The 72089-nt window shown below is 45.6% G+C and overlaps 1 pseudogene; it reads left to right on the top strand.

Annotated features, from left to right (window-relative positions):
* The first annotated feature begins 39954 nt into the window (after window positions 1-39954).
* Window positions 39955-45612, top strand: LOC141233356 (Golgi resident protein GCP60-like; annotated as a pseudogene).
* The last annotated feature ends 26477 nt before the right edge of the window (window positions 45613-72089 follow it).

Here is a 72089-nt window from a genome sequence, read left to right as displayed (position 1 = left end):
TTATATGATATTACTATGAGGCTGATTCTATGGTATCACTATGATGCTGATTATATCCTATTACTATGAGGCTGATTATATGATATTACTATGAGGCTGATTAAATGCTATTACTAGGAGGCTGATTCTATGATATCACTATGAGTCTGATTCTATGGTATTACTATGAGGCTGATTCTATGGTATTACTATGAGGCTGATTCTATAGTATCACTAGGAGGCTGATTCTATGGTATTACTATGAGGCTGATTATATGGTATTACTATGAGGCTGATTATATGGTATTACTATGAGTCTGATTATATGTTATTACTATGAGGCTGATACTATGGTATTACTATGAGGCTGATTCTATGGTATTACTATGAGGCTGATTATATGATATTACTATGAGGCTGAATATATGATATTACTATGAGGCTGATACTATGGTATTACTATGAGGCTGATACTATCATATTACTATGAGGCTGATAATATGGTATTACTATGAGGCTGATTCCATGGTATTACTATGAGTCTGACTTTATGGTATTACTATGAGGCTGATTATTTGATATTACTATGAGGCTGATTATATGATATTACTATGAGGCTGTTTATATGGTATTAATATGAGGCTGAAACTATGGTATTACTATGAGGCTGATACTATGGTATTACTATGAGGCTGATTCTATGGTATTACTATGAGTCTGACTTTATGGTATTACTATGAGGCTGATTATATGATATTACTATGAGGCTGATTATATGATATTACTATGAGGCTGATTATATGGTATTAATATGACGCTGATTATATGCTATTACTATGAGGCTGATACTATGGTATTACTATGAGGCTGATACTATGGTATTACTATGAGGCTGATTAGATGGTATTACTATGAGGCTGATTTGATGGTATTACTATGAGGCTGATTCCATGGTATTACTATGAGGCTAATTATATGGCATTACTATGAGGCTGATTTTATGCTATTACTATGAGGCTGATTCTATGGTATTACTATGAGGCTGATTCTATGGTATTACTATGAGGCTGATTCTATGATATCACTATGAGGCTGATTCTATGGTATTACAATGAGGCTGATTCTATGGTATCACTATGAGGCTGATTCTACGGTATTACTATGAGGCTGATTCTATGGTATTACTGTGATGCTGATTCTATGGTATTACTATGAGGCTGATTCTATGGTATTACTGTGATGCTGATTCTATGGTATTACTATGAGGCTGATTCTATGGTATCACTATGAGGCTGATTCTACGGTATCACTATGAGGCTGATTCTATGGTATCACTATGAGGCTGATTCTATGGTATCACTATGAGGCTGATTATATGGTATTACTATGAGGCTGATTCTATGATATTACTATGAGGCTGATTATATGGTATCACTATGAGGCTCATTATATGATATTAGTCTGAGGCTGATTATATGGTATCACTATGAGGCTGATTATATGGTATCACTATGAGGCTGATTATGTGGTTTTACTATGAGGCTGATTATATGATATTACTATGAGGCTGATTATATGGTATTACTATGAGGCTGATTATATGGTATCACTATGAGGCTGATTATATGATATTACTATGAGGCTGATTATATGATATTACTATGAGGCTGATTATATGGTATTGCTATGAGACTGATTATATGATATTACTATGAGGCTGTTTATATGATATCACTATGAGGCTGATTATATGATATCACTATGAGGCTGATTATATGATATCACTATGAGGCTGATTATATGATATTACTATGAGGCTGATTAAATGGTTTTACTATGAGGCTGATCAAATGGTTTTACTATGAGGCTGATTAAATGGTATTACTATGAGGCTGATTATATCCTGTTACTATTAGGCGGATTCTATGATATTACTATGAGGCTGATTCTATGGTATCACTATGAGGCTGATTATATGGTATTACTATGAGGCTGATTATATGGTATTACTATGAGGCTGATTATATGGTATTACTTTGAGGCTGATTCTATGGTATTACTATGACGCTGAATATATGGCATTACTATGAGGCTGATTATATGCTATTACTATGAGGCTGATTATATGGTATTACTATGAGTCTGATTATATGGTATTACTATGAGTCTGATTATATGATATTACTATGAGGCTGATTCGATGGTATTACTATGAGGCTGATTCGATGGTATTACTATGAGGCTGATTCGATGGTATTACTATGAGGCTGATTCTATGGTATTAATATAAGGCTGATTTGATGGTATTACTATGAGGCTGATTATATGATATTTCTATGAGGCTGATTCTATGGTATTACTATGAGGCTGATTATATGGTATTACTATCTGGCTAATTATATGGCATTACCTTGAGGCTGATTTTATGCTATTACTATGAGGCTGATTATATGGTATTACTATGAGGCTGATTCCATGGTATTACTATGAGGCTGATCATATGGCATTACTATGAGGTTGATTCTATGATATCACTATGAGGCTGATTCTATGGTATTACTATGAGACTGATTCTATGGTATTACTATGAGGCTGATTCTATGATATCACTATGAGGCTGATTCTATGGTATCACTATGAGGCTGATACTATGGTATTACTATGAGGCTGATTCTATGGTATTACTATGAGGCTGATTCTATGGTATTAATATGAGGCTGATTCTATGGTATTACTATGAGGCTGATTATATGATATCACTATGAGGCTGATTATATCCTATTACTATGAGGCTGATCTTATGGTATTACTATGAGGCTGATTCTATGGTATTACTATGAGGCTGATTAAATGGTATTACTATGAGGCTGATTATATGGCATTACTATGAGGCTGATTCTATGATATCACTGTGAGGCTGATTCTATGGTATCACTATGAGGCTGATTAAATGGTATTACTAGGAGGCTGATTCTATGATATCACTATGAGGCTGATTCTGTGGTATCACTATGAGGCTGATTCTATAGTATCACTAGGAGGCTGATTCTATGGTATTACTATGAGGCTGATTATATGGTATTACTATGAGGCTGATTATATGGTATTACTATGAGGCTGATTATATGGTATTACTATGAGGCTGATACTATGGTATTACTATGAGGCTGATTCTATGGTATTAATATGAGTCTGACTTTATGGTATTACTATGAGGCTGATTATATGGTATTACTACGAGGCTGATTATATGCTATTACTATGAGGCTGATACTATGGTATTACTATGAGGCTGATTATATGGTATTACTATGAGGCTGATTCTATGGTATTAATATGAGGCTGATTCGATGGTATTACTATGAGGCTGATTATATGATATTTCTATGAGGCTGATTCTATGGTATTACTATGAGGCTGATTATATGGTATTACTATCTGGCTAATTATATGGCATTACTTTGAGGCTGATTTTATGCTATTACTATGAGGCTGATTATATGGTATTACTATGAGGCTGATTCCATGGTATTACTATGAGGCTGATCATATGGCATTACTATGAGGTTGATTCTATGATATCACTATGAGGCTGATTCTATGGTATTACTATGAGACTGATTCTATGGTATTACTATGAGGCTGATTCTATGATATCACTATGAGGCTGATTCTATGGTATCACTATGAGGCTGATTCTATGGTATTACTATGAGGCTGATTCTATGGTATTACTATGAGGCTGATTCTATGGTATTAATATGAGGCTGATTCTATGGTATTACTATGAGGCTGATTATATGATATCACTATGAGGCTGATTATATCCTATTACTATGAGGCTGATCTTATGGTATTACTATGAGGCTGATTCTATGGTATTACTATGAGGCTGATTATATGGTATTACTATGAGGCTGATACTATGGTATTACTATGAGGCTGATTCTATGGTATTAATATGAGTCTGACTTTATGGTATTACTATGAGGTTGATTATATGGTATTACTACGAGGCTGATTATATGCTATTACTATGAGGCTGATACTATGGTATTACTATGAGGCTGATTCTATGGTATTAATATGAGTCTGACTTTATGGTATTACTATGAGGCTGATTATATGATATTACTATGAGGCTGAATATATGATATTACTATGAGGCTGATACTATGGTATTACTATGAGGCTGATACTATGATATTACTATGAGGCTGATTATATGGTATTACTAAGAGGCTGATTCCATGGTATTACTATGAGTCTGACTTTATGGTATTACTATGAGGCTGATTATTTGATATTACTATGAGGCTGATTATATGATATTACTATGAGGCTGTTTATATGGTATTAATATGAGGCTGATACTATGGTATTACTATGAGGCTGATACTATGGTATTACTATGAGGCTGATTCTATGGTATTAATATGAGTCTGACTTTATGGTATTACTATGAGGCTGATTATATGGTATTACTATGAGGCTGATTATATGATATTACTATGAGGCTGAATATATGATATTACTATGAGGCTGATTCTATGGTATTAATATGAGTCTGACTTTATGGTATTACTATGAGGCTGATTATATGATATTACTATGAGGCTGAATATATGATATTACTATGAGGCTGATACTATGGCATTACTATGAGGCTGATACTATGATATTACTATGAGGCTGATTATATGGTATTACTATGAGGCTGATTCCATGGTATTACTATGAGTCTGACTTTATGGTATTACTATGAGGCTGATTATTTGATATTACTATGAGGCTGATTATATGATATTACTATGAGGCTGTTTATATGGTATTAATATGAGGCTGATACTATGGTATTACTATGAGGCTGATTATATGGTATTACTATGAGGCTGATTATATGGTATTACTATGAGACTGATTATATGATATTACTATGAGGCTGTTTATATGATATCACTATGAGGCTGATTCTATGGTATCACTATGAGGCTGATTCTATGGTATCACTATGAGGCTGATTATATGGTATTACTATGAGGCTGATTATATGGTATTACTATGAGGCTGATTATATGGTATTACTTTGAGGCTGATTCTATGGTATTACTATGACGCTGAATATATGGCATTACTATGAGGCTGATTATATGCTATTACTATGAGGCTGATTATATGGTATTACTATGAGTCTGATTATATGGTATTACTATGAGTCTGATTATATGATATTACTATGAGGCTGATTCGATGGTATTACTATGAGGCTGATTCGATGGTATTACTATGAGGCTGATTCGATGGTATTACTATGAGGCTGATTCTATGGTATTAATATAAGGCTGATTTGATGGTATTACTATGAGGCTGATTATATGATATTTCTATGAGGCTGATTCTATGGTATTACTATGAGGCTGATTATATGGTATTACTATCTGGCTAATTATATGGCATTACCTTGAGGCTGATTTTATGCTATTACTATGAGGCTGATTATATGGTATTACTATGAGGCTGATTCCATGGTATTACTATGAGGCTGATCATATGGCATTACTATGAGGTTGATTCTATGATATCACTATGAGGCTGATTCTATGGTATTACTATGAGACTGATTCTATGGTATTACTATGAGGCTGATTCTATGATATCACTATGAGGCTGATTCTATGGTATCACTATGAGGCTGATACTATGGTATTACTATGAGGCTGATTCTATGGTATTACTATGAGGCTGATTCTATGGTATTAATATGAGGCTGATTCTATGGTATTACTATGAGGCTGATTATATGATATCACTATGAGGCTGATTATATCCTATTACTATGAGGCTGATCTTATGGTATTACTATGAGGCTGATTCTATGGTATTACTATGAGGCTGATTAAATGGTATTACTATGAGGCTGATTATATGGCATTACTATGAGGCTGATTCTATGATATCACTGTGAGGCTGATTCTATGGTATCACTATGAGGCTGATTAAATGGTATTACTAGGAGGCTGATTCTATGATATCACTATGAGGCTGATTCTGTGGTATCACTATGAGGCTGATTCTATAGTATCACTAGGAGGCTGATTCTATGGTATTACTATGAGGCTGATTATATGGTATTACTATGAGGCTGATTATATGGTATTACTATGAGGCTGATTATATGGTATTACTATGAGGCTGATACTATGGTATTACTATGAGGCTGATTCTATGGTATTAATATGAGTCTGACTTTATGGTATTACTATGAGGCTGATTATATGGTATTACTACGAGGCTGATTATATGCTATTACTATGAGGCTGATACTATGGTATTACTATGAGGCTGATTATATGGTATTACTATGAGGCTGATTCTATGGTATTAATATGAGGCTGATTCGATGGTATTACTATGAGGCTGATTATATGATATTTCTATGAGGCTGATTCTATGGTATTACTATGAGGCTGATTATATGGTATTACTATCTGGCTAATTATATGGCATTACTTTGAGGCTGATTTTATGCTATTACTATGAGGCTGATTATATGGTATTACTATGAGGCTGATTCCATGGTATTACTATGAGGCTGATCATATGGCATTACTATGAGGTTGATTCTATGATATCACTATGAGGCTGATTCTATGGTATTACTATGAGACTGATTCTATGGTATTACTATGAGGCTGATTCTATGATATCACTATGAGGCTGATTCTATGGTATCACTATGAGGCTGATTCTATGGTATTACTATGAGGCTGATTCTATGGTATTACTATGAGGCTGATTCTATGGTATTAATATGAGGCTGATTCTATGGTATTACTATGAGGCTGATTATATGATATCACTATGAGGCTGATTATATCCTATTACTATGAGGCTGATCTTATGGTATTACTATGAGGCTGATTCTATGGTATTACTATGAGGCTGATTATATGGTATTACTATGAGGCTGATACTATGGTATTACTATGAGGCTGATTCTATGGTATTAATATGAGTCTGACTTTATGGTATTACTATGAGGTTGATTATATGGTATTACTACGAGGCTGATTATATGCTATTACTATGAGGCTGATACTATGGTATTACTATGAGGCTGATTCTATGGTATTAATATGAGTCTGACTTTATGGTATTACTATGAGGCTGATTATATGATATTACTATGAGGCTGAATATATGATATTACTATGAGGCTGATACTATGGTATTACTATGAGGCTGATACTATGATATTACTATGAGGCTGATTATATGGTATTACTAAGAGGCTGATTCCATGGTATTACTATGAGTCTGACTTTATGGTATTACTATGAGGCTGATTATTTGATATTACTATGAGGCTGATTATATGATATTACTATGAGGCTGTTTATATGGTATTAATATGAGGCTGATACTATGGTATTACTATGAGGCTGATACTATGGTATTACTATGAGGCTGATTCTATGGTATTAATATGAGTCTGACTTTATGGTATTACTATGAGGCTGATTATATGGTATTACTATGAGGCTGATTATATGATATTACTATGAGGCTGAATATATGATATTACTATGAGGCTGATTCTATGGTATTAATATGAGTCTGACTTTATGGTATTACTATGAGGCTGATTATATGATATTACTATGAGGCTGAATATATGATATTACTATGAGGCTGATACTATGGCATTACTATGAGGCTGATACTATGATATTACTATGAGGCTGATTATATGGTATTACTATGAGGCTGATTCCATGGTATTACTATGAGTCTGACTTTATGGTATTACTATGAGGCTGATTATTTGATATTACTATGAGGCTGATTATATGATATTACTATGAGGCTGTTTATATGGTATTAATATGAGGCTGATACTATGGTATTACTATGAGGCTGATTATATGGTATTACTATGAGGCTGATTCCATGGTATTACTATGAGGCTGATCATATGGCATTACTATGAGGTTGATTCTATGATATCACTATGAGGCTGATTCTATGGTATTACTATGAGACTGATTCTATGGTATTACTATGAGGCTGATTCTATGGTATTAATATGAGGCTGATTCTATGGTATTACTATGAGGCTGATTATATGATATCACTATGAGGCTGATTATATCCTATTACTATGAGGCTGATCTTATGGTATTACTATGAGGCTGATTCTATGGTATTACTACGAGGCTGATTATATGGTATTACTATGAGGCTGATACTATGGTATTACTATGAGGCTGATTCTATGGTATTAATATGAGTCTGACTTTATGGTATTACTATGAGGCTGATTATATGCTATTACTATGAGGCTGATACTATGGTATTACTATGAGGCTGATTCTATGGTATTAATATGAGTCTGACTTTATGGTATTACTATGAGGCTGATTATATGATATTACTATGAGGCTGAATATATGATATTACTATGAGGCTGATACTATGGTATTACTATGAGGCTGATACTATGATATTACTATGAGGCTGATTATATGGTATTACTAAGAGGCTGATTCCATGGTATTACTATGAGTCTGACTTTATGGTATTACTATGAGGCTGATTATTTGATATTACTATGAGGCTGATTATATGATATTACTATGAGGCTGTTTATATGGTATTAATATGAGGCTGATACTATGGTATTACTATGAGGCTGATACTATGGTATTACTATGAGGCTGATTCTATGGTATTAATATGAGTCTGACTTTATGGTATTACTATGAGGCTGATTATATGGTATTAGTACGAGGCTGATTATATGGTATTACTATGAGGCTGATTCTATGGTATTAATATGAGTCTGACTTTATGGTATTACTATGAGGCTGATTATATGATATTACTATGAGGCTGAATATATGATATTACTATGAGACTGATACTATGGTATTACTATGAGGCTGATACTATGATATTACTATGAGGCTGATTATATGGTATTACTATGAGGCTGATTCCATGGTATTACTATGAGTCTGACTTTATGGTATTACTATGAGGCTGATTATTTGATATTACTATGAGGCTGATTATATGATATTACTATGAGGCTGTTTATATGGTATTAATATGAGGCTGATACTATGGTATTACTATGAGGCTGATACTATGGTATTACTATGAGGCTGATTCTATGGTATTACTATGAGTCTGACTTTATGGTATTACTATGAGGCTGATTATATGATATTACTATGAGGCTGATTATATGATATTACTATGAGGCTGATTATATGGTATTAATATGACGCTGATTATATGCTATTACTATGAGGCTGATACTATGGTATTACTATGAGGCTGATACTATGGTATTACTATGAGGCTGATTCGATGGTATTACTATGAGGCTGATTTGATGGTATTACTATGAGGCTGATTCCATGGTATTACTATGAGGCTAATTATATGGCATTACTATGAGGCTGATTTTATGCTATTACTATGAGGCTGATTATATGGTATTACTATGAGGCTGATTCTATGGTATTACTATGAGGCTGATTCTATGATATCACTATGAGGCTGATTAAATGGTATTACTATGAGGCTGATTATATGGCATTACTATGAGGCTGATTATATGATATTACTATGAGGCTGATTCTATGGTATCACTATGAGGCTGATTATATGGTATTACTATGAGGCTGCTTATATGCTATTACTATGAGGCTGATTCTATGGTATTACTATGAGGCTGATTCTATGGTATCACTATGCGGCTGATTCTATGGATCACTATGAGGCTGATTATATGGTATTACTATGAGGCTGATTCTATGGTATTCATATGAGGCTGATTCTATGGTATTCATATGAGGCTGATTCTATGGTATTGCTATGAGGCTGATTCTATGGTATTGCTATGAGGCTGATTCTATGGTATTACTATGAGGCTGATTCTATGGTATTACTATGAGGCTGATTCTATGGTATTACTATGAGGCTGATTCTATGGTATTACTATGAGGCTGATTCTATGGTATTACTATGAGGCTGATTATATGGTATTACTATGAGGCTGATTACATGATATTACTATGAGGCTGATTTTATGGCATTACTATGAGGTTAACACTATAAAGTTGACATGGTCATTACTAAGAGGTTGACATGGTATTATTATAATCATGAAAGCGCTCATTATATCATGTGGTGCAAGTGTACTTCTCTATATTCCTACAACTTTCAGAGAAGAATGGTGAGAAAATAACTTTCTTCCTCGAGTAAGACAAGACTGGCATCACCATTGCCAACAAGCATCTTAAGAAAACTAATCCCATATCTCACTTCCCAAAAGTATGTCATCCTTTCTTAAATTATCTTTTTATTACGCTACTATCACTCTTACTTTAGAAAACCCAATGTTCTACAAAATTGTTAAATGTGATCATTCAAATGGCATTAGATGTGATTTTTAGCAGGGCAATAATACACACAAAATACAAGGTTTTATCTCTTTTTTGAGATTGTGAGCATGTGCGACCACCAATCCTATAGTAAATAGAGCCGTGGTCGCACATGCTCACTAAGGCGTCATTCACACGATGCTCTTTGGGATCCCCGTTCTCATGATCGGAGACGGTCCCAGCGATCAGACCCTCATTGATCGTACATTCATCACCTAACCTGTGCATAAGTGATATATGTGTTGATTATGAGATAGCCCCTTTAATAGGCAGCCATATTTGGTTTCAAGGCCATCCTAAAATAATAGGGAATCATTTTTCTTACCGAGACAGAAGAGTAAGAAGACGCAGTGAAGACACAGACCTCCCATGGCGCCTTGAAGTCGTTCTCAGTAATGATTCCAGTAATGTGAAAGCCGCTGGTGAATTTAATGTGCGGGGGAGGTGACACCTGCAAGGCAATAGCAACTGAATCCTCTTAATTGCATTGTGTAAAAATTGCATAGAAATCACGTGTCTCATTAAATGTAGAATTCATATTTATTTTCTATTTTTTTTTTTTTCTTTTGGATCCCAGCCAGGGACGAAATGAATGTGGATCCTTATTTACCTCGAAATCTGATGCAATTTAACCCATGCATGCCCTGGACCATAGGCGGATTATGAGGGCAATCTGGGCTACCGCCAGGGGTCTGATGCTATGGGGGAGCCCATGGCCAGATTGCCCTCAATATGGTGGTGCACATATCCCGGCAGGGAACTTTCCTGGAGCTCCGCTGCCGACAATACAGAATAGCAGCGCAGCTCCGGGAAAGCCCCTGTCCCTGTGCTGTGACGCGCCGACTCAATGACATCATCAGCCTGCACGCGCCATGCAAGGTTAGCATCTGTTTTTTTTTTATTAATATGTGTATGGGATGTGTGCCTATATATATGGGCTATGTGAGGGCTCGTACTGTATATAGGAGCCTATGTGGGTGCTTATTCTGTATATAGGAGGCTATGTGGGGGCTTATACTGTATATAGGAGGCTATGTCGGGGCTCATACTGTATATATGGAGGCTATGTGGGGCTCATACTATAGATAGGGAGCTATGTGCAGGCTCATACTATATATTGAAGGCTATGTGAGGGCTCATACTGTATATAGGAGGCTATGTGGAAGCTCATACTGTATATTGAAGGCTATGTGGGGGCTCATACTGTATATTGGAGGCTATGAGGGAGCTCATACTGTATATTTGGGGTTATGTGAGGGTTCATACTGTATCTAGGGGGCTGTGTGGGGGCTCATACTGTATGTAGAGGCTCAAACTGTATATAGGGGAACTGTGTGTGGGCTCATATTGTATGTAGGGGCCATGTGGGGGCATATTGCCCTGGGCTTCTGAGCTGTTATCGTTATTGCAGTACGGCTTATGGTGGTCTGCTTTTCTTGTCCTGATTGAATGAATTCCCTGATGAACCACTGAATGACCAAAAGGGGGGAAAACGCGTCGGAAGAAGATGCCATTAAGCTAAGTACACAACTGTTTAGGCCATATAGGGTATATATGTATATGTATGTAAAAACACATCTGTTTAGACAATCCTATCACCTCAACTCACCAACCTAACTCTCCCCTGTCCCCTCCTAAATGTTAATCTTAATCTGCTCCTGCCTATTCACCTGTCTCCACATCCTCCATGCCCCCAAATACCACAGGGTAAATGCCCTTAGACAAATTCTGGCTGATGACCATGTTCTTCCTATTGTGTCCCCCTATTTCCATATAGATTGTAAGCTTCTGAGCAGGACCCTCACTCCTCCTGTAACTGTTGAAATGTCATACATTGTATTGTTTATATTGTCTGTACATACATTATATATATATATATATATACACAAAGTACAGACCAAAAGTTTGAACACACCTTCTCTTCTGCTAAGGACAGGCAACAAGCAGAAGAGACTTGTTTGGGCTAAAGAACACAAGGAATGGACATTAGACCAGTGGAAATCTGTGCTTTGGTCTGATGAGTCCAAATTTGAGATCTTTGGTTCCAACCAATGTGTCTTTGTGCGACGCAGAAAAGGTGAACGGATGGACTCTACATGCCTGGTTCCCACCGTGAAGCATGGAGGAGGAGGTGTGATGGTGTGGGGGTGCTTTGCTGGTGACACTGTTGGGGATTTATTCAAAATTGAAGGCATACTGAACCGGCATGGCTACTTCAGCATCTTGCAGCGGCATGCTATTCCATCCGGTTTGCGTTTAGTTGGACCATCATTTATTTTTCAACAGGACAATGACCCCAAACACACCTCCAGGCTGTGTAAGGACTATTTGACCAAGAAAGAGAGTGATGGAACTTTTGTTCCAAATACTTATTTTCCACTAAAATTTGAAAAAAAATTCTTTCCAAATCAGACAATGTGATTTTCAGGATTTGTTTTCTCATTTTGTCTCTCATAGTTGAGGTCGACCTATGATGTCAATTACAGGCCTCGCTCATCTTTTTAAGTGTTAGAACTTGCACAATTGGCGGCTGACTAAATACTTTTTTCCCCATTGTGTGTATATATATATATATATATATATATATATATATATATATACACACACACACACACACACACACATACACACACACACACACACACACACACACACACACACACACATATACATTCCCAACGGGCCTCATGAGAGACTGTTGTGGAGGCCACATCAAAAGGCTGAAACTAATTCTGCTCAATATTAATATTAACATATTAATTATAATTTTTTATATTAATTGTATGACTTCATATTGAGCAGAATTAAGTATGCTGATATCCCTTATATACAGTACGAGCCCCCACGTACAATATATGTATGATAGTCCATATCCATAGAAACATTACTATGAGGTATATGAGTTTTTAAACTAACTAAACAGAGAATTTTTTAATGTTTTTATTTGTTATGGTTTACATGTTTAAGGGCCCCATGGGTTGATTGCTTTGGTTGTTGATTGAGGGGGCTATGTGGGGGCTCATACTGTATACAGGGGATGTCAGCATACTTAATTCTGCTCAATATTAAGTCATACAATTAATATAGAAAAACAATTATAAATAATATGTTAATATTAATATTGAGCAGAATTAGTTTCAGCCTTTTCGTGCATCCTCCACAACAGTCTCTCATATGGCCCCTTGGGAAAATTAATCCCCCCCCCGCTCTATTATGAATAGCGCTAGGTTATGTATTCTGTTGTGCGATGCGCTTTGACATGTGATGTGATACATCGAGTATCGAGGGGGGGGGGGGCACACCTTCTAAACTGCCCAGGGTCCTGGCTACTCTTAGACCACCACTTCTCTGGACAAATGGGAACGCATTATGACACATGACTTTGGGATAATCTGCAACAGAGTGACTGCCATGGTGCAGTTTTAAGGTGAATGCTGATGAAATCTGTAACAATGATACTCACTTGGGAGCGATGGGAGGTAAAACAGGAACCGTTTGTATTTAAAGTCTGGCTGGTTTATTTAAGTCCTCATAAACCGCATCACAGAAAAATTTCCTGCAGGGCTCTCCTCACCCCCTTCCGGATAGAAAAATCATCAGCTGACTTTGGGAGTCAGAGCTGCTACCATGCCTTGAACCACCTCTGTAATTCAATCTGCAGCTTTTGCACAAGCAGTTTACTTGTCTGTTGTGCCAGCTGTCGTGGCTGTAGCTGTTGCGGTTGCAGCTGATGGGCTTGCACCAGGTGTTTAATCAGGTCCTCCATGCTGCCTGATGCAGCTCCGTGGCCTATAGCCACCGTCACCCACGACATGCAGTACTTCTGTAGTAATCACACGTGTTCCCTAGGAACGCTGCCCGCATTCTAAACCAAATGTAACAATGCTACTCACTTGGAGGCGATCCGAGGAATAACAGGAACCTTTACTATTTATTTCAGTCTTCATAAACCACATCACAGAAAACTGAAATACCACCTTTGTCCAGTAGCAAGTAAAACATCTACTATATAACTGTCTTATCCCGTCCGTCTGTCTGTCTGTCTGTCTGTCTGTCCAGGAAATCCCGCGTCGCTCATTGGTCCGCCGCGGGATTTCTGAAAAAAGATGGCGGCCGTTAGCGGCTCATCTGCGGGACGGAGCTCAGCGGCGATGCAGCCGGGAGATGACCGGCGCGAGGCGCTCATCTCCCGGCCGGTACCAGCAGAAGGAACCCGACCGCTGGACCCATCTGCGGGACGGAGATGCAGCTGGGAGATGACCGACGTGAGGCGCTCATCTCCCGGCCGGTAGCAGCGGAAGGACCGCCGGCGCCGCTGACCTCCATGTGGAAGGGAGGACCGGGGAGCGGCGCTGCGGGTCGGGATACTTCTGCTGCGAGCGCCCGCTATGTCCCGGGTTCTCGCAGCGGAAGTAGCCGCACAGGCAGCGCCGTTCCCCGGTCCTCACCAAGACGATTCGATGATTGGTCGCGGTCTTCGGACCCGACCAATCATTGATCTTAGCGCAAAACTTAAACACCGCTGTGCTGATTGGTCGCCGACGCTGCCTGCGACCAATCACCGATTTAGGCGCCAAATTTAAATATCGGCCGCGACCAATCAGCACAGCGGGGTTTAAATGTGGAGCCAAGATCGGTGATTGGTAGCGGCCGATATTTAAATTTAGCGCCCAAATCGGTGATTGGTCGCGGGCCAAGACAGCGACCAATCACCGATTTGGGCGCCAAATTTAAATATCGGCCGCGACCAATCACTGATCTTGGCTCCACATTTAAACACCGCTGTAATGATTGGTCGCGGATAGTGTTGAGCATTCCGATACTGTAATATCGGGTATCGGCCGATATTCGCAGTATCGGAATTCCGATACTTAATTCCGATACTTTTACAATATCGAATACCGGAATCGGAAGTTCCCATAATGCCTGCGCTCTGCAGTGTCTGTGAAGGATGACAAGTTGGATGGCAGCGCGATCCAGCCTGTCATCAGAATGCCATCCCAGCGGGGGAGAATTCTCCTGATTGTTTAAAAGCCGGCGCGCGGTAAAAAGCCGCCGGCTTTTAAACAATCACACAGCCCCATACTGCTTCCCCACAGCCTCCCACCCCGATCCTCCGCTCCCCTCGCCACCTCCCATCCCGATCGTAAGTTAGGACCGGGCGGGGAGCGCAGCACCAAGGAGCGAAGGACCCGGGCGGGGAAGCCGGCAGTGAAAAGACTTCACCGCCGGCTTTCCCGTTCTGTGCTGCGCTTTCCCGCCGGTTATTTCAAATGAACAGCTGAGGTATCAGGTGATGCCGATCAGCTGTTCATTTGAAGTAGCCGCGGTGCCCTCAGAGGGTTCATGTGAGTTCATGCTTGACTGCATGAACTCACATGAACTTTCCCACGACCGCACAGGTCAGCCACACCTCACAGACCATCAGACCGGTCATGATTAGTGTGTGTGCGGGGTGTGTGTGCGGGGTGTCTGTGTGCGGGGTGTCTGTGTGCGGGGTGTCTGTGTGCGGGGTGTCTGTGTGCGGGGTGTCTGTGTGCGGGGTGTCTGTGTGCGGGGTGTCTGTGCGGGTGTCTGTGCGGGTGTCTGTGCGTGCAGGCAGACATAGGCCGATGTGACACTACTACTCCCATCGGCCTATGTCTGTCCCCCGTCCACTCGTGCCAGCAGGATCAGCTCGATGGGAGCAGTAGTTCCCATCAGTCTGATCCTGCTATTTAAATTGCCCTACTGTGCCCCAATAAATGTTAAATACATGTCATTGGTGGCCAGTGGTTACCTACAATAAATTAGTTCATACATTACCTGTCCCCGCCGATCGCCACCTAAAATAAAGTAAAAAATAAAAAACTACACCTATACTCACCTAGACACCTAATTCCCCGAAGCCATCGATCTCCTGTAATAAAATATAAAATAATAAACCACAACCTTATCCTTACCCCTCCGGAGTAGTCCACGAGTGTCCCACGAAGATCTCCAGTTCAGAGCAGCCACATAGAATGTGACCGCTCTGAACCGCTGCCGCCGCTAGAATGACGGGGCCGTAAGGGTTCACCGGAGTTCAGGCAGCGCTGCTCCGGTTAGCTGCTTTACGGCCCTGCTGTATCGTGAGAAATTCCCACGGTACAGCACTGCCGTAAAGGAGGTCTCCGGAGCTGCGCTGCCTGAATGCACTCCGGTGACCTCAGTCAGTGGCTCCCGCTGCCGGGAGCGGACGTGTTCCCGGCAGTGTGAGCTTACAGCAGCCATGCACAGCTGTCACCATCTCCAGATGTGACAGCTGTGCATGGGAGATCAGCGCAGGAACGTGGACAGGTAACTATTATTTTTAGTGAACTAAGAATTAAATAAAATGGTGTGTTTTATTTCAAATAAATTATTTTTTTCTGGGTGTAGTGTGTTTTTTCTTTTTAACACTTTGTAGGTTAGTAATGGGGGTGTCTTATAGACGCCCATCATTACTAACCTGGGCTTCATGGCAGCTGGCGCTGACATGAACCCCACCACTATTACCCCCTGCCACCGCACCAGGGCAGCGTGGAAGAGCGAGGCTAAGTGCCAGAATTGGCGCATCCTATGGATGCGCCATTTCTGGGGCGGCTGACGGCTGGTGTTTCTAGCCTGGGAGGGGGCCATTATTCATGGCACCCTTCCTGGGCTATTAATATCAGCCCCCAGCTGTCTGCCTAGCCTTTGCTAGCTATTAAAATAGGGGGGACCCCACGTCATTTTTTTGGGGGGGGTCCCCCATTTTAATAGCTAGTAAAGGCTAGGTATTCAGCTGGGGGCTGATATTAGTAGCCTGGGAAGCTCCGTGGGTTTTACCCCCTTCCCAGGCTTCAAACATCTGCCCCAGCCGTCTGCTTAACCTCCGCTAGAGACTAAAATTATGGGGGATCCCACGCCATTTTTTTTTTAAATAAATCCTTTATTTTAACACTAAATGACATTTGAGGAGTTAATAAAGATGCAGTCCCTAAATTATTATTTATTTTTTAATTAATTTTTCCCAAAACTTTTGACGTGGGCTTCGCCATATTTTTGTATGCCAGCCAGGTACAGCATTCAGCTTCTATGAACGCGCCATTTTCCGGGGCGGCTGCGGACTGCAATTTTCAGCGGGGGGGGGCAGAAAGCTTGGGCCTCCCTGCGCTGCGGATTCCAGCCCCCAGCTGCCTAGTTGTACCTGGCTGGACACAAAAATAGGGAGAAGCTCCACGTTTTTTTTTTTTTTTAATTATTTCATGAAATTCATGGAATAATTAAGAAAAAAAGGGCTTCCCTATATTGTTGTGTCCGGCCAGGTACAAATAGGCAGCTGGTGGTTGGGGGCAGCCCGTTCCTGCCTGCTGTACCTGGCTGGACACAAATATAGTGCAAAGCCCCACGTCAATTTTTTTTAATTATTTCAGGAAATTCATGAAATAATTAAAAAAAAATTGACGTGGGGCTTCGCTCTATATTTGTGTCCAGCCAGGTACAGAAGGCAGGAACGGGCTGCCCCCAACCACCAGCTGCCTATTTGTACCTAGCTGGACACAACAATATAGGGAAGCCCTTTTTTTCTTAATTATTCCATGAATTTCATGAAATAATTTAAAAAAAAAAATGCGTGGGGCTTCGCCCTATTTTTGTGTCCAGCCAGGTACAACAAGGCAGCTGGGGGCTGGAATCCGCAGCGCAGGGAGGCCCAAGCTTTCTGGGCCCCACCCGCTGCAAATTGCAGTCCGCAGCCTCCCCGGAAAATGGCGCGTTCATAGAAGCGCCATCTTCTGGCGCTGTACCCAACTCATTCAGGGCCCTGGTGCGGTGGCTCACTGGGTAATAAAGGGGTTAAGGCCAGCTTGGCATTATCAGCTGGCCCTAAGCCCGAAATTCATGGGGTCACGCCAATATTAGACATGACCGCCATGAATTTCTAGTAAAGTATTTAAAAAAACACAACACCCAGAATAAAGTCCTTTAATTGAAATAAACACACAATTCTTTATTGTTCTAAATTAAACCATACTTACCGTCACGCCCATTCCAGCTGAAGCCAACGATCTCCTGCAATAAAAGTAAAATAATAAAGCAACCTCATCCTTACCTTTCCATGGTTCCCACGACAGCTCCAGCTCTGCTACATCGAGATGACAGGCTGGACCGCAGCAGAACGCTGCCATTCAGCCTGTCATCCCGCAGACACTGAGAAGCGCAGGCATGCTTCCACTCCTCAGTGTCTGGCTGTGACGGCATCCAGATGAGCCGAGGTCATGTCCAATGAACTCAGCTCACCTCATGCACGTCACTGACAGCGTGGGAAAATTCTCCTGCACTCAGCACTTCAGCGTGAGAATTTTCCCACGCTGTCAGTGAAGTGCATGAGGTGCGCCGAGTTCATTGGACATGAGCTCACCTCTTGTACGTCACTGACAGCGTGGGAAAATTCTCCTGCACTCAGCACTTCAGCGTGAGAATTTTCCCACGCTGTCAGTGACGTGCATGAGGTGAGCTGAGTTCATTGGACATGAGCTTACCTCATGCACGTCACTGACAGCGTGGGAAAATTCTCCTGCACTCAGCGCTTCAGCGTGAGAATTTTCCCACGCTGTCAGTGACGTGCATGAGGTGAGCTGAGTTCATTGGACATGAACTCGGCTCATCTGGATGACGTCACAGAGAGACACTGAGGAGCGCAAGCATGCCTGCGCTTCTCATTGTCTGCGGGATGACAGGCTGGATGGCAGCGTTCTGCTGCGGTCCAGCCTGTCATCTCGATGTAGCAGAGCTGAAGCTGTCGTGGGAACCATGGAAAGGTAAGGATGAGGTTGCTTTATTATTTTTCTTTTATTGCAGGAGATCGTTGGCTTCAGCTGGAATGGGCGTGACAGTAAGTATGGTTTAATTTAGAACAATAAAGGATTGTGTCTTTATTTCAATTAAAGGACTTTTTTCTGGGTGTTTGTGCTTTCTTTTAACTTTGACTATGGGGTTAGTAATGGGGGTGTCTTATAGACGCCTCTCCATTACTAACCTGGGCTTGATGTCAGCTGGCATTATAAGCTGACATCAACCCCAGCCCTATTACCCCACTGCCACCGCTACAGGGCAGTGGGAAGAGCGAGGCTAAGTGCCAGAATTGGCGCATCCTATGGATGCGCCATTTCTGGGGCGGCTGACGGCTGGTGTTTCTAGCCTGGGAGGGGGCCAATATTCATGGCACCCTTCCTGGGCTATTAAAATCAGCCCCCAGCTGTCTGCCTAGCCTTTGCTAGCTATTAAATTAGGGGGGACCCCACGTTATTTTTTTGGGGGGGTCCCCTATTTTAATAGCTAGTAAAGGCTAGGTATTCAGCTGGGGGCTGATATTAGTAGCCTGGGAAGCTCCGTGGGTATTACCCCCTTCCCAGGCTTCAAACATCTGCCCCAGCTGTCTGCTTAACCTCCGCTAGAGCCTAAAATTAAGGGGAACCCCACGCCAAATTTTTTTTAAATAAATCCTTTATTTTAACAGTAAATGACAAGTACAGTAATCAACACTGTCACTGTACTTCATATATATGTGACTGACATGTTTCTATCTATCTAATCTATGTGTGATTCTCTATTCTTTCTATTCTAAATTGTCGGGTACAGATGCTGAATTGCCGGCCGGCTTTTTTAAAGAGACGGTGCATGAAAACACTATAATTTTTTAAATAAATCCTTTACACTAAATGACAAGTACAGTAAGCAACACTGTCACTGTACTTCGTATATATGTGACTGACATGTTTCTATCTATCTAATCTATGTGTGAAGCTCTATTCTGTCTGTTATAAATTGTCGGGTACCGCTGCTGAATTGCCGGCCGGCTTTTTTAAAGAGACGGTGCATGAAAACACTATTATTTTTTTTGATAAATCCTTTGCAGTAAATGACAAGTACAGTAACCAACACTATCACTGTACTTCATATATATATGTGACTGACATGTTTCTATCTATCTAATCTATGTGTGAAGCTCTATTCTGTCTGTTATAAATTGTCGGGTACCGCTGCTGAATTGCCGGCCGGCTTTTTTAAAGAGACGGTGCACGAAAACACTAATATTTTTTAAAATAAATCCTTTACACTAAATGACAAGTACAGTAAGCAACACTGTCACTGTACTTCTTATATATGTGACTGACATGTTTCTATCTACCTAATCTATGTGTGAAGCTCTATTCTTTCTGTTGTAAATTGTCGGGTACCGGTGAATGCCGCTGATGAATTGCCGGCTTTTCATGTCATTCTACATTATTCTTAGTTGTTTTACTTCATGTAGAATTAACCTACAAGGAAAGAAAGGGTTTATTTTCATTCCGATATTTGTGTCCCATTGACTTGCATTGGTTTCCGGTATCGGAATCGGCGATATCCGATACTTTTTGGGTATCGGCCCGATCCAATCCGATACGATATTTCCTGATATCGGAAGGTATCGCTCAACACTAGTCGCGGACGCTATTTAAATGTGCTGCCAAAATCGGTGATTGGTCGCGCACAGCGTCGGCGACCAATCAGCACAGCGGTGTTTAAATGTGGAGCCAAGATCGGTGATCGGTCGCGGCCGATATTTAAATTTGGCGCCCAAATCGGTGATTGGTCGCGGGCAGCGCCAGCGACCAATCAGCGATTTTTAACACAAATGTCCGGACCTTTGGAACACCATGCGGATACTGTGGGGACATCAGCGGCTAGGGTGTGAAGGGAGGACCGGGTAGCGGCGCTGGGGGCGGGATACTTCTGCTCCGAGCACCCGCTCATGTCCCGGGTTCTCGGAGCGGAAATAGCCGCACAGGCAGCGCCCCTGACATCCAGGCGGCTAGGGTGTGAAGGGAGGACCGGGGAGCGGCGCTGACATCCAATTGGTCGCGGCCGCTATTTAAATCTGCCGCACAAATCGGTGATTGGTCGCTGTCTTGGCCCGCGACCAATCACCGATTTGGGCGCTAAATTTAAATATCGACTGCGACCAATCACCGATCTTGGCTCCACATTTAAACACCGCTGTGCTGATTGGTCGCGGCCGATATTTAAATTTAGCGCCCAAATCGGTGATTGGTCGCGGTCAGCGTCCGCGACCAATCAGCACAATAGTGTTTAACTTTGGCGCCAAGATCAGTGATTGGTCGCGGGCCAAGACAGCGACCAATCACCGATTTGTGCGGCAGATTTAAATAGTGGCCGCGACCAATTGGATGTCAGCGCCGCTCCCCGGTCCTCCCTTCACGCCGTAGCCGCATGGATGTCAGCGGCGCTGCCTGTGCGGATACTTCTGCTCCGAGAACCCGGGACATGAGCGAGCGCTCGGAGCAGAAGTATCCCGACCCGCAGCGCCGCTCCCCGGTCCTCCCTTCACACCCTAGCCGCTGATGTCCCCACAGTATCCGCATGGTGTTCCAAAGGTCCGGACATTTGTGTTAAAAATCGGTGATTGGTCGCGGGCGCTGCCCGCGACCAATCACCGATTTGGGCGCCAAATTTAAATATCGGCCGCGACCAATCAGAACAGCGGTGTTTAAATGTGGAGCCAAGATCGGTGATTGGTCGCGGCCGATATTTAAATTTGGCGCCCAATTTTTAACACAAATGTCCGGACCTTTGGAACACCATGCGGATACTGTGGGGACATCAGCGGCTAGGGTGTGAAGGGAGGACCGGGGAGCGGCGCTGCGGGTCGGGATACTTCTGCTCCGAGCGCCCGCTTATGTCCCGGGTTCTCGCAGCGGAAGTATCCGCACAGGCAGCGGCGCTCCCCGATCCTCACTAATACGATTCCGCTCCCCGCTCCTCACCAATACGATTCGCGGATTGGTCGCGTGCGGAGAGCGCGACCAATCAGTGATCTTGGCGCTAAAGTTAAACACCACTCTGCTGATTGGTCGCGGCCTCTGCCCGCGACCAATCACCGATTTGGGCGCTACATTTAAATAGCGGCCGCGACCAATCACCGATCTTACCGCCACATTTAAACACTGCTGTGCTAATTGGTCGCGGACGCTAGCCGCGACCAATCAGCGAGCTTGGCGCAAAATTTAAACAACGCTCTGCTGATTGGTCGCGGACTCCAGCTGCGACCAATCAGCGATTTTGTCGCCAAATTTAAACACCGCTCTGCTGATTGATTGCGGACGCTGGCCGAGATCAATCAGCAGTATTGGCGCAAAATGTAAACAACGCTCTGCTGATTGGTCGCGGACGCCAGACGCGTCCAATCAGTGAGATTGGCCCCAAATTTAAACACCGCTCTGCTGATTGATTGCGGACGCTGGCCGAGATCAATCAGCAGTATTGGCGCAAAATGTAAACAACGCTCTGCTGATTGGTCGCAACCACCGGCCGTGACCAATCTGCGTTTTTTGTGCCAAATTTAAACAACGCTCTGCTGATTGGTCGCGGTCGCCGGCCGCGACCCATCAGCATTATTGGCGCCAAATTTAAACCCCGCTCTGCTGATTGGTCGCGGCCGCCGGCCGCGATCAATCATAGATTTTGGCGCCAAATTTAAACCCCGCTCTGCATCTTTCTGCTGATTGGTCGCGGCTGGCGGCCGCGACCAATCAGCGAAATTGGCGGCAAATTTAAACAACGCTCTGCTGATTGGTCGCGGATGGCGGCCGCGACCAATCAGCGAGATTGCGCCAAATTTAAACAACGCTCTTCTGATTGGTCGAGGCCGGCGACCGCGACCAATCAGCAGAGCGATGCAGAGCGGGGTTTAAATTTGGCCCCAAAATCGCTGATTAGTCGCGGTTGCCGGCCTCGACCAATCAGCGATTTTGGCGCAAAATTTAAACACAGCTCTGTTGATTGCTCCCGGTCGGCCGCATACCTATTCTAGAATACCCGATGCATTAGAATCGGGCCACCATCTAGTAGTAATTATATTCTTGTACATAGGAGGCTGTATTATAGTAGTTATATTCTTGTACATAGGAGCAGTATTATAGTAGTTATATTCTTGTACATAGGAGCAGTATTATAGTATTTATATTGTATTTAGGGGGCAGTATTATAGTAATTATATTCTTGTACATAGGAGGCTGTATTATAGTAGTTATATTCTTGTACATAGGAGCAGTATTATAGTAGTAATATTCTTGTACATAGGAGCAGTATTATAGTAGTAATATTCTTGTACATAGGAGCAGTATTATAGTAGTTATATTCTTGTACATAGGGGGCAGTATTATAGTAGTTATATTCTTGTACATGGGAGCAGTATTATAGTAGTTATTTTCTTGTACATAGGAGCAGTATTATAGTAGTTATATTGTATTTAGGGGGCAGTATTATAGTAGTTATATTCTTGTACATAGGAGGCTGTATTATAGTAGTTATATTCTTGTACATAGGAGCAGTATTATAGTAGTTATATTCTTGTACATAGGAGCAGTATTATAGTAGTTATATTCTTGTACATAGGAGCAGTATTATAGTATTTATATTGTATTTAGGGGGCAGTATTATAGTAATTATATTCTTGTACATAGGAGGCTGTATTATAGTAGTTATATTCTTGTACATAGGAGCAGTATTATAGTAGTTATATTCTTGTACATAGGAGCAGTATTATAGTAGTTATATTCTTGTACATAGGAGCAGTATTATAGTAGTTATATTCTTGTACATAGGAGCAGTATTATAGTAGTTATATTCTTGTACATAGGGGGCAGTATTATAGTAGTTATATTCATGTACATGGGAGCAGTATTATTGTAGTTATATTCTTGTACATAGGAGCAGTATTATAGTAGTTATATTCATGTACATAGGAGCAGTATTATAGTAGTTATATTGTATTTAGGGGCAGTATTATAGTAGTTATATTCATGTACATAGGAGCTGTATTATAGTAGTTATATTCTTGTACATAGAGGGCAGTGTTAGAGTAGTTATATTCTTGTACATAGGGGGCGGTATTATAGTAGTTATACAGTTAGGTCCATATATATTTGGACAGAGACAACATTTTTTCTAATTTTGGTTCTAGACATTACCACAATGAATTTTAAACAAAACAATTCAGATGCAGTTGAAGTTCAGACTTTCAGCTTTCATTTGAGGGTATCCACATTAAAATTGGATGAAGGGATTAGGAGTTTCAGCTCCTTAACATGTGCCACCCTGATTTTAAAGGGACCAAAAGTAATTGGACAGATTAAATAATTGTAAATAAAATGTTCATTTCTAGTACTTGGTTGAAAACCCTTTGCTGTCAATGACTGCCTGAAGTCTTGAACTCATGGACATCACCAGAAGCTGGGTTTCCTCCTTTTTGATGCTTTGCCAGGCCTTCACTGTGGTGGTTTTCAGTTGCTGTTTGTTTGTGGGCCTTTCTGTCTGAAGTTTAGTCTTTAACAAGTGAAATGCATGCTCAATTGGGTTGAGATCAGGTGACTGACTTGGCCATTCAAGAATATTCCACTTCTTTGCTTTAATAAACTCCTGGGTTGCTTTGGCTTTATGTTTTGGGTCATTGTCCATCTGTAGTATGAAACGACGACCAATCAGTTTGGCTGCATTCAGCTGGATCTGAGCAGACAGTATGGCTCTGAATACATCAGAATTCATTCGGCTGCTTCTGTCCTGTGTCACATCATCAATAAACACTAGTGAGCCAGTGCCACTGGCAGCCATGCATGCCCAAGCCATCACACTGCCTCCGCCGTGTTTTACAGATGATGTGGTATGCTTTGGATCATGAGCTGTACCACGCCTTCGCCATACTTTTCTCTTTCCATTATTCTGGTAGAGGTTGATCTTGGTTTCATCTGTCCAAAGAATGTTCTTCCAGAACTGTGCTGGCTTTTTTAGATGTTTTTTAGCAAAGTCCAGTCTAGCCTTTTTATTCTTGATGCTTATGAGTGGCTTGCACTGTGCAGTGAACCCTCTGTATTTACTTTCATGCAGTCTTCTCTTTATGGTAGATTTGGATATTGATACACCTACCTCCTGGAGAGTGTTGTTCACTAGGTTGGCTGTTGTGAAGGGGTTTCTCTTCACCATGGAGATTATTCTGCGATCATCCACCACTGTTGTCTTCCGTGGGCGCCCAGGTCTTTTTGCATTGATGAGTTCACCAGTGCTTTCTTTCTTTCTCAGGATGTACCAAACTGTAGATTTTGCCACTCATAATATTGTAGCAATTTCTCGGATGGGTTTTTTCTGTTTTTGCAGCTTAAGGATGGCTTGTTTCACCTGCATGGAGAGCGCCTTTGATCGCATGTTTACTTCACAGCAAAACCTTCCAAATGAACCACACCTCAAATCAACTCCAGGCCTTTTATCTGCTTAATTGAGAATGACATAACGAAGGGATTGTCCACACCGGTCCATGAAATAGCCTTGGAGTCAATTGTCCAATAACTTTTGGTCCCTTTAAAAGCAGGGTGTCACATGTTAAGGAGCTGAAACTCCTAAACCATTCATCCAATTTTAGTGTGGATACCCTCAAATGAAAGCTGAAAGTCTGAACTTCAACTGCATCTGAATTGTTTTGTTTAAAATTCATTGTGGTAATGTCTAGAACCAAAATTAGAAAAATGTTATCTTTGTCCAAATATATATGGACCTAACTGTATTCATGTACATGGGAGCAGTATTATAGTAGTTATATTCTTGTACATAGGGGGCTGTATTATAGTATTTGTATTCTTGTACATAGGAGCTGTATTATAGTAGTTATATTCTTGTACATAGGAGCTGTATTATAGTAGTTATATTCTTGTACATAGGAGCAGTATTATAGTAGTTATATTCTTGTACATAGGAGCTGTATTATAGTATTTGTATTCTTGTACATAGGGGGCAGTATTATAGTAGTTATATTCTTGTACATAGGAGCCGTATTATAGTAGTTATATTCTTGTACATAGGGGGCTGTATTATAGTAGTTGTATTCTTGTACATAGGGGCAGTATTATAGTAGTTGTCTTATTTTACATATGAATTTTCTTCTGTTGGGCAAATTGTATGAAATTCTGATAAACCCTTTTAATGTGGCAGTAGAAGATGTATTTTTGTTCACCATGTATGTGGTTGTATATATTTCCTGAGGTTGGTTGGGAAGGTTTAGTCCATCCCAGAGACAGAAGGAATTAATGTGGGAATATTTGGATGTGATAATAGTTTGTAGCTTTTTGTTTTTTTGCCGAGATCCAATTAAAGTTGTATTTACACTGAAAGATAATCGCTCCTCTGCTCGTTTTCCGGATTTAGGCCATAATAAAGAGCAAATTAGTCAGAAATGGTTTTAACAATTATTTTTTTTTTAATTCAAAATCTGTATTTTACATTTTGTGATCTCTAAATTCTTTATCAATGTGAAACATTTTGTACATTTTTTTTTTATATAGAGTCGAGCTAACTAGCTAATACACAAAAATCCTTTTTATTGCCTTTTTTTATTTTGAAGAGGACACAAAAAATTGGAGGCAATAACTCTAGTTCTATTTTCTGCAGGTTGACTTTTACGCTGACTTTGTCCTTCTGTAGCTGGGAGTTTGCTACAGTTGTATCTGTTCTAAACCATCAGACTGAACCTCTTCCTTCTGTATTGATATATTGTACCAGGATAAGATCTGTAAGAATGTACCAGTGTGAAAAGTATTTGGTCAGTACGAGTCTTCATTCACTGCCGGAAAGCAGAGATCTAGAAATGTGAAGCATTTGAAACATAGTGTTAATCGATGTAAATACTTGTATGCCAAAAATGACAAAAGTATTCTTGGGGTGATACCTTTATTGGCTAACCAGAAAATATATATATATGCAAGCTTTCAGAGCACAGAGGCTCCTTCTTCAGGCGGGATTACCTGGCTTTATGACTCACTACATGGACACAATTCACACCTCCAGATAATTAAACATTCCCACGGCCTCTCATTTTGCAAAAAAAAAACAAACTAATTTGCTCTACGTAACTTATCTGTAGGAGGCATCACAACTTACACCTCATGAACAAATGTCTTATTGTACCATCTCTCAAATGCTGTGCCTTTTGTCTTATGAATTCATTTGTAATCTCGCCTGAAGAAGGAGCCTCTGTGCTCTGAAAGCTTGCATATATATAGATTTTCTGGTTAGCCAATAAAGGTATCACCCCAAGAATACTTTTGTCATTTTTGGCATACAAGTATTTACATCTATTTTTCTGGATAACACGGTGCCACAATATAACTTTGTATTGTACATCATGATAATGGAAGATACCCCAATGTATCGATCACAGATGGATCTGAAAAACCTCCTGAAGAAACTGGCACAAATGAACAGCGACATTTTCTTTCTATCCAGATGCAAAAAGGAAAACTTAATCCCCAAAGACCTCATAATAAGGAATCCGACTCAGTTTACCTACAATACTCATTTTTCACAGAAACTTTGCTACAGATCATCTGAGAGACTGCGGAATCACCGCATTGGATTTTTCTACAACAAGAAGAAGAAGAGGACCATCCATAAAGAGATAACTTCTCTACAGGGCCGAATACAAGGACCAGATTCATGTCTAATCAAGGAGACATTACAGGATTTTTACAAAAAATTGCAACATCACCTTATTATCAATAAGAAAAAGAAACTTGACAGACTGAGGAAGAAAGCAGGTCTCAATGTAGTTGAAGGTAAGCCCAATTTACAAAATCATTTTAATACATCGTCCTCTGTTGTGAACCTCTCACAGTATGAGCCAAACGCAGGAGAAATGAATGTTTTATCAAAGGGACTAACATTCTGTCCTACAAAACAACTTGATACGGCTCAATTTTGTAGTGATATTGAGGAATTCTTCCGCAGATTACGGCTTAAAGAATTCTTTCACAACCATGCAGATATCACACCACAAGATAATCTGAACAACACATCAAAAAAGAAAAAGAGGACAAACTGGACCCCCCAACCTGGGCACAACCAAACTCTGGATCACTACGTAGACTGTTTCCGTAAAAAAGTTAAATCTGACATTTTGGACAGATGCCACAAAGTGCCGCACAATATCAGTATGGAGGAAAGAAAAGCCATACAGTCTTTAAAAGCAAATAACAATATCATCATCAAACCAGCAGACAAAGGAGGAGCTGTAGTCATTATGAACATGTCAGATTACATCCAAGAAGCACACAGACAACTCTTGGATATAAAATACTACTGTAATACTATTGTAGGAACTCGAGGATTCTGATAGCGTGGGGCAATGAACAAGCAGAGACGGGTTTCTTTAATGCAAATAATGTATTTGTGCAACAGCAATAACACCCAAAAACAATATACACATAACCCGTAGTGACATACAATGAAATAAGTCCAGCGATATTAGGTCTTTGGAACCTATATAGCAAGTCTGCAATGTTCTTACGACGGAGTCCTCACACAAATGTGATCAAAAGGAAAGTCTAACAGACTGGTGACGTGGCCACAGGGAAGTCCAAGAACAAGTTCACAAGTTAATCCTAGATGAGGCGTAGATTCAGGGAAGTCCAGAAACAAGTTCACATTTAAGTAATATTCCAGTAAATAGTTCCAGCAGCCCTCACCGGAGGGAGTGAACGAAGGGTTAAACAACAACACAGTTCAGAAACACAGTTCTTACCGGGTGGAGTGAGGCAAGGGTTAAATTCCAAAGTCAACAGGTTAATGATAACACAGTGAGTGTAGCTTACATAGGCAGAGAATGTCCAGAGCCAAAGATTAAAAGCCAAAGCCAGGGCGTGAAGATTAACCTGGTAAATACACACGGGATCTGGGAGATAATAGCAGGACAAGGCAGCTTGACTGAAGGGAAGCAGAAGCAGAATACTCCAGCAAGGAAGCCAGCACCTGAGCCGGGTTTTAAACAAACGAACAGGAAGTAGGGCATACAAAAACAGCAAACTCCATCTTAACAAAGGGCAAAATCATTCACAAGGTTACCTAGAAAACCCGGAATACTGACATTACTCCCCCCCTAAAGACGGCCTCCGGACGGTCCAGGACCAGGCTTGTCCGGGTATCTCTGATGAAACTGAGCGACCTTCAGGGGAGCATTGATGTTACTTACTGGTTCCCAAGAATCGTTTTCGGGAGAGTAACCTTGCCATCTGACTAGATACTGAAGCCGGTTCCTATGAAGTCTCGAATCAACAATATCCTGTACCATAAATTGCTCTTCACCATCAACCAACACTGGTGGAGGGGGAGATACGATACGTCCCTGAAACGTGTTAGGAGAGACCGGTTTTAATAAAGAAACATGAAATACTGGGTGTACCTTTAAAGTCCGTGGTAGCTTCAGCCGACAGGCAACAGAGCTCACAATCCCAGTGATCTTGAATGGACCGATGAATTTCTGTCCCAGTTTCTGCGAAGGAACACCCAATCTTAGATTCTTGGTAGACAACCAAACCGCGTCTCCTACCTTATACATAGGTGCCGGTTTCCGGAACCTATCGGCCGACTTCTTGTAACGCTCCTGTGCTACGGTCAGGGTGTCCTTCAAAACTTCCAGATTACGTTGCAACACCGCCACTCTATCTTCAACCGCCGGTACCGAAATAGCAACCGGAGACCTAGGCAAAATATTTGGATGATATTCCAGATTGGCAAAAAAAAGGTGTTACCTTCGTAGAACTGCTCTGAGAGTTGTTGTATGAAAATTCCGCTAAAGGAAGTAGCTTCAGCCAATCGTCCTGCAAATGACTGACGTAACAGCGTAGATATTGCTCCAAGGTTTGATTTGTCCGTTCGGTCTGTCCGTTGGTCTGAGGATGGTATGCAGAAGACAAGCAAACATTAATGTGGAGCGCAGAACAAAATCCTTTCCAGAATCTAGAGGTAAATTGTATTCCCCGGTCAGAAATGATCTCATCTGGTACCCCATGCAGCCGGAAAACGTTCTGGATAACCAGATCCACTGTCTCTGTAGCTGAGGGAAGACCGGTACACGGAATGAAATGAGCAGCCTTCGTTAAACGATCTACTACCACCAAAATAGTATTTTTACCGCCAGAGGTGGGTAACTCCACAATAAAGTCCATCGAAATAGACCCCCAAGGGCGAGACGGTACAGGTAGCGGTTTAAGAAGACCAGTAGGTGACACGCGAGGAACTTTGTACCGGGCACAAATCTCACAAGAGCGGACATAGTCATTCACATCTTTCAAACAGGTAGGCCACCAAAAAAAACGACTTAAAAATTCCTGCGTCTTCTGTACCCCCCTATGACCAGCCAATACAGAGTCATGGACCAATTTGAGAATTCGAAGTCTCACAGCCTCTGGGACATAAATACATCGATCTCTAAGCCACACACCATTCCGAAGGACAAGATTCACGTTGTCAGGTGGAGCAGCAAGAAATACGTCACCGTCATAGGCCAGCTTGATCTCCTGCCACAAGTCCCGGTCCTGGAGCACTCCTACGAAATTGGCATCAGACAAGATGGTCTTAGACGGGGTCCCAGGCACAGAGTCCACCGTATGGATTCGGGATAATGCGTCAGCTTTCCCATTACGTGAACCTGGGCGGTACGAAATAATAAAATTAAACTGGTTCAAGAACAAACTCCACCTAGCTTGTCGAGGAGAAAGACACCTGGCAGACTTAAGGAATTCCAAATTACGATGATCCGTGAGTACTACTACCTGTTGAGTTGCTCCCTGCAAATGGTGTCTCCATTCCTTAAAGGCGGAAATAATTGCCAAAAGTTCCTTATCTGCAATATCATAGTTCAGTTCAGCAGAAGATAATCTACGAGAAAAGAAGGCACACGGGTGCAGCAAACCTTTGTCTCCGGTACGTTGTGAGAGGATAGCTCCCAATGCACAGTCAGAAGCGTCCACCTCCACGATGAAAGGCAGTGCAGGATCCGGATGCATCAATAACGGAGCCGTGGTAAAACAAACCTTGAGGCGATCAAAGGCTCCCTGAGCTTGCGAAGACCATACAAACTTCTTCCCCTTCTTGGTGAGGAGAGTGATGGGACGGACAACTTCTGAGAAATTTCGGATGAAACGTCTATAAAAGTTAGCGAAACCAATGAATCGTTGTACCTCTTTAATGTTTCCAGGTACCGGCCAGTCTAAGATTGCCTGGATCTTGCTAGACTCCATATTCAATCCCTGAGGAGAAATAATATAGCCTAAAAATTGGATTTCAGAGCAATGAAATTCACACTTTTCGAGTTTGATGTACAAATGATTATCTCTCAAACGTCTAAGCACGGTCTTAATGACGCGCCCCTGGGCCTGTGTCGTGCGGCATCGCGCGCACGGGGGCTTACCCGGAGCCGGATCAGATGGGGGGTAGTAGTCTCGTGGCGGTGACCCGGTCCGTGCCCAGGGAGTCAAACTGAGCGGCAGTATTTAGCAGTAGATGTTAGAATGTTCGACTACGCCACCCGTGGATTGCGGTTACGGAACCGCCGCTGCACTGCAGACCGCTGAGGCCGGTGTTGTTGGTGCAGCTGAGAATGAGATGACTCCCCACGGGAGGAGTATGGCCTCAGGGCAGATATGTTTAGAGATGATGATGGGAGTGATGGTGCGGGCGTCCCAGTGCCGATGGTGCAGGTGTGACGACAGGAACACAGAGGCGGGAAGTGCAGTTTCAAAAGCTTTACTCACAGTTCTTTATCAGGTCCCTTGTGCACAGTAGGACCACCCGAGTCATGCTGCGTCCACCAGGTCAAGGACTCGGCCAACTCCCAGGCAATTCCAGAGCGTGGTCCAGAGCTCCCCTCTCTTCCTTCCTACTGGCCGTCCCCACCAGGGACCCACCTATGTCCGGCTTCCTCGGGCCTTATGGGGGTAAAACCTCTCTCCGGTTTCCCTGACCCTATGTGGCGTGCCTTCCTGGTGGATGTGGCGAGGGGTCGTGCCAAAGCTTGACCACGACCTCCGGTTCCTGGCTAAGGATGATTGACCTCCACCAGTTTGGGATCCGGTACCCTTCTTTGCCAACCCTTCACCCGTTTTAGTTCACTCGTGGGATCTCAGGGTTCCCTCTGCTTGCGTCTCTGGGCCTTTCTCAGTGTTCCTCTTCTTCTTTCTCTCTCTCTGCTTCAGGCCTGGCTCTGGAGCTGGGCCCAGACGGAGCCACAGCTCCCTGTCAGCCCTCTCTGGCTGAGCTCCTCTCTGAACAGACCCTGTCTAAAGATGGTGCCCACCTTATATACTCCCTCTGACACCCGAGCCCAGGTGACTAGCACCCAATGGGCTCCTACCTATGCCCAGAGTCCCTCCCCTATCTGCTCCTACACTACTGGGATGTTCCTCCCCCCTCCCCACTCCAGCCAGGGACAGACGCTGTCGTACCTGCACATCTACCTGGTGGGAGTACCGTTGTTCTGTCCCCCGGAAATGGGGTGAGTGTAGTGCATGCAGCTATCTGAGCTCTGTCCCACACTCCATCCTTACCCGGGAGTGGAATACCACACCTCTGGTTTGAGGTGCAATACCCCTGTAGCAGCCGAGTCCTCGGGGTGCTACATTAACGTGTTCCCGATGTTCCTGTAAGGAATCAGAGAAGATCAAAATGTCATCCAGGTAAATTACCACATATTGGTCCAATAAATCCCTGAAAATATCGTTGGCTAAATATTGAAAAGCAGCAGGAGCGTTACAGAGTCCGAATGGCATCACCAAATATTCATAATGTCCATACCGGCATCTAAAAGCTGTCTTCCATTCGTCTCCGGGACGTATACGAAGTAGATTATATGCCCCGCGAAGATCTAATTTGGTAAATACTTTGGCCTGGCGAACTCTTTCCAACAATTCCGGAATTAGCGGCAATGGGTACCTGTTACGAATGGTTACCTTATTTAACTCCCGGTAGTCAATGCAGGGTCTTAGAGTCCCATCCTTCTTCTTTACAAAGAATATAGGGGCTCCCGCTGGTGAAGAAGATGGTCGGATAAACCCCTTGGCTAAATTCTCATCTATATATTCTCGTAATGATTTTAATTCCGGAGCCGCCAGCGGGTAAACATGGCCGAAAGGAATCGCTGCCCCAGGAAGCAATTCTATGGGGCAATCATACGGTCTATGTGGGGGAAGTTGATCTGCCTTCCTCTTGTCACAAACGTCCGAGAATTCCTGGTAAACCAGAGGGAGAGTGGGTACCTGTATTGCCTCTTCCAAATTCTGGGTGACTGGAACCGCTACCGTTGGACTGATGGTAGGACTACACTTCGGGAGGAAGGATATCTCCTTGGTTTCCCAATTGATGTTTGGATTTTGAGACCGTAACCAGGGAATTCCTAAAATTACAGGAAAATGAGGAGAAGATATTAACATGAATGAAAGTGTTTCTTGATGGTCTGGTTCCATCTTACACTCCAGAAGCACTGTCTCCCGATCTACTGGTCCAGAAACTAATGGGGAACCATCCACCGTTTCCATAGTGACTGGTGAAGTTCTTAGTTGCGTCTTTATACCATGTTCCCTGGCAAAAGAAGAATCCATGAAATTCCCACTTGCTCCAGAGTCTATCATGGCAGAACTTGATATCCACTGTCCCTCCCACTGAATCTGAATAGGAAGAGAACAATGTGAATATTTCTCCCCTTGGTCTTTAGGGGAAGTCGGCATCAATATAGGGGGAAAAACAGCATCTAGATGTAGACTGGTCTCCGAAACTTCAGACTCAGCGTCAGTGTTATCATAATCCCCTACTACCGCCAACACCTTGTTGGGTCGCCTGGGACATTTAGGACAATTGATAAGGAAATGGTCTGATTGGCCACAATAAAAACATAAGCGCTCACGGAGACGGTATTCGCGGCGTTCATTACTCTCACGTTTTTGTAGCGAGTCCACCTGCATAGGCACCTCCTCGGCCTCCCCCAAGTTTTTGCCTGTAATTTCCCTAGACGGAAGAGAGAAATTAGTGATGCGATTTACAGCTGCCCATTTTTCTTGTCTGCGTTCAGTTAGACGGATATCAATACGTACACAGTGTTGTAAAAACAACTCAAACTCCTGTAGAGACTCTGAACGAGCTAGCTCATCCTTGATTGCACTGGACAAACCCTTTCTAAAGATTGGCAATAAAGCATTGTTATCCCAGTTGGTGTCCACCACTAACCTTTTAAATTCAGTAACATATTCTATGACTGAACGTTTCCCCTGGCGTAAGGAAAGCAAGGCAGATTCAGCGGTAGCACGGCGGTTGGGATCGTCGAACATTTGTGCCATGGCTGTCAGAAAATCATCCAAATTATTTAGACGGGTATCATGACTTTCAACCATAGGATTTGCCCAAGCCAGTGCCCGTGAGGTCAACAACATGGTAATACATAGAACCTTAGATCTATCAGACCGGTAATAGGAAGCATGTACATCAAAGAATAATATACATTGGTTAACAAACCCACGGAATTGACTTCGGTCACCATTAAACCGGAATGGAGGCATTTTGGGCATACTAGTGGATGATGTAGGCTCAGTAGGTAAGGCCTCCCGGACTTCTAACTTAGTACGTAGATCTTGGAGAGCCTGACCAAACACCTGTGCGTTGTGGTCAACCTGGGATGCCATGTCTCTAATCTTATTGTGTAAAACCTCTATCTCCTGCTGCAAGGAGTTAATTATGGTGAACACCTTGTTTGCCCGTGTCTCCGTCATTGCTCCATCAGAATCCTCTTTTTGGCTGGAGTATCCTGTAATACTATTGTAGGAACTCGAGGATTCTGATAGCGTGGGGCAATGAACAAGCAGAGACGGGTTTCTTTAATGCAAATAATGTATTTGTGCAACAGCAATAACACCCAAAAACAATATACAGATAACCCGTAGTGACATACAATGAAATAAGTCCAGCGATATTAAGTCTTTGGAACCTATATAGCAAGTCTGCAATGTTCTTACGACGGAGTCCTCACACAAATGTGATCAAAAGGAAAGTCTAACAGACTGGTGACGTGGCCACAGGGAAGTCCAAGAACAAGTTCACAAGTTAATCCTAGATGAGGCGTAGATTCAGGGAAGTCCAGAAACAAGTTCACATTTAAGTAATATTCCAGTAAATAGTTCCAGCAGCCCTCACCGGAGGGAGTGAACGAAGGGTTAAACAACAACACAGTTCAGAAACACAGTTCTTACTGGGTGGAGTGAGGCAAGGGTTAAATTCCAAAGTCAACAGGTTAATGATAACACAGTGAGTGTAGCTTACATAGGCAGAGAATGTCCAGAGCCAAAGATTAAAAGCCAAAGCCAGGGCGTGAAGATTAACCTGGTAAATACACACGGGATCTGGGAGATAATAGCAGGACAAGGCAGCTTGACTGAAGGGAAGCAGAAGCAGAATACTCCAGCAAGGAAGCCAGCACCTGAGCCGGGTTTTAAACAAACGAACAGGAAGTAGGGCATACAAAAACAGCAAACTCCATCTTAACAAAGGGCAAAATCATTCACAAGGTTACCTAGAAAACCCGGAATACTGACAACTACACTCCACTTCAGGAAGATCCCACCAAAAAATACACAGAGGAACTAACACATATCATCAATGGGTTTGATTCTACTTCATCCTCACTACTGGAACTAATACCAGACAATCCCCAAACAGGTACCTTCTACATGTTTCCTAAAATACATAAAGGAGGTAATCCTGACAGGCCAATCATTTCTGGCATTGGGACATTAACGGAAAATATCTCAGGCTGGGTGGAGAACATTCTGAAACCCCTGGTGAGACGCACACCCAGCTATATCCAGGACACCACGGATAGCCTCTGCAAACTGTCAGCTCTCGGCCCACTTCCGGAGGACACAATACTAGCCACCATGGATGTAGAGTCTCTACTCCAACATTCCTCATGAGGATGGGATTGTAGCAAGCAAACATTTCCTACAAAAAAACAATCTGGCTACAGAACCAACTCTGCAATTCATCAGGTTTGTGCTCCATCACAATTATTTCTCCTTTGGGAACAATTCATACCAACAATGTATGGGTAGCGCCATGGGAAGCAAAATGTCCCCACAATATGCTAACCTATTTATGGCTAAACTACAGGAGGAGTTTTTGTCATCTTGCTCTATTAAACCTCTAGCATACTTCCGCTATATTGATGATCTGCTAATAATCTGGACAGGCTCAAAAGATGATCTGCTGACCTTCCACGATAACTTCAACAGGTTCCACCCAACCATCAAGCTCACCCTCAACTTCTCAAAATCCCAAATACATTTTCTGGACATGACCATATACATCAAAGACAACACCATACAGACATCAATTTACCATAAGCCCACAGGACGTCCAGCATATCTTAGATGGAACAGCTTTCATCCAAGACGCACAAAAAAATCCATCATCTACAGTCAAGCTCTGAGGTACATTCGAATCTGTTCAGACAGCAAGGACAGAAAACTGCAGCTACTATCCCTGAGGAATACATTCCTACAACAAGGATCCCATCCACTGGTAATAGATGAACAAATTCACAGAGCTACAAGGATACCAAGAAGTAGCCTCCTGGATTACAGACAAAGGGAGGACAACAACAGGCGCCTCTTGTGGTCACATACAACCCCCACATGAACATCCTAAGGAAAATTGGTGCTGATCTCCAACCCATATTCCACAGAGACCACAAACTGAAAGAAATATTCCCAGAACTACCACTTCTCTCCTACAAACAGCCCCCTAACTTAAGGAATCTCCTTGTCAGAAGTGTCCTCTGATCACCATCAGTGACGAGCACATTCCCATGTAAAAACAAAAAATGCAAAACTTGTACCCACATATTACCATCAAATACAGTCTGTATACCTAACACAAATCAGGACTACAAAATCATGGATGTCTTTTCATGTACATCCTCCAGTGTGGTGACATGATACAATGTACAAGGTGTCCGGAAGGAGTTTATATTGGAGAAACGATGCAAAAACTGCAAACAAGAATGAATTTACACAGACACACAATTAAGAATGAACAGGACACACCTGTGGGAAAACATTTCTCTGGCCGGGGACACTGTATGAAAGATCTAAAAGTTTTAATACTAAAAGGTCACTTCAAGGGCAACAGAGAAAGAAAACTTTGGGAATTCAAATTGATAAGGATGTTCAATTCACTGACAACAGGACTAAATATAACACCTGGCTTTATGACTCACTACATGGACACAATTCACACCTCCAGATAATTAAACATTCCCAAGGCCTCTCATTTTGCAAAAAAAAAAAAAACAACTAATTTGCTCTCCCTAACTTATCTGTAGGAGGCATCACAACTTACACCTCATGAACAAATGTCTTATTGTAACATCTCTCAGATGCTGTGCCTTTTGTCTGATGAATTCATTTGTAATCTTGCCTGAAGAAGGAGCCTCTGTGCTCTGAAAGCTTGCATATATATATATATATAATTTCTGGTTAGCCAATAAAGGTATCACCCCAAGAATACTTTTGTCATTTTTGGCATACAAGTATTTACATCGATTTTTCTGGCTAACACAGTTCCACAATATAACTTTGTATTGTACATCAAACATAGTGTTAGAAAGTTCAGAAAATTCCATTTTGCAATGATTAAAGTTCCGTTGTGAATTTTAGCGTGACTGGACCGTTCTTACGGAAATGTTTCCTGCCTCCTTCACTTAGATTCAGATCATACAGATAGTCAGACACCGCATTATCTCTGATACTATGGCCGATACAGCGCACATATAGATTATACAATAGAGTCCAAAAGTTTTGCTTTTTTTTTTTTAAAATGTGATAACTTCTGTCTGGTTGCATGAAGTTGTCATCATACAAGACCTTAATTGTAACCAAAATGCTTTTGAATATCATTCATATTCTCTGAAACAAGACCAAGAAAGGAAAAATTCTGCCGGGGTATGTAAACTTTTGAGCACAACTGTATCCTTGTTCATGGTAGCATTCATATTTCCATCAATTCTATGCCAAGGGCCAATGGCAGATGCAGAAAAGCAGCCCAAAACCATGAGATTGCCGCCACCATGTTTCACTGTATGCGTTTGGTACCTTACATCATTACGTTTTCCAATTCTGCAGTATATACAGTGCTGCCATCACTACCAAACAGATTGAACTTGGATTCATCCGACCCCAACACCTTAGACCAATCTGTCTCTTTCCGTTGGCTGTGTTCTTTGGCAAACACAAGTCAGACCTTCCTTTTCTTTGCAGAGATGAAAGGCTTCTTGACTGGAACTCGTGCATTCAGCCCTACTGCTTAGTCGTCGCGACTCACTTTGACCCCATATTCTTTGTTCATTTTGTGGACATCAGATACTGACTTTTTCTTTATAATGTGATCAACTCTGGAGGAAGTTCTCCTTGGTCGTCCACTTCTAAGTTTGCCGGCTGTTCCAGAACCTTCTTTTTCTTTCTTTAATATATCTGACACTTGACTCTGAGAACAGGTGAATTCCATAGCTGCCTCTTTATGGCTTTTCCCTGACTTCACTCCCAGAATAATAAGCTTCCTGACATCTGGTGATAAATTTGGCTTTGTCTCTGCCATGTTTTTAACCTTAAAACGCAAAAAAAAAAATTTAGGCAAAATTCGACTGCCCATAACAAAATAGGCAAAACATTTGGCCCAGCAAATGTTGAAAACTAACACATAAAGGGATAAAACAATGTCCAACACAATTTTTGTCCTGATAGCTGACAATCATTTGCTTCCAGTTAACTAAAATCACCAGAAAAATGGCCTCACAACAACCAAACAGAAGCAATCACAATTTAAAAAAAAAATGCTAAACTTTTGGTGGCTACTGTATTCATACAGTCAGGTTTAGCTGAGCTGCCTTTATCATTTGGCACAAAGTACAGTATCACAACATTTAATGTGGCTGCAGGGAAACTAGGCTGTACTTTTGGAGATGCATATAAAAATATTTTTGGTTTTGTCACTCGGCCTCAAAAAATTTAGTTACATATCTGGTAAAAATCCCTGAGCTCTCCTGAACCCTGCTGCTTTTTTGCCGTTTTGCACTGCGTCGCTCCATTGCAGAGATACTCACATTTGTTGCTTTCGGAGTGCAGTATGTGAAATCTCTGCTTTGCAGTCCAACTTTGCATTTTTTCAGTCTTATTTGGGAGTGCGCACTTTCAGCCCTCCCTCCAAGACGCTGCCAATGATCACATGCTCGACTACTAGATCTTCTCCTGATCTGTGGAAGCAGAGAAGAAACAGCCCGTTGCACTACAAGCAGAGATTTCACATGCAGTGCTCCAAAAGACGCAAATGTGAATATCTCTGCAATGGAGCGACGCAGCGAAAAACGGAAAAGAGCTACAGAATCGGGGGAGCTCAGGGACTTTTACAAGGTATTTAAGGAATCACCCTGTAAGAATTGAATTTTATCGTTCTGGGTCCAATTACTGGAAAGTGGATTGTATTATGTGTTGTGCACAGATATTACTCAGTATTGCAGGGTCTGATTACTGCACACTGGGGTCAGGTGGCTTTAGTGGTCCTATCACTGTCTTATTACAGTTTTTGTGGAGCATTATATGGCGGCACACGCAGTTTGGTACATGTGATGGGTCTCCTAACCATTTTCCTTCTGTATTTTTTTACAGAGAAGGACGGGAAGGCTTTCCATCCAACCTACGAGGAGAAGCTGAGGCTGGTGGCTGTGTACAAACAAGTCCTCCTGGGACCGTACAACCCCGACACGTGCCCCGAAGTCGGCTTCTTCGATGTCCTGGGCAACGATAGGAGGTAACGAACGTCGTGTGGTTTGTTTCACTGTATCACATTCCTATAAAAAAGTAGCCACTTTGTAAATAGCCTAACGTTTTCTTACCGTTTTGTATACACAGCACTGATGCAGATCTGTGTGTCTCCATGGTTACAGACTACACTACATATGTAGTCTGATCCTGCCATTGTATATTTTTCACCACTAAAGTAGCCGTCAGCGACTGCAGGGTGAACCTCATTACCATGAGCATTTATGGGAGCTGTGTACGCAAAACGGCAACAGATTTTCCATCATGGGCATGCATCGATCTGATGTGTCCAAAAAAAAAAAAATAGGAATTGAAATGCAAAGTTTAATAGAAAACTGCAGACTGTTTCTTGCATAAAACTGAACGACGACGCGTTTCTAACCTCTTCATAGAAGCCTTTGCTCCCTCTGAGTGTCGTTCACACACTGTCGTCTTTCTCACAGGAAAGAATGGGCGGCCCTGGGCAACCTGAGCAAGCAGGAAGCCATGACGGAGTTTATCACCCTCCTGAACAGATGCTGCCACCTCTTCTCCACATACGTCACATCCCATAAAATAGAGAAAGAAGAGCAGGAGAGAAAAAGGTACTAATCCCTACAATCCGTACATCCGGCATCGGTGGGGCACGGTAACTGCTGGTTTCCTCCAGAAACAGCGCCACACGTGTCCACAGGCTGTGCCTGGTATTGCAGCTCAGTTCTATTAAAGTGAGTGGGGCTGAGCGGCAAGGTGACGCACAACCTGCAGACAGGTACCTGAAGACAACTCCAGCACTAATAGTTACTGGAGACGTTCTTAAAGGGACCGCTCTGCAGATTGTGCAGTGAACCCACCCAACTCTACCAGAAGAGGCGCTGGTGATGCTGATAGATAGGAGATGGTTTGCAGCGGTTTTCTATGGATTCCGGACCTGGGTCCTGCAAATCTTTCTGCTCCAGTCTATAGCAGAGGTTAGCGGCAGTCGCTATCTCACAAGATAGATGATGATCGACATCTGGGTCACGTTTTTCCACACTTAAAGGGGTTGTCTGTTAGTTTAAAGGAGCTTTCTGTTTCCTGCAGGGATAACGTCACGTCACTCTATCAGATTGCTGCAGCCAATCACTGGCATGTACAGCATGAGACCGTAGAAACCAGTGATCGACTGCAGCAGTCACATGGATTATACAACATCATCGCTGCAGGAAAAAAAGTGATGGCCGCCAGAGTGTGAGCACGGGAGAAGCGAAGGAGTCATCAGGCGAGAAATATTTGTTTTTTATGGGTCAATTTTGTAAAATTTCCAACTGCCTTAAGTGGTATCAAATCCCTATCATATCACTAACTTAAAGCCGCAGGAGTTCTTAAACTTTGACTAAGTTTGATACATAGAATCCAACCTGCAGTGTAAAGCATGGGGGACAAAACAGCAGTATGAGACTGACAGGACATGAGGCATCTTTCAGGTTACCTCCTACTCCAGTACTAATTGCAGTATAGCTGGAGTCAGTGATTATGGATTTACGGAGTAGTCGGTATGTAAGACCGGAGGGATCATGGACCGGACTTCTGCTTTAAGTCCCAGGAAGTGAGAACGGTTGACGCTGCTGCAAAAATCATGTCCGACATAGTTCAGTGTAAAGCGTCATCTGCTGACTTTACTGGAGAGAAGAGAAGGAGCGGAGACGGCGGGAAGAGGAGGAGCGGCAGCGGCTGCTGCGAGAGGAGGAGAAGCGGAGGAAAGAAGAGGAGCAGAGGCTGCGGAGAGAGGAGGAAGAGAGGATGCGAGCGGAGGATGAACGGTTTAGAATGGAACAGCAGAAGTAAGTACTCCCATCGGAAGTCACTCATCTTTCTTAAAGGATATTTTTGGGTGGGTCACTCATTCAGGACCCTCGTAGTATGAGCCATAGTGCAAGGAGCAGTCTGTTGTATGCAATGCTGGTGACCGGTTGGAGGGTACATGCGCTGGGGTCACCAACAATGGGGTCCACGGAGCACTGTCACATTCATTTTAATGGAAAATTACTAAAGCTCTGCCGGCCACAGGCAATGGCGGGTGCAGCAGTCATTAGGGCAGGACCGTGCATTTGTGTTTCAAATCTTAATTCTATTTTTTTTTTTTGCAGGTAGCAGATCATGGCCGCCCTGAACTCGCAGACAGCGGTGCAGTTTCAGCAGTACGCAGCGCAGCAGTACCCGGGGAACTTCGAGCAACAGCAGCTCCTGATCCGGCAGCTGCAGGAACAGCACTACCAGCAGTACATGCAGCAGCTGTACCAAGTGCAGCTCGCTCAGCAACAGGTAGACGCAGCGCACAGACCCCCGAGCCTCGCTGCTCTGAGCTGCATTTACCTGTCGGACCATGTTCCCACGTAGCATAAATGCTGCAGGGTTTGTTTTTTTTTGCAGAAAATCCCCTGTGTTTAAAACGGTGTTTCCCAAACTCCAGTCCTCACGGCCCCCATAGGTCATGTTTTCAGGATTTCCTTAGTATTTCCATCACCTGTGTAATACTATCAAGGCATCAGGAATTCTCTCACCTGTGTAATACGAAGGAGATCCTGAAACATGACCTGTGGGGGCCGTGAGGACTGGAGTTTTGGAAACACTGGTTTAAAAGTTTGAGGAAACTTCTTGTGCTTCCCGGAAAACTCCTGGCCGCTGTGCATCTAAAGACGTTGCTGAAATTTGTGTTTTTTTGGTTTGTTTATTTTTTCCTGTGGAGCCGAAAAAATGCATGAAAAAATGCCCTCGCTTCTTGTACAGAATTAATAAAACCTTCAGATCTTCAACAATAAATGGGGTAAAAACAGCTGTAAAAATACAATAATCAGAGTAGATTGCTATTGCGGGTTTTGATGTAGAAAATAAACCCTGCACTTTACGCTCCCTGGAACCTGAACTAATTAACTAATTGTTTTTAGTAAGAAAAAAATAAAAAAATTGCGCGGCTGAGTTTTGCTCTTGATGGTGGTGGTGCGCTGAGTAGCTGGTTGATTAGATGCAGCGTTTATAAGTGGAAGACAGTGGGATTTGTGTGCAGCGTCTATTGGAGTCTGTGGTTGTCTGAAACGCTGCCTCATTAGAAGTTAAGCTTCTTTGTTCTTCCCCTCATGCTTTACACTGCAGTTTTGCTTCGCAGCATACAAGAAATGAAGAATGCTCATAAATGACGTGGTGTTACCCTCTCCTTACCCTCTCGGCCTTACAGAAACAGCAGGAGGCACTTTCGGCAGGAACCAGCTCCCCTGTCAGTTCTCCATCCAAGGTGAACATGGGAAGCATCACCGGCTCCGGAGAAGCCCCCTCGGTCAACGGACAAACCCACCCACACATAGACAATGCTGAGACAGAACTGGAGGCAGACCCCGCTGGAAGACCTGCTGGAGAACGGGCTTAAAGGTGCGTCCTATGGACCCCATTGGGGTTGGGGTCTGTTGGGTGGACAATCAGACGATACCTGGACATTGGCTAATGGTTTATGTTTGCTCATTATTTTTCCACTTCCTTCTCTCTACAGAGTCCACGCCGGTCATTGCTGCCCCATCCATGTGGAAAAGACCCCAAATTAAAGACTTCAAAGAGAAGATCCGGCAGGACGCGGACTCAGTCATCACCGTCGGAAGAGGAGAGGTGGTCACAGTCCGGGTCCCCACACACGAGGAGGGCTCCTATCTTTTCTGGGAGTTTGCCACAGATAACTTTGACATTGGTTTTGGGGTTTACTTTGAATGGACAGACTCCCCAAACACGGCTGTGAGCGTGCACGTCAGCGAGTCCAGCGAGGACGAGGACGAAGGTACTTTGTACAATTTTCATACTTCATTCCTGTACAATAAATACTGTAGCAGGTCTTCACTGCGTCTCACCCCCTCTTCCTGAAGAGGTCGGGGGTCTCTCGAGAAGCAGCATCTTACCCCCTCGTTTTAAGGAGGTTGGGGCCTCTCGAGAAGCAGTGTCTCACCCCCTCGTCTTGAGGAGGTCGGGGCCTCTCAAGAAGCAGCGTCTCACTCCCTTTTCTTGAGGAGATTGGGACCTCTCGAGAAGCAGCCTCTCACCCCCTTTTCTTGAGGAGCTTGGGGCCTCTCGAGAAGCAGCGTCTCACCCCCTCGTCTTGAGGAGGTCGGGGCCTCTCGAGAAGCAGCGTCTCACCCCCTCGTCTTGAGGAGGTTGGGGCCTCTCAAGAAGCAGCATCTCACCCCTTGGTCCTGAAGAGGTCGGGGGGTCTCTCTAGAAGCAGCATCTCACCCTTTCGTCCTGAGGAGTTAGGGGCTCTCACCCCCTCGTCCTAAAGAGTTCCGGGGGCCCTATTGAAGCAGCGTCTCACCCCCTCATCCGGACGAGGTAGGGGGCCTTTCGAGAAGCAGCGTCTCACCCCCTCATCCGGACGAGGTCGGGGCCTCTTGAGAAGCAGCGTCTCACCCCCTTGTTCCGAGGAGGTCGGAGGCTTCTGGAGAAGCACCAACTGGTCATGGATGTTCACCTCTGCAGGAGATCAAAAACCAACAATGTGCTCTCTGGGGAGTTACTGTGGTCTCTCTCCCTTTCCGTAGGTTAAGATTGACCTATCAGACTGGCGGGATGGTTGAGTCGCTGCCTAATTTTTCCTCTCCCCAATGCCACTAGTGGAGGAGCTGTGCCTCTGCAGAGGGAAAACGGGCCGCATCTAGCATCAGAGAGGCTCATTCACACTTTAAAGTAAAAAGCTTGCGAGCGTGCTCTCCTTGCCAAGGAAACCAGTCACCATTGATAGTTTGTAGAGGTGGCCGGTACCCTAGGCCAGGGTTCCCCAACTCCAGTCCTCAAGGCCCACCAACAGGTCATGTTTTCAGGATTTCCTTAGTATTACACAGGTGATAATTGCATCACCTGTGCAATACTAAGGAAATCCTGAAAACATGACCTGTTGGTGGGCCTTGAGGACTGGAGTTGGGGAACCCTGCCCTAGGCAACCAGCTGTAAACTATAGAATTAAGAATACCTCCATATTTGACAACAGAGATACTTTTTAATAAAGAGTGAAATGTAAAGTTCCTGGTGTTTACAAGCACTTTGCAATTTTACCCAGCGAAGATGGAGGAAAAACTGCACCAAAAACGGATCAGATCAGCATGAGTCGCCCTGTACTCTCTCTGCGGGATTTCTGTAAGACTGCTTGTTTCCGGATTATTCCCGGAAGACCCCTTTATGCTTCTGTTTTAGCTCCGCGCCCATGACTTGTCCCACTCTGATATCCTGGACTCACTCCTGACTTGTGTCTGTTCTTTACAGAGAATCCCAACAATGAAGAGAAAGCCGAAAAGAACGCCAACAAGCCTCAGCTGGAGGAGATTGTGCCGGTCTACAGGCGGGATCGTCACGAAGAGGTGGACGCCGGCAGCCACCAGTACCCCGGCCGGGGGCTCTACCTGCTCAAATCTCACAACTCTTATTCCCTGTGGCGTTCAAAATCTGTGTACTACAGAGTGTATTATACTAGATAAAGGAGGGGCCTGCGGTCAGGGGGAGGAGCCGGCAATCAGGGGGAGGGGCAAGTGACCATGGGGCGGGGCCTGCAATCAGGGGGAGGGGCCAGGGCAGTAAGTCGCTCACATGACCTGGATCCTTTTCGATAAGTGTCGCCTCCTCATCGCTCCTCGTGGCGGCCGACGCTAATTCAGAGTGCTGTGATTTAACCCGTTCTTTGCCACTACGATTGGTGGACATGAAAGGGGTTAAACATAATTTGGCTGTGCCTGCACTTTTGTGTTTTGTGGTTTTTTTCGCACTTGTTTGGGATTTTTAATTCTATTCTATGTGCGCCCACTCGGGGGCATTTCATGATCTGTTCAGAAGATGAACGCGCATGAGAAGCGTCATGGAGGAGGGGGCACCTTTGTGTTGGGTACCAGGGTAGTGGGCGCCCCCTCAAGACTGGTGGAAGGGTAAAGGTCCCATGTGTTCCCCTCGGTCTGCGCTATTCTGTACCACGCGCAGGTAGCTCAGCGCCATCGCAAACAGCAACGGTTTCTCCTCCACTATAGGTCAGGGCAAATCCGAAATGTGCTGTTGCCTCTCTGGTATCAGCCGTCTGTAGCGGGCAGGAGAGGGTAGTGGGGAAAGTTTCTTATCTCTTCTCTCATCAGTCTGATTTGTCTGATCTTGTACCATGTAAAATATGTAACAAATATGAGAAATGGTTTATAATAATAATAATCATATGGAATAATCTGTCCTGTGTGATCTGGAGGAAACACTGCACCTCCCCCAATGCCCCGCAGCAGAGCATGCGCTATGTGAGACCACCAGGGGTGGGCCGCAGGGCGGAGGGGGGGGTTCACGAAGCCTGAGAAGCTAGGAGGAATCTGGCAGACTTGCGATTGCTGCTCTGGAGGTGATAACAGCATTTCCTATAGATTTTACCTGTATGATGCTGCACTACGCCTTGTTGCCGTATAAGGGTAAGTCACAGGGCAACGGTCTCTGGTTGTTGTGAAACTACAACTCCCAGCATGCCCGGACAGCTCCTTGACTTTAGTCTGACTTGCACTAATACATTATGTAATTTCGGTTGTTTTCTATGAAGGCGTCGCTTTTCTATATCGCGTCCAATGAGCTGGATGAGGGCAGAATACGGCCGCCATACATTTACCATGGGAGATGGCTGATCGGCTCTGTGTATCGCTCAGTGCACCTATGTGGGAGCAGTCAGGGCGGCCATATTGCTCATCACTCAGCTTTCCCAGAAACTGAACGGAGGGATAGAATTTGCCCCTGCAAATGATACTATGAGCTGTAGGGATTAATGGCCAGACATTTAGATCCAGACTGTAGAGATGGTGGACGGTGGGGATCAGGCTGGTCACAGGACAGGGCCGTGCCGATGGTTTCCGCTCTGCATTGGGGGTGGCCGGTATCGTATACGGCTCCTATTATAAGGCGCTATACAGGTCGGGTGTTGGACTTTGCTGCCAGCAGCTGCACTTCTCCCTGCAGAAATGAGACCACCCATCCCCTTCAGCAGAGCAGTGATCAGAGCTATGGACGGGTGGGCTGTAACATTAGGGGCCCCTGGTACTCAACTTTCAGCCTGGAAGCAAGAAAAATCTCAGGTGCCAGTTTCTGATCATGTGGTTCAGTGTGATGTGAATGTTCAGGAATCTGCAGCAATTTATTTACTATGTCTAAAGTCTGTCTTCTAATACAAGAATTAAGGTGCTGCCAGCAGCCACCACTAGAGGGCACCAGTGGTGTATGCACTGAGCTCTGCGCTGCCAGCAGCCTCCACTAGAGGGCACCTGTGGTGTATGCACTGAGCTCTGCTCTGCCAGAAGTCTCCACTAGAGGGCGCCTGTGGTGTATGCACTGAGCTGTGCGCTGCCAGCAGTCTCCACTAGAGGGCACCTGTGGTGTATGCACTGAGATCTGCACTGCCAGCAGCCACCACTAGAGGGCACCTGTGGTGTATGCACTGAGATCTGCACTGCCAGCAGCCTCCACTAGAGGGCACCTGTGGTGTATGCACTGAGCTCTGCGCTGCCAGCAGCCTCCACTAGAGGGCGCCTGTGGTGTATGCACTGAGCTCTGCGCTGCCAGCAGTCTCCACTAGAGGGCGCCTGTGGTGTATGCACTGAGCTCTGCGCTGCCAGCAGCCTCCACTAGAGGGCACCTGTGGTGTATGCACTGAGCTCTGCGCTGCCAGCAGTCTCCACTAGAGGGCGCCTGTGGTGTATGCACTGAGCTCTGCGCTGCCAGCAGTCTCCACTAGAGGGCGCCTGTGGTGTATGCACTGAGCTCTGCGCTGCCAGCAGCCTCCACTAGAGGGCACCTGTGGTGTATGCACTGAGATCTGCGCTGCCAGCAGCCTCCACTAGAGGGCGCCTGTGGTGTATGCACTGAGCTCTGCGCTGCCAGCAGTCTCCACTAGAGGGCGCCTGTGGTGTATGCACTGAGCTCTGCGCTGCCAGCAGCCTCCACTAGAGGGCACCTGTGGTGTATGCACTGAGATCTGCACTGCCAGCAGCCTCCACTAGAGGGCCCCTGTGGTGTATGCACTGAGATCTGCGCTGCCAGCAGTCTCCACTAGAGGGCGCCTGTGGTATGGTGTATGCACTGAGCTCTGCGCTGCCAGCAGTCTCCACTAGAGGGCACCTGTGGTGTATGCACTGAGCTCTGCACTGCCAGCAGCCTCCACTAGAGGGCACCTGTGGTGTATGCACTGAGATCTGCGCTGCAAGCAGCCTCCACTAGAGGGCGCCTGTGGTGTATGCACTGAGCTCTGCGCTGCCAGCAGCCTCCACTAGAGGGCACCTGTGGTGTATGCACTGAGCTCTGCGCTGCCAGCAGCCTCCACTAGAGGGCGCCTGTGGTGTATGCACTGAGCTCTGCGCTGCCAGCAGCCTCCACTAGAGGGCACCTGTGGTGTATGCACTGAGCTCTGCGCTGCCAGCAGCCTCCACTAGAGGGCGCCTGTGGTGTATGCACTGAGATCTGCACTGCCAGCAGCCTCCACTAGAGGGCCCCTGTGGTGTATGCACTGAGATCTGCACTGCCAGCAGCCTCCACTAGAGGGCCCCTGTGGTGTATGCACTGAGATCTGCGCTGCCAGCAGCCACCACTAGAGGGCGCCTGTGGTGTATGCACTGAGATCTGCACTGCCAGCAGCCACCACTAGAGGGCACCTGTGGTATGTTGAATGCACTGAGCTCCATACCACCATCAGCCACCACTAGAGGGCACCTGTGCTGTTGTATGCACTGAGCTCTGCCTTTCCTGCGCTGTTGTATGGACAGAGCTCTGCGCTGCCAGCAGCCACCACTAGAGGGCGCCTGCGGTATGTTGTATGCACTGAACTCTGCGCTGGCTGCTGCCACCACTGGAGGGCACTTTCGGTATGTACTGAGCTCCATGCAGCCAGCGGTCACCACTAGAGGACGCCTGTTGTATGCACTGAGCTCCGCACTGCCTGCAGTAACCACTAGAGGATGCCTGTGGTGAATGCACTGAGATCTGCGCTGCCAGCAGCCACCACCAGAGGGCGCCTGTGGTGTATGCACTGAGATCTGCGCTGCCAGCAGCCACCACTAGAGGGCACCTGTGGTGTATGCACTGAGATCTGCGCTGCCAGCAGCCTCCACTAGAGGGCGCCTGTGGTGTATGCACAGAGATCTGCGCTACCAGCAGTCACCACTAGAGGGCGCCTGTGGTGTATGCACTGAGCTCTGTGCTGCCAGCAGCCTCCACTAGAGGGCGCTTGTGGTGTATTCACTGAGAGCTGCACTGTCAGCAGACTCCACTAGAGGGTGCCTGTGGTGTATGCACTGAGATCTGCGCTGCCAGCAGCCTCCACTAGAGGGCGCCTGTGGTGTATGCACTGAGATCTGCGCTGCCAGCAGCCTCCACTAGAGGGTGCCTGTGGTGTATGCACTGAGATCTGCACTGCCTGCAGCCACCACTAGAGGGAGCCTGTGGTGTATGCACTGAGCTCTGCATTGCCTGCGCTGTTGTATGGACAGAGCTCTGCGTTGCCAGCAGCCACCACTAGAGAGCGCCTGCGGTATGTTGTATGCACTGAACTCTGCGCTAGCTGCAGCCGCCACTGGAGGGCACCTGCTGTATGTAATGAGCTTCATGCAGCCTGCGGTCACCACTAGAGGGCGCCTGTGGTGTGTTGTATGCACTGAGCTCCCCCTAGTGGTGGCTGTGAGTAATCAGCATTTTAAAGTCTTATGTAAAAAGAAAATAAATTAGAATTTTGTACAACTTGGAAAGGTGGACAGGTCACTAATGGGCTCCAATATTGAATTTGCCCTGAAAAATCAGCTATTCCCATCAATGAGCTCTCGCTGAGCAGCACATATGTGCTTAACCCCTTATTAGTCAATCATTCCTGAAAACCCCCCCATTACCCTGCAGTAACCCTAAATCCCCGTAGCCTTTGCAGGGCGTCCGTGTGTTATACCTGCACCGGATCTGTATTTCAGCCTCTCGTCCTTTGGGGCCTCAGGATCTTGACGAGTTCCCCTGAAGCCCCCCAGGTGCAGAATGTCCCCATGATGGAAGGTTTCCCAGCATATAGCATCCATCGCCCCTTGTCAGCGCTGCCTGCCGGGGCCGGACGTTAACCCTTTCTTTCCCCGTGAGCCCCTCTCGTCTCCTCGCTGCCTTCCAGCTCTTCACTAATAACAGAAGTGCAATTTTCAGGGAATAAAACCTCTGGATTCCTCCGATGGTCGCGCTGATCCTGCTCTCCGGAGATCTCCTCTACTTTGTGATGTCGGCTTGTTGGAAGGACGGGTCTTACACTGGAAGTTTTACTTCTTATAAAATAATCATTTACCTTTCTCCTCATTAAAGATGGAATTAGCGGCTTTTTGATTTTCTTATGATGTAAAAACTGCGCCTGAGATGATTCATTACGGTGTAATACAATCACCCCACGAGGAGCTTTTACAATCTGTTATAGAGACCTGATGCTTAAAGGGGTTGTCTACTTTTATATACCCCCCACCCCCCTATAAGGGGATGGGGGGCAGTGATAGCATTTAATGGGGGTTGGTCACGCTCCCTTTATTAGTACGACACCAGCTTGTCTGTTCTGCTTAAAAGCCTCTCTATATGCCCTATTACTTCCTATGGCTATCATGCAGAATATTTGTAACTTTTAGGTTGTTCTGTGCTATATTATTTTTTAATAGCATCAACATTCCCCATGTAAATGATAAATTTCTTTCTGCTTTGCTCATAGCCACCACTAGAGGGTGCCACATGCATACAGATTTGTGTTCCTTATATAAACAGAATGCAAAGAACTCCCCCTAGTGTTGGCTGCAGGTACCTAGAATGTGAGATCAATGACTTGGGTTGAGGAAATAAAACGTACAATTATGTACTAAATGGTAAAACAATGGGTAAAATAGTCGCTATAGACTTGCGTGTATGGGTGGAAGTTGAAGTCCACTTTAGTGACCAGTGGCCGGCAAATAAAATGATGGGATGCATTAAAAGAGGCCGAGCTGCTCCTGAGGAGAACGTCCTTCTGCCTTTATACAAGTCCCTATTGCGGCCACACAGGACTGGGGACAATTTTGGGCTCCAGTCTATAAGGAAGATATAGATGAACTAGAGCGGGTGCAGAACAACCAAGGTGATGAAGGGAATGAGGGACTGCAGAGGACGAGGGATCAGACTGGGGGTTATTCAGTTTGGAGAAAAGACGGCTGACGGGAAATCTCATTACAATGGAGAAATGGATGAGGGGACAGGACCCAGATTTTCTGATGATCTTTCTACACCTTGATCTGCAACAGTGACAAGGAGGCGTCCTCTCCATCTAACCATAATAACAGACGGGGATTCTTTACTGTAAGAGCATTAAGACTATGGATCTCTCTGTCACATAATGCTGTCAAGGTGAATTCACTACCAGTATACAAGGAGGGCCTGGACACCCTTCTTAAAAAATATATTATTACTAGATGGTGGCCCGATTCTAACGCATCGGGTATTCTAGAATATGTATGCGGCCGACCGGACGCAATCAACAAAACGGTGTTTAAATTTGGCAGCAATATCGGTGATTGGTCGCAGGTGGCGGCTGGGACCAATCAGCGAACTGTGTTAGTGAGGACCGGAGAGCTTGTTTAAATTTGGCCCTAAAATCGCTGATTGGTCACAACCGCCCGCAGAGCGTTGTTTAAGTTTTGCGCCAATAATGCTGATTGGTCGCGGCAGGAGGCCACGACCAATCAGCGAATTGTGTTGGTTAGGACCGGCGCTGCCTGTGCGGCTACTTCCGCTGCGAGAAGCCGGGAGATGAGCGGCTGCTCGCAGCAGAAGTATCCCGACCGGCGGCACCGCTCCCCGGTCCTCCGTTCACACTTGCTGTCGGGAGGTCAGCGGCGCCACCAATAGGGGTACTTGTGCTGCCAGCAGCGGGGAGATGAGCAGCTAGTGCCGGTCATCTCCCTGCTGCATCGCCGCTGACCTCCGTCCGGCAGATGAGCCGCTAACGGCCGCCATCTTTTTCTGAAATCCCGCGTCGCTGATTGGCCGCAGCCGGACCAATCAGCGACGCGGGATTTCCTGGACAGACAGACCGACCGATGGGATAAGACGATTATATATATAGACTAGATGGTGGCCCGATTCTAATGCATCGGGTATTCTAGAATATGTATGCGGCCGACGGGGCGCAATTAGCAGAGCGGTGTTTAAATTTTGCACCAAAATCGCTGATTGGTCGCGTTCGGCAACCGCGACCAGTCAGCAAAGCGGTGTTTAAATTTGGCGGCAATATTGGTGATTGGTCGCGGGCGCCGCCCGCGACCAATCAGCGAACCGTGTTAGTGAGGACTGGAGAGCGTGTTTAAATTTGGCACCAAAATCGCTGATTAGTCTGGCTGATTGGTCGCGGATGGCGGCCGCGACCAATCAGCAGAGCGGTGTTTAAATTTGGCGCCAAAATCGCTGATTGGTCACGGGCGGCAGGCGCGAGCAATCAGCGAACCGTGTTAGTGAGGAATGGAGAGCGTGTTTAAATTTGGCGCCAATCTCGCTGATTGTTCGCGGCTGATGGCCGCGACCAATCAGCAGAGTGAGGTGTAAATTTTGCGCCAATACTGCTGATTGATCGCGGCCAGCGACCGCGATCAATCAGCAGAGCGTTGTTTAAATTTGGCGCCAATCTCGCTGATTGGACGCGTCTGGCGTCCGCGACCAATTAGCACAGCAGTGTTTAAATGTCGCGGCAAGATCGGTGATTGGTCGCGGCCGCTATTTAAATGTGGCGCCCAAATCGGTGATTGGTCGCGGGCAGCGGCCGCGACCAATCAGTAGAGCGGTGTTTAACTTTAGCGCCAAGATCACTGATTGGTCTCGTGCGGAGAGCGCGACCAATCAGCGAATCGTATTGGTGAGGAGCGGGGAGCGGAATCGTATTAGTGAGGAACAGGGAGCGCCGCTGCCTGTGCGGGTACTTCCACTCCGAGAAGCCGGGAGATGAGCGACTGCTCGCAGCAGAAGTATCCCGACCCGCAGCGCCGCTCCCCGGTCCTCCCTTCACACCCTAGCCGCTGATGTCTCCACAGTATCCGCATAGTGTTACAAAGGTCCGGACATTTGTGTGAAAAATCGCTGATTGGTCGCTGGCGCTGCCCGCGACCAATCACTGATTTGGGCGCCAAATTTAAATATCGGCCGCGACCAATCACCGATCTTGGCTCCACATTTAAACACCGCTGTGCTGATTGGTCGCGGACGAAATTTGAATTTGGCGCCCAAATCGGTGATTGGTCGCGGGCAGCGCCAGCGACCAATCAGCGATTTTTAACACAAATGTCTCGCGCCGCTCATCTCCCGGCTGCATTTCCGTCCCACAGATGGGTCCAGCGGTCGGGTTCCTTCTGCTGTTGCCGGCCGGGAGATGAGCGCCTCGCGCCGGTCATCTCCCGGCTGCATCGCCGCTGAGCTCCGTCCCGCAAATGAGCCGCTAACGGCCGCCATCTTTTTTCAGAAATCCTGCGGCGCTGATTGGCCGCTGGCGGACCAATGAGCGACGCGGGATTTCCTGGACAGACAGACAGATGGGATAAGACGATTATATATATAGATAGTTTCTAGATTGTGTGATGATGGTGATCCAGGGAACTCGCCTGATTGCCGTTTGTGGAGTCAGGAAGGAATTTTCCCCTGATATGGGGCAATTAGCATCTGTCTCCCGGGGTTTTTGTTTTTCTTTCCTCTAGATCAGTGTTTCCCAAACTCCAGTCCTCATGGCCCCCACAGGTCATGTTTCCAGGATCTCCTTAGTGTTACACAGGTGATGGAAGTATCATCAAGACATCAGGAATTCTCTCACCTGTGCAACACTATGGAAATCCTGAAAACGTGACCTGTGGGGGCCGTGAGGATGGGGTTTGGGGAACACTGCTCTAGATCAACGTGTTATTGTACTGGTTGAACTTGATGGACTTGTGCAGTCAACCTAAAAGGGAGTCTGTCAGCACAGAATGACTGTTCAAACCAAGCACAGGCGCTTAGTGCATCATGGTGCAGCCAAACATTGAAGGTCGCCTTCCCACGTGCTTGTTTTCTCTCCATTTGCACACCTCGCCCCCCACCTTTGATGATAGCTCTGGCTTCAAAGAGCAATGTTTGGCCAAATCACGGTGCACCGAGGGCCGGTGCTTGGTTTAAACAGTCGTTCTGTGCTGTCAGACTCTTTTTAAATGTTTGGCCTCGCCAAAGGTGCACTAAGCGCCTGTGTTAACACAGAATAGTGAGGACGGGTGTAGATCGTGAGTCGTGGACATGGTGGTAGCACAATAGTGAGGACGGGTGTAGAGCGTGAGGCGTGGACGCGGTGGTATCACAATAGTGAGGACGGGTGTAGAGCGTGAGGCGTGGACGCGGTGGTATCACAATAGTGAGGACGGGTGTAGAGCGTGAGGCGTGGACATGGTGGTATCACAGAATAGTGAGGACGGGTGTAGATCGTGAGGCATGGACATGGTGGTATCACAATAGTGAGGACGGGTGTAGATCGTGAGGCGTGGACATGGTGGTATCACAATAGTGAGGACGGGTGTAGATCGTGAGGCGTGGACATGGTGGTATCACAATAGTGAGGACGGGTGTAGAGCGTGAGGCGTGGACATGGTGGTAGCACAATAGTGAGGACGGGTGTAGAGCGTGAGGCGTGGACTTGGTGGTAGCACAATAGTGAGGATGGGTGTAGAGCGTGAGGCGTGGACATGGTGGTATCACAATAGTGAGGACGGGTGTAGAGCGTGAGGCGTGGACATGGTGGTATCACAATAGTGAGGACGGGTGTAGAGCGTGAGGCGTGGACTTGGTTGTAGCACAATAGTGAGGACTGGTGTAGAGCGTGAGGCGTGGACATGGTGGTATCACAATAGTGAGGACGGGTGTAGAGCGTGAGGCGTGGACATGGTGGTATCACAATAGTGAGGACGGGTGTAGAGCGTGAGGCGTGGATGCGGTGGTAACACCCAATAGTGAGGACGGGTGTAGCGCGTGAGGCGTGGAATCACAATAGTGAGGACGGGTGTAGAGCGTGAGGCGTGGATGCGGTGGTAACACCCAATAGTGAGGACGGGTGTAGAGCGTGAGGCGTGGACGCGGTGGTACCACAATAGTGAGGACGGGTGTAGAGCGTGAGGCGTGGACATGGTGGTATCACAATAGTGAGGACGGGTGTAGAGCGTGAGGCGTGGACATGGTGGTATCACAATAGTGAGGACGGGTGTAGAGCGTGAGGCGTGGACATGGTGGTATCAAAATAGTGAGGACGGGTGTAGAGCGTGAGGCGTGGACATGGTCGTATCACAATAGTGAGGACGGGTGTAGAGCGTGAGGCGTGGACATGGTGGTATCACAATAGTGAGGACGGGTGTAGAGCGTGAGGCTTGGACATGGTGGTAGCACAATAGTTAGGACGGGTGTAGAGCGTGAGGCGTGGACATGGTGGTATCACAATAGTGAGGACGGGTGTAGATCGTGAGGCGTGGACATGGTGGTAGCACAATAGTGAGGACGAGTGTAGATCGTGAGGCGTGGACTCTGTGTTGGCACACAATATAATCACATCAAGTAACAGAACCTTTAATGGATGGTTTATACAAAAGTGAACGTTCGCTCTGAAGCCTTAAAACCCTATAATACAAGAAACTATTTCCTCCATACGAAACGTTCGTGTAGATCGTGAGTCGTGGACACGGTAGTGTCACAATAGTGAGGACGGGTGTAGATCGTGAGTCGTGGACGCTGTGGTAACATACAATAGTGAGGACGGGTGTAGAGCGTGAGTTGTGGACACGGTGGTAACACACAATAGTGAGGACGGGTGTAGATCGTGAGTCGTGGACACGGTGGTAACACACAATAGTGAGGACGGGTGTAGAGCGTGAGTCGTGGACGCTGTGGTATCATACAATAGTGAGGACGGGTGTAGATCATGAGTCGTGGACACGGTGGTAACACACAATAGTGAGGACGGGTGTAGATCGTGAGTCGTGGACACGGTGGTAACACACAATAGTGAGGACGGGTGTAGATCGTGAGTCCTGGACACGGTAGTGTCACAATAGTGAGGACGGGTGTAGATCGTGAGTCGTGGACACGGTGGTAACACACAATAGTGAGGACGGGTGTAGATCATGAGTCGTGGACGCGGTGGTAACACACAATAGTGAGGACGGGTGTAGATCGTGAGTCCTGGACACGGTAGTGTCACAATAGTGAGGACGGGTGTAGATCGTGAGTCGTGGACACGGTGGTAACACACAATAGTGAGGACGGGTGTAGATCGTGAGTCGTGGACACGGTGGTAACACACAATAGTGAGGACGGGTGTAGATCGTGAGTCGTGGTGGTAACACACAATAGTGAGGACGGGTGTAGATCGTGAGTCCTGGACACGGTAGTGTCACAATAGTGAGGACGGGTGTAGATCGTGAGTCGTGGACACGGTGGTAACACACAATAGTGAGGACGGGTGTAGATCGTGAGTCGTGGACACGGTGGTAACACACCATAGTGAGGACGGGTGTAGATCGTGAGTCGTGGACGCGGTGGTAACACACAATAGTGAGGACGGGTGTAGATCGTGAGTCCTGGACACGGTAGTGTCACAATAGTGAGGACGGGTGTAGATCGTGAGTCGTGGGTGCGGTGGAGTCACACAATAGTGAGGACGAGTGTAGATCGTGAGTCGTGGATGCGGTGGTAACACACAATAGTGAGGACAGGTGTAGAGCGTGAGTCGTGGGCGCGGTGGAGTCACACAATAGTGAGGACGGGTGTAGATCGTGAGTCGTGGGCGCGGTGGAGTCACACAATAGTGAGGACGGGTGTAGAGCGTGAGTCGTGGGTGCGGTGGAGTCACACAATATAACATCTAGTAACAGAATCTTTAATGGATGTTTTATACAAAAGTGAAGCCATAAAACCCTATAATACAAGAAACAATATTTCCTCCGTCCACATCGCACAGTTTCCTTCTCACAGAGCAGCAGTAACAGAACGCTGCAGATTCTCTGCAGAAACCTTTGGTGCCGTCTACACGACAGGAACGAGGCCACATTTTACCATTTGTACCACAAGACCCCGAACAACAGACAAGAAACACGAGGACATGAACAGAAGGACAAAAGAAATCAGGAATCTCCTCCGTGTAACCAGAAGTCGGATCAGCGGAGACTCGTCCTCGCACACCTTATCCAGACATGGCGGCCGCCAGCGCCTTCACTTCAAAGGCCTCCGGAGGAATGGCACCCCGACTCTGTAAAGGGAAACCGATAATAAAGGAAAACCAAATCATACGTGTAAACCTGGAGACCAGACAGAAGCATCATTTACCCCTTTATACAGTCAGGGGGTGAGCGCTCTTAAAGGGGTTCTCCATTTATATGGAGATAAACATTAAATGGATTCTCTTATCAAGACGACTGCTCTATATACCGTATTAGTGCTTATAGATATTATAGAGGGGTCTCCCACCCCGAACCCCCAGCTGTGAGCTACAATAATACCTGGCCCCACCATCCCCCACGGTGCATAACGTCCGGCACCATCTTGCCCCCCCGGTGTATAATGTCCTGCCCCATCTCGTCCCCTCCCCGGATGTATCATGTCCGGTCCCATCCCCCCCCTTCCTGGTGTATAACATCCAGCCCCATTGCTCCTCCTGTGCATAACGTCCAGTCCCATCGACCCCCGATGCATAACGTCTGGCCCTTCCCCCCGCTGTGCATAACATTCAGTGCCATCGCCCCCCATGCATAACTTCCGGCCCCATCGTCCCCCGGTGTAACGTCTTCTGGATGAAGGGGCAACAATTCCCACCAATGCCTCCAAAATCTTATAGAAATCCTTCCCAGAAGAGCAGAAGCCGTTCTATCTGTGGAGGAGCGACTCCATATTAATGTCTATGGGTGTAAGATGGGAGGTGAGAGCTCCCTGGAGGTGAATGTGGAGGGGGCACATACTTTTCTCCAGATATTGTATGTACAGTGATTCCATAGAACAAGAACTGATCTTTGCAGCTGTAATCAGCTCTGGCCAATAGAGGGCAGCACTGAACCTCTAAACACCTCCACAGGACACATGCAAAGACCTTCAGATACAGTGCAGGTGCCGGCTTCAGGTCACTGGAGACAGTCAGCAAGTAGGTTGCTTAATAAAACCATTTACCTTCAGGTGATGAAACACTTTCTTTGCTTGATGCACATCCCAGTTGTTGTCGTCAAGACATCTGTATGGAGAAAAGAGATTTTATCAAAAGACACCGACCACGGCGGCAGGAAGCCCATCGCCCGTGGCTGGTGTCACCTAAAGTTACATGATATAGAGGCAAAACCTCAGCTGTGAGAAGTGTCGGGGCTGCACAGGTTTTCAGTACCTTAATGGAAAGTGAAATGTTCCTATTCAGTGACAGAAAGCAGAGATCTTGGATACAAAGTGTATGATGAGGTTACAGAACCCCCCGCGCTCAGTGCCGCGCACCGCGGTCTCACTCACTTCAGAGCCCAGTCCGGCTTCATCCTCGTGTACGCGGAGAATGAGTGGACGGTGTCCCTGGCGGCGGCGGAAGGGGCTTTCTCGCAGATCGCTGGGACAGGTTTGGGGGGCTCAAGTGATGGCGTTTCTTGCGGACCCCCGTATGCATTCAGTATAACCATCTGATCATTCAAAATCTGAGCGCTGGAAAAAGAGGAAAACAAAAAAGTAACTGAATTATTAGTGATTTCAATATCTCGGCTTGCTTTCAGTGAATGGGACCATGTTTGTTACACAGACCGGATTCCTCTCACTGCTAATCATTTACTAACTGGGGTCTACGCAATATGCTGTACAGATTTTATGCCTCGCGATGTAATTAAGAATATTCTCATTCACTGATGGCAAGCAGAGATCTGAAAACGCTGAAAAAATAGAAATATAAATTACCGTATATGCTCGAGTATAAGCCGAGGCACCTAATTTTACCACAAAAAACTGGGAAAACTTATTGACTTGAGTATAATCCTAGGTTGGGAAATGCAGCAGCTACTGGTAAATTTCCCCATCCTGGTACGCATGGCCCCCTCATCCCCAATCCTGGTATACATGGCCCCCTCATCCCCAATCCTGGTATGCATGGACCCCTCATCCCCAATCCTGGTATGCATGGACCCCTCATCAACGGTACGCATGGCCCCCTCATCCCCAATCCTGGTATGCATGGACCCCTCATCCCCAATCCTGGCACGCATGGCCCCCTCATCCCCAATTCTGTTGTGCAAGTCCCCCTTATCCCCAATCCTGGTACGCATGGCCCCCTCATCCCCCAATTCTGGTATGTATGGCACCCCTCACCCCCCAATTCTGGTATGCATGGCACCCCTCATCACCAATCCTGGTATGTATGGCACCCCTCATCCCCAATCCTGGTATGTATGGCACCCCTCATCCCCCAATTCTTGTATGCATGCCCCCTCATCCCCCAATTCTGGTATGCATGCCCCCTCATCCCCCAATTCTGGTATGCATGCCCCCTCATCCCCCAATTCTGGTATGCTGCGTTCAAAGCGCTGCCAATAACGCCCATGTGCACATACCCTTATACTCACCTTCCTTCCTCACCTCTGCTCTGCGTCCTTTTCAGCTGCAGCAGCTCATGTCAGCATCTGAGCAGCGCATGACGTCACTGCCATGCGCTCTCAGACGCTGAGCTGCTGGCACATTCACTCCTCTCCACGCCGGGACTATGGGCGTGGAGAAGAGTGAATATGCACTCTCTTTAGTAGCGGACACTGTCAGCAGGAACTGCGGCTCAACGCTTCTCTGTGCCCGCTACTAAAGAGAATGAATATTCATTCTTCTCCACGCCCATGGGAGTGGAGAAGAGGGAATATTAATTTCTCTTTAGCAGCGGGCACACGTGGTAGCTGCAGCAGCGGCTACTGCGTGTGCCCCGCTCCTCCACCGTCGCAACCTCCCCCAGCACTATCCACCACCAGAATTTCTATATACTCGAGTATATACCAGAGTATAAGCCGAGAGGGGCTTTAGCAGAACAAAAAATGTGCTGAAAAACTCGGCTTATACTCGAGTATATACGGTATATTAAAAATCTGGTGAATTACATGATGATTGGAAGAGACGAGATCAATCATAACCTATGCAGCGGATACCACCACTGGCGGCCTCAGTATTCCTGTAGCCAGAAGACCACCGCCAGGAGGAGTTAACAGAGCGGCCGGTCATACATGCACCCTGCCTCTGCCAGGAGGAGTAAACAGAGGGGCCAGTCACATATGCACCCTGCCTCTGCCAGGAGGAGTTAACAGAGGGGCCAGTCGCACATGCCCTTTGCCCTTCAATGGCTGCAAGACCACCGTCAGGAGGAGCAGACTGGTCACACATGCACTCCAACACTACATACCAAGTCCACGGCACGGACGAAGATCGCCGAGCCATAGATTCAGAAAGGAGCAGCAGGGTGCCCTCGTGATCGTTCAGCTCCTCCTGGCGGTGGGGAAAACATAAGAATGGATCCGGCACCGAGACGGACCTACCCATACCAGACATACTCTCTGGGCCAGAGTTTGTGCTGGGCTCTGCAGATGCAGCTTTAGGGGCAGACGCATCCATCTTTAGAACCTCAGTCCTTCCTTATGGTGTCTTCCATCAGGGTCCTTTTATACAGGAACTGAGATCCAGCGCTGTCCTCATCCAATAGGATGAGGCGCCCCCTCTCCTGATATCAGGTCCACCAATCCTGATTATTGCACTTTTTTTTATAGAAATTTCAAATTTCCAAAATGGCAGTGCGTTCCACCCTGGAACGCAACCAGAAGTGACGACGCGGCCATTGAATGGACCGGTGCGCGTCACTTCCTATGAGCTCTCCATGCGGCCAGCTATACACCGGAGGAGAGCGTTGCGCTCAGGGAGAGGGGGAGACATCGCAACTGGCTGGGGAGCTACAGGAGGCCCCCAGCCAATATCTTCTCACCATCCAGCATTGAATGAGCTCTGGAGGAAGGTGCGGTCCCGCCGGGAGGAAAGAGCGGACATGGAAGGAAGGCACAGGGCGATCGATCCACGGCTACCCGGCTGAAAGGTACTGATTTTTGGGGAAGCAGATTGCCGGCCACAGCCCCACCAGAAGGAAACCTCTTCATCCCTTAGGGACAAGAAAAACACTGAGGTTAGAGGGAAGGGAAGGGCTATTTAACCTCTTGTTTCCTGTCCCTAATTAGGATGGAGAGGCAACCTCCTGTTGGTGCTGTCCTGGAGGGGATTAGAGAAAGCAGCATGTGAATGCAGCCTAAGGCTATGTTCACACATTGCGTTTTATACAAATTAAAAGCTGCTTTTTACAATGTCGGCAAAAGCTAGGAGATTTCAGAAATCTCAGGTTCACGCTTATTTTTTGTTTTACTCTTCCTGACAGAATTGGAAAACTGATGCATGTTAATTCTTTCAGCGTTTTTTCACTCATAGAAAGTAACAAGTAAGTGCAAAAAAGCAGCAGAAAACGTTGCCAACAGTTCTTGCAGCGCTTTTAGTGAAAAAAAACAAAAAACAGGCATGGCTGGACGTGAAACCCATTTATTTTTGTGATTTTCCCACATTTAAACCTAAATGTCTTGGTTTCCTCACCCGAGATGGCAGATAGGATTAGTACATTTTAATTAAATTAGTGATATGTGTAAAAGGAAACAATACCCGATATCTCAATGCCAAGTCTTGGGTAAACTATGACTGACCAATTCAATTCCCCTAGCTGTTTTTACACTTCCAATTGTGTATTTTTTCATGAATAGTCACTAGTTTTTCAGACATAAAAATCTTTTTCCACTAAATAATTGTATCAAATTGCCCCTTTTCCCCAAAATGTTTTCTGGTGTCACATCCGTCTGTTGTTGGTGGCCTAACACCTTGCATTGCTCATGCTTGTATGGTGGAAGCAAAGCTGAACTTTGGGATCCTGAAGAACGCAGCAAAAAGACGCAATAAAAAACTGTGTTTTGTCTGCAGCTTTTTTACTGCCAAGACATCAAGTTTTGGCTGCAGAAAAAAACAGCAGCAAAAACGCAACGTGTGAACATACTGTAAAAACATGACGCCTTTAACAAGTTCAACTGCAAACCTTTCTGGTAAAACTACATGTAACATGGGTCATATTGTGCACTTACTCTTTACAGCAAGTGCCATAAACCACCAATACCCCCCTATTGCATTCTCTATATACGTCGGTGGAGATTTGGCTACACACAGACGCGCCTCCTCATTCCAATATATGGAGAATGCGGCTGAAAATGTGTGAACAAGGGTTAGAAAATAACTGCATGTAGCTGTAGAGTCACCATCAATCTTACTGGGGAGCCCTTAGCAGCTGGGCCTGGAGCTGTGATGTCATCATCTACATGGCGGTGATGTCACGATCTACATGGAACTCTGGTGTCATCATCGGCTCTATGACATCACAATGGGAGTAAAGTGTATAGAATGCCTGAACGCAGAGCCAGGGCTGTCTTTTGTGTCACTCTTTATTGGATACACAAAGCTAAAGGAATAAAAGGAGAAAGAAGGAGAAAGAAAGCGACGCCATCATGAGGATTCATGGACGTCCCCGTTATGGCCAGCGGCTGCTGGTCAAGGCTCTCTCTTCCTGCAAGTCAATTGGCTTTAGCCTTCTGACCAGATTCAGGAAATCCCATCGCAATTGGAGAACACTGCTGAAGGATTCCTTCCTGGCCACGAAATCTGCCACCATTACAGCAGTCAGGCGCTTCAGGTCAGTTGCTATAACCAGACGTAAAGACCACGTCATCAGCCAAGACAGCGGTGAGAAGAGCCGAACCTACATAGTAGGTGATACTGAATCCACGTCCACCATTGCAGAAAGTGGAGAGGATCTTGCCGATCCAGAATGTGCACAAGGTGCACACGAGGGGCTGCTACAAACAAGATCCCGGGACAATCTAAAAAGAAAAGCACCAACCTCCGAGGACAGTCAGCCCGAGATGCTGCCACCGGCCAAGAGAGCTGCTACAGAAAACCTTTCTGATCTACTGGGAGAGGTAACCCCGGAGATGGAGACCCCACAAGTGGAGATGCCTGATATCGGGAAACAGGAGGACATCCTGTCTCCAGAGCAGTTAACTATCCTGCTGAGCAAAGGGGAGGAAGGCTTCCTGGATGATGAGATCATCATGATGGCCCAGGACTTGCTGCAGAGTCAGTTTGAGGGTTTTGATGGCCTGCAGCCCCCCTGCGCTCTTCTAGTGCCAGGGTACAGTGTACTGAAGAATGCTGTACAAATCCACTATGATGAGGAGAGGGTGCACTGGCTGACCACCTGCTACAAAAATGGCCAAATCTTTGTGGCCGACAGCATCAACTCCGGAAATCTGACTCCGTCCATCTGTGAGCAGATTATCAACCTGTACAGTGAAGTGGTCGAAGAGCCCCTGAAACATCTGACATTTATCGATGTGGATCAGCAGAGGAACAGTTATGACTGTGGCTTATTCGCCATAGCGTTTGCCTACGAGCTTATAGCAGATGGCGGTGAACCCAGAGCAGAGTTCCGGCATCGGTTGATGAGGACTCATCTGATATCCTGCCTGCAGACCGGCAGGATGAGCGCATTTCCCAAAAAGGTCAGGAAGTGACTCCATGCCTATAAACGGCATGTAGAGTCAATGACGGTCCACGAGATCGCCCTGACCTTCAACCGGACACGACCCTGGACCACAGACCAGCCTGCACCAGTAAGTAACCATGGACTTTCCATAATACCCTCAATGTAGTGAATGTATAAATATGATGGGGGGGCGCTGCCATTATTGGAGCTGTTTATCAGTAAAGCTTAGCTCCAGCCCCTATAAAGATGCATTAAGAGATTAATTATAGCAGGATTCTAAGGGGTTTTCTGTTATTTTGTACACAGAGGTGTGAACCAGAACAAGAATGACCCCCGCAGCTATAACAAGTGTCAGTGTTTCTGTCATCACCATGGACCAAATATAATCCAGGTAAGAGGAGTGCACTAAGCAGCAGTGACTGGGAGTAAATCGTGTGAACGTCTCTGATATTAAATATTCGGCTGCTCCATGATCAGTTCTGTTCCCTCTTTCTACAGATCACTATAAGCGACCTGGGGTCCCACTAAGAAGACGGGGTACGGCTGGAGGTGACGGCTATAAGAAGTCAATGATGTGGCGGCCGCCATGTCAGGAGCAGAGGAGCCGCACTTCAGGACGAGGCAGATTCCGGGCTCGGTCTCTGTTCTCATTACTTTCTGCAGTCAGATGTAATCACTGAATAAGTGAATCTTCTGCTGCATCAACCCCGATCTACAGCACAAGCTGCCATCATCCAGCACTGCCCAAGGGAAGGGCAGTCCGTCAGACATGGTTCCCTAGAGGTTTCCTCCACCGGGGGTTTTTCCTCTCCTGAGTTCTGACGGACGACTCTCCGTGAGCCCATCATCATCAGGGCCACATGACTATTGCCCCACACGACTGGTGGGAAATTCTACATTTGATATCTTGTATGAAGCCAATAAAGAATTCAATTAATATCTAGCAGCCGTGTATCTGAATTTATTATGTTTCGTCTACTATGTATAGTACAGAATTTGGTGAACTCCAGGGGGAATATACAGGGGTGCAGTATTGTAATAGTGTTATAATACTCTCATTTACAGGTGCTTCTCACAAAATTAGAATATCATCAAAAAGTTAATTTATTTCAGTTCTTAAATACAAAAAGTGAAACTCATATAGAGTCATTACAGAGTGATCTATTTCAAGTGTTTATTCCTGTTAATATTGATGATTATGGCTTACATCCAATGAAAACACAAAAGTCATTATCTCAGTAAATTAGAATAATTAACAAAAAACACCTGCAAAGGCTTCCGAAGCATTTAAAAAGGAACCTTATTCTGTTTCATTAAGCTCCACAATCATGGGGAAGACTGCTGGCTTGACAGATGTCCAGAAGGCAGTCATCTGCGCCTAAACCACATTTAGCATCCACACGTTTGGCATTTCTGTAGCGATGACAGCCTGCCTAAATTACAGGTGTGTGTCTCCAGAAGCATGGGCTGGACACAATGTACTGGTCACTACAATGTATTGGGGGCTACAACGTACTGAGGACTACAACGTACTGGTCACTACAATGCAGATTTGCAATTTTCACTCAGCAACATCCACTGCTGCTTGTTTCTGGAAAACTCACTACACTTGCAGATAAATTCCCAAAGGGGTATAATTTCTAAAATGGTGTCACTTCTGGGGGGGGGGAGGGGGGTTTCCACTGTTTAGGCACATCAGGGGCTCTCCAAACCCAACATGGCGTCGGCTAATGATCCAGCTAATTTTGCATTTAAAAAGTCAAATGGCACTCCTTCTCTACCGAGCCTTGCCGTGCGCCCAAACAGTAGTTTTCATCCACATATGGGGTATTGGCGTACTCAGGAGAAATTGCACAATACATTTTACAGTGCATTTTCTCCTGTTACCATTGTGAAAATGCAAAATTTGTGGCTAAAAGAACATTTTTTGTGGGAAAAATGTAACTTTTTGTTTTCACGGCTCTACGTTATAAACTTCTGTGAAGCACCTGGGAGTACAAGGTGCACCCCGCACAGCTAACACTCCTTGGGGGATCTAGTTTCCAAAACGGCGTAACTTGTGGAAGGTTTCCACTGTTTACGCATATCAGGGATCTCCAAAAGCGACATGGCGGCAGCTCTCGATTCCAGCCATTTTTGTGTTTGAAAAGTCAAACTGTGCTCCTTCCCTTCCGAGCCCTGCCGTGCGCCCAAACAGTGGTTTTCTTCCACAAATGGGGTAGCGGTGTACTGAGGAGAAATGGCGCAACACAATTTGGGGTCCATTCTCTCCTGTAACCCTAGTGAAAATAAAAAAATTGGGGGCTAAAGTAAATTTTTTGTGAAAAAAAAAGTAGTAAAATGTTCATTTTTTCCTTCCACGTTCCATTAATTCCTGTGAAGCACCTGAAGGGTTAATAAACTTCTTGAATGTGGTTTTAAGCACCTTGAGGGGTGCAGTTTTTAGAACAATGTCACTTTTGGGCATTTTCTGTCATATAGGCCCCCCAAAGTCACTTAAAATGTGATATGTTCCCTAAAAAAAAAAAATGGTTTTGTAAATTTTGTTGGAAAAATGAGAAATTACTGGTCAACTTTTAATCCTTATAACTTCCTAACAAAAATAAAATTATGTTTCCAAAATGATGCAGATGTAAAGTAGACATGTGGGAAATGTTATTAACTATTTTGTGTGACATCTCTCTGATTTAAAGTCATAAGAATTAAAACTTTGAAAATTGCTAAATTTTCACCAAATTTCCGTTTTTTTCACAAATAAATGCAAGTCATATTGAACAACTTTTATCACTATCATGAAGTACAATATGTCAGGAAAAAACAGTCTCAGAATCAGGGGGATCCGTGGAAGCGTTCCAGAGTTATTACCTCAGAGGGACACTGGGCAGAAGGGTAAAATTTGGCCGGGTCATGAAGGTGAAAACAGGTTTGGAGGGTGAAGGCGTTAGCACTTCTCTTTCTGAAAGCATTCTTTACTCTACAGCATTTATTCCAACTAAAACTTTTGCACTGTGCCGTAGATAAAAATATCTTTATTTATATTCACAAACATACATATTGAGGTAACTAAAGATGGCACCCCACCACCTTACTACTTTAGATCTAACCTATAATATAAGGGACAATAAAAGGGTTGGTCCATCTCAGATATTTAAAGAGATTTCTAGCTTTGGAAAACTCCTGTTCCCCCTCTGCAATTTTTTTTTGTTAAAGAAACTGTGCTGTACTCATCCTCACTGGGTCCGGTACGGAGTCTCCGCTGCGCCTTTTAGGGTGTCATTATCAGTAGTGCTGCCATCACAGCCAGTAGCGGCACAATACGCTCAGGGACAAGCACTATTGACGTGACGTCAGAGCTGCAGGCCATAACAGACACTTGGAGCAGCAGCGGAGACTCAGTGCTGGACCTGGGGCTGGCCAGTAAAGCGCTTTTTTTTTTTAAACAAACTGCAGCCAAAAGAAAAGGGAGTTTCCAAAACTGGGAAACCCCTTTAAGGTACATCCATAGAATATCCCATTGGGAGAACACCTTTTAAAGGGCTTATTAAAAGAACTTCAGCATTGCTTACCAACGCCCTGGAAGTGAGCGGTGCTGCTGACGTTATGACCCGTGTGTTCAGATATTGGGCACATGTCCTATTCTAATGAACCGGACGGGTGCACGATACCTGCCCATCATGCTAGCGTCTCGGTAGGTCTGCGGATCGCAACGTCATCAGCACCGCTAATATCCGATGTGGAAGTGAACGGCTCTGGACAAGCCCTTTAAGTGAAAGAAGAATACAACTTACCTTTGCCTGTGGGAGAGGTTGGGGTTCTTCTGGCTCAAAAAATAGATTCTCTTTAAAAAACTGTCCGTCCTGCAAGAATGGAGACAGCGGATATAATACAGGACAGGAAAGGTGACTGGTATGATGGAAGGCTCACAGGGGGAAAGTTATAAAGCTGGGGTACACGGGGTAGCGCACCATGCAGCAGATTGAACTATCCTTTTAAAGGCAAAGATACAGCCTATTTCCAAGATCCTACCGCAATATGTAGTAGATCTAATAGTAATATTCGAAAATACCTCCAATTAGAATACAGTATAGTTCTTCTGATTCACTATGTCACTTACCCTATGTGCAGGGCATTGTAGTAGCTTAGGTATCTATGGTCATGACCACTCATAGCGACAGTTGTTAGTGGTCGTAATCATGGATACCTAAACTACTACAATGCAGTGCACATGGGGTAAGCGACATAGCTAATCAGAAGAACAATACTACAATTTTAATTGGAGGTATTTGCTAATATTATTATTACACCTACTACATAGTGGGATAGGATCTTGGAGATGGGAATACCCCTTTTTTTAGGATACAGTTGATGCTTTACAGTCTTCCTAGGTGTATACTTACTAGTTTTTCAATGGTGGGAAAATAAGTTACCAATCTGTGCAACACAAAAAAAAGAAAAAAAAAAGCATTGAATCGGTGATTTGCATTTGTTTAATAATGTAATAGCAGAGAGGTGCGGGCACCTGTAGCAGGCGGAGAAGCTTTCCACCGCCCCGTGCAGAGGGTTTCCCTCCAGCCACAGCTCTCTCAGCTCCAGGTTGTGGATCAGATCCAGCTCTTCAACTCTGCAAAGCTAAAAAAGAACATGTTCCCGTCACCAGCTACCACCAGAAAACACAGAGATTTGTTTGTTTCTCGCCTTCTTCCAAGAGCCACAAACCATTTTATTGTTCCGTCTATATGGCCTGGGGTTTTTTTTTTCCCAGGATGAGTATGGGCTTTCTATTCCTCCATTTTTGGGACTTGTAACTTTTTCTGTTGCGGGGGCTGGGTGAGGGTCTTTTTGTATTTTTATTCATACCATTTTGATCGATTGCTTTTTATTCCATTTTTGAGAAGTGCAGCGATCGAAAATTCAATTATTTTGATTTTTTTAAACGGTTTACAATTTGGGTTCTTTATATTTTCATAGGATGGAGTTTTACGGATTCGATTTACCAATTTTTCTTTTTATTTATTTTTTTAAATTTCTTTAGTTTTTAATTGGGAAAAGCGAGACAAATGAAAATTATGGGTTTTAGTTTATTTATTCATTTTTAAATACATTTTTACTTATTTTTGCCCTGGACTCTGCGACTGTTTGATCGCTTGTACTATACTGGGAACACAGATGTACAGAGATGGCAGGACGGGGGTCTTCAGGAGGCCACTGACTGCCACTGTACCCATCGGTACCCCACGATCGATGGCATATACGGGGTAATCGGAAAAGACGTCACGACAGCATCAGACCCGATCCCTGCGCAAGGAGGCGACGTACCTCGTTATAGGAGAGGTTCAGACTCTGCAGGTGCCGGGTCAGGTAGAAGAGATGAGCAAAACCAGTCAGCTTGGAGAGACGACGACAACTCAGGTCCAAAGACTGAAGCTACAAAAATATATATAGAGAATTTCACAAGCAGCCTATGGACAGGGGGGCTCTGGTTCTTACCCCATGTATCATTAGCCCAAGAGTGACAAAAAAGATTGTGGGGGTCCCAGCGGAGTCCCCAAGGATCTCCAGTGGCATAGCCTAGTGTGGATCTGCTCAGGTCACAGATGGGGCTGTAATTAATAGTATTTATTATTACCTGGGGGTAACACTCCGAGATGATCTGCAGGACGACCTCTGCGGCTGCAGCGTGGGTCAGCGAAAGCACAATGTTGTCAGAAAGCAAATCTAAGGAAAGCAAATAATATTAGTGAGGAAGGGGCACGGCGCAGGCAGAGGAGAGAAGGCGGCGGGGCGCCGGCAGAGGAGAGAAGGCGGCGGGGCGCCAGCAGAGGAGAGAAGGCGGCGGGGCGCGGGCAGAGGAGAGAAGGCGACGGGGCGCCGGCAGAGGAGAGAAGGCGGCGGGGCGCCGGCAGAGGAGAGAAGGCGACGGGGCGCCGGCAGAGGAGAGAAGGCGACGGGGCGCCGGCAGAGGAGAGAAGGCGACGGGGCGCCGGCAGAGGAGAGAAGGCGACGGGGCGCCGGCAGAGGAGAGAAGGCGACGGGGCGCCGGCAGAGGAGAGAAGGCGACGGGGCGCCGGCAGAGGAGAGAAGGCGACGGGGCGCCGGCAGAGGAGAGAAGGCGACGGGGCCGTGAGCAAAAGCAAAGCAGGATGCCAATATTTAATTATATAAGTATACAAAATGCCGTCATATAGTGCCCACACATTACCGCTATACAGTACAATATATAATATAGTGCCGACACATTACCGCTATACAGTACCTACAATACGCATCATATAGCGCCCACACATTACCGCTATACAGTACCTACAACACGCATCATATAGTCCCCACACATTACCGCTATACAGTACCTACAACACGCATCATATAGCGCCCACACATTACCGCTATACAGTACCTACAACATGCATCATATAGCGCCGACACATTACCGCTATACAGTACCTACAACACGCATCATATAGTGCCCACACATTACCGCTATACAGTGCCTACAACACACATCATATAGTGCCCACACATTACCGCTATACAGTGCCTACAACACGCATCATATAGCGCCCACACAAGTTCTCAGTGAGGATTGTCACAGCTAATTTCACTTAATGGTTTGCAAAGAGTGAAATCTGTGGCCAAATCTGCAGTTAAGTTTTGCACAGATTTTGGTGCAGATTTTCTGTCCTATTTACAGAGGCTTTATGACAGTTATTGCTTCAGTTATAAACTGTGGACACAGCTCAGGTGTGAACAGAGGGCAATGTGATGAGAGCTGATGGGCGGTGATGTCCTTCCTGTCCTGCAGCCAGATATTATCCGCCTCTGATTGGTAGAATTAGAAGCCCCCCTCATTCCTTTCCTCTGCTGAATGCGGCCCTTGTCCCCCTCATTACCGCGCTCGTCCCGTCCCGCTCCTTCGCTTATTGTGCTGATGACTCCCGTGCTCTGGATTTCTGCCAGCACTAATGTTGTATCTCCTCCATCCTTCTCATCTGCAGGTGGAAGACCCCAGCCAGCCCAACGACGAGGGTCTCACAGCCCCCCACACCGCCGTGTGCGCCGGCCACACCGAGATCGTCCAGTTCCTCATACAGTTCGGAGTGAAGGTAAACGCAGCAGACAGCGCCGGCTGCTGCCCCGAATATCGGCTCGCATTAAAGGGGTCGGCAGAAAACCCCCCATCCCTTGTTAGAGGCCTGAGAGCACTTATTAAGCACTACCCCGCCCCCCCGGCCAGATTGCATCAATGGGAGAAAAAGAAAAAAAAATCTTGGCCCAAGAAATAGAAAAGTTGAGCCCCCGAGGGTCTGGGTGATTTAGGACATACGGTCTAGTTTTTGAGGGGGTTTTCTGTGGCGGTTTCTGTCGTTTTCTCCGCTTGGTGTCGCTGTCAGGACCCCGCTGCACTGCGCCGCCTCCTGCAACAACGTCCAGGTGTGTAAGTTCCTGGTGGAGTCCGGAGCCGCCGTGTGCGCCATGACCTACAGCGACCGACAGAGGGCGGCAGACAAGTGCGAGGAGATGGAGGAGGCTACAGCCAGTGCTCCCAGCTCCTGTACGCAGTGGCGTACCGCCAATGGCGGCAGACCACGCGACTGCTATGGGGCCCGTGAGCCGGGGGACCCCATAGCAGTCCAGGGGTGGACATACCGCCGCCGGTGCAGCAGCGCCGGGTCTCCACCATGCAGCTGCTCCCTGCACGCGGCGGTCAGGGAGCGATCCCTGCAGCTCCGCTGCTGTCAGGAGGAGAATAGCCGCGGAGCTGGAGGGTTCGTCCTCTGCTTCCTCCCTGACCCAGGCGCGCGCAGCTTGATGACGTCATCATGCAGCGCGCGCCTGGGTCAGGAAGAAAGCTGCCGGCAACCAGGAGGATGCTGCAGGGGAGCGAGCTGAGGTAAGTTGTTTTTTTTTTACTGAAATGCTGGGGAGGGGAGGTGGGGGGAGGAATGATGGGGCTGGGAAGAGCAATAATGGGGCTGATGGGACTGGGGAGAGAAATATTGGGGCTGGGGAGAGGGTTGATGGGGCTGGGGAGAGGAATAATGGGATGGTGGGGCTACGGAGAGCAATGATGGGGCTGGGGAGATGAATGATGGGGCTTTGGAGAGCAATGATGGGGATGGTGGGGCTGGGGTGAGCAATGATGGGGCTGGGGAGAGGAATAATGGAGTTGATGGGGCTGGGGAGAGGAATAATGGAGTTGATGGGGCTGGGGAGAGGAATAATGGAGTTGATGGGGCTGGGGAGAGGAATAATGGAGTTGATGGGGCTGGGGAGAGGAATAATGGAGTTGATGGGGCTGGGGAGAGGAATAATGGAGTTGATGGG

This window comes from Phyllobates terribilis, unplaced genomic scaffold, assembly GCF_046119375.1.
Source record: "Phyllobates terribilis strain yellow unplaced genomic scaffold, ASM4611937v1 Scaffold_573__1_contigs__length_1044454, whole genome shotgun sequence".
NCBI lineage: Eukaryota > Metazoa > Chordata > Amphibia > Anura > Dendrobatidae > Phyllobates > Phyllobates terribilis.
The sequence above is the reverse complement of the archived record's forward strand: the minus strand, read 5'-3'. Positions and strand labels throughout refer to the sequence as shown.